The following is a 72089-nucleotide window of genomic DNA, read 5'->3' as shown; positions in this document are numbered from 1 at the left end:
GATTTAATCATGATGGTGGTGATTTTTTAAAAATTTTTGTGAAAAGGAGGATGGAGTGTATATTTAAATATGGACTGCAGAAGCTGACATGGCACAGGACTCAGTTATTGGCCAACAAGCAGGCAGTGACTAATTTGTTGTTTTATCTGCTCATATGTGGCTAGAAAGGAGAAGTACTGAGTGTCTGCCAGTTTTTAAGGAATTCTGGTCCAAATAAACCCAAAAATATTCAAAAGAGGTTAAATCAACTTGGATACATTCTACATTCTCTGATTTAAAGGTCTTTTTTTATTTATTTATCAAAAGAAGAAACCATCCCTATCCACTTTGTGTTCGTAGGAAAGTTTTGTTCTTGCCGTTAGCGTGGTAGTTTCAACAAAACAAGTGTCAGAAAAGTTGGCCTCTGTGACATATAAAATCCTGGCCTCCACCTGATCCAACAGGATTATTCTTGTGTTCTTACATAACCTTATTTTTTCAATTATCCAGCAAGAAGCAGCCTTGTATGAAGGCACATTATACTTTACTTTGAGAAAACCGATAATACTTTCCAGCACAGACTGTTCTGTGGTACAGTATGTTTTCTTGGGGGTTGAGGTAAAGAAAGATATTCCAGAGACATGCTTTACCTAAAATTCTGAAATAATCCCTATTAATAGATTAAAAATGTTGTTTACAAGCAAGACTAAAAAAAAAAAAAGAATTGACCTGTGACTAATTTTATTTTTCTACATCAGGCTGTATTGTGTTAATCATATTCATTTCATCAGTGCAATAAATTGTGGGGCCTGGCTGCTTATATTTGTTTATTTATAAATCGTATTTCTCAGACCCATCTTTCCAGAGGATTCTGGGTGGCAAACTACACAAACAGGGTAGGAAAAGCATTGAATCAAGGATACAAGAATTCCCATGGAGGGACTAACTCTTGTGGAACTAACGTTTGGTGGAACCAGTCAGCAGGTCAACAGAGAAGAAGGCATTATGATGATGTTACCCCTTGCAGGGAGAGGAGGATCTCCGGGGTGCAATTGTGGGCTATTTTCTGAGGATTGGCTGAGCAATTGGGGGCTGGAAAGCCACCATCTTGAACAACACACAGTAAGGCACCTTTCATAGGGAAGATGCATTCATGTTTTTCATACATGTACAGCTCCCATCTTCATATCATTATAATCTGCATTCTATCCACTGATAGGAGTAGGAATTATTTTTTTAAGCTGCAAAGTAAATATGAGTCTATGAAAGCAACCAGCCAATAGTCCTAATTTATGCATGTTTCTTCTACCCTGGTGACATCAAAAAGAAGCAATGTGTTTTTACTTTAATATTTTCCAAAAAGAAAGACGTGGGCTGTAACTGGGGCTTGATTGTATAAGGTTGTGAAAATCTGAAATAATCTTAGGATGTAAAGCAGGCCGCACTTTGCTACCCCTTTTCATCTTTTAAAAACAAGATAACAGAGCATTTATCTACAAGATGCAACTTTCATAGCTTCAAGGGCATCCCCCCAGGGATCTGTCCCTGAAAACTGTTCCAACCTGTCAGTCTGTTGGAGCAGAGCCTGATGCCTGTTAGGCCTCTTGATAAGGGACTCCAAAAGGCCCTTCATCACACATGATTCTAGAACCCAGCCTATATAGCCTAGGTCGAACATGCCTTATAAAACTGCCCCTTTTCTAGCATGAGATCTATTTTGATGAAAAGTACATTTATTAATCATAGCCACCTATTTCACACAATACATTTTTTCCAAAGGAAATATGACTTGTACTAGCCAGGAACAAGACTGAGAGTATTTAAAGCAATGTAGTGCTATAAGAGCGTATATAAATATGCATGTTTTAAATAAATTATTTTCTTTTCCTAGAATGTACCTTTTAACAAACTCCATTCCTTTCATTTACAAATGTCATTATTTTGGTCTCATTACTTTGAGACTATACTGTCTAGTAAGGGAAGATTCTGAAACCATCTTTTTTCTCAACTGGCCACCATTAAGTTGGGTGAGTTTCAGCTTCCAGAATTTCTCAGCAATGTTTGCTCAGGTTGAAGAATTCTGGAAGCTGAACTCTAAACTTATGGGGAAATCCAGATTTATTTAGTTACTGCATTTATAGTATATCCTGCTGCTATCTGAATTGATGCTCAAAATTGTTTGGAGAAGTTATCTAACAGACTAAAATTCTCCTTTTGCTAAGCAATATTCTTTGAAAAACTTAATAAATCTGCTTTTTTATCATTCTGATAGTCATTCTCATTGTGTGTTATTTCTCTTAAGCAGCAAAATGAAAAAAAGAGCAGCTGGGAGGGGGGCTTTGTTCAATCTATAAGAGGAATATCTGTGAAATAAAAAAAAATTGTAATACAAGATGAGGCAGAAATAAGTAGAGATTGCCCAACTCTGCTGTAGTGTATTGAAGCTAGCTGGGTGCACATTCAAATGAAGAATTTCATCATCTTTCAGTGGCAGCTGAGATAGTGATAGATTTTCTTTTATGTACCAACTTTCTGAGCTGACCACGATGTGTATCAGGCCAAGTAGCTAACAATCACAGGAGCAAGGTTACACAAGAAGGATTTTTCTGTGTTGCTTCACCCTGCCTGTCAACTATAGAAAGTGGAAAGAGGGGCAGAATATCAGCAAATAGCCCGAGCCTGCAAAGATGAAGTGAGGAAAGCCAAGGCTCAAAATGAACTAAGGCTTGCGACCAAAGTCAAAAATAACAAAAAAAGCTTCTTTCAGCATGTAAAAAACAAGAAAAAAGTGAAGGAAATGATTGGTCCGTTAGTGGGTGGAAGTGGCAAGAAGGTGACAAGCAACAGGGAGAAAGCAGAACTATTTAATTCGTTTTTTGCATCTGTCTTTACACAAAGGGAAAAAACAGACCAACCTATCAAAAATAGTGCCATAAAAAACAAAATAGAAACACAAGTTAAGATAGGCAAGAAAATGGTAAGTGAGCACCTGTCCAGCCTAGATGAGTTCAAATCGCCAGGACCAGATGGATTACACCCCAAGGTTCTCAAGGAACTGGCAGATATGATCTCAGAACCACTGAACTATATTTTTCAAAGATCCTGGAACACAGGGGAACTACCAGAGGACTGAAAAAGAGCTGATATAGTTCCCATCCTCAAAAAAGGAAAAAAAAATGGATCCAGGAAATTACAGACCTATCAGCCTGACTTCAATACCTGGGAAGATCCTGGAAAAGATAATCAAACAACGAATCAATGAACACCTAGAGGCAAACAAAGTCATTACTAAAAGCCAACATGGGTTTGTCAAAAATAGATCATGCCTGACAAATCTTATTGTATTCTTTGACCAAGTGACAAAATTAGTGGATCAGAGGAATGCTGCGGACATATTTTACTTGGACTTCAGTAAGGCATTTGATAAAGTAGATCACAACCTACTACTTGATAAGATAGAAAAATGTGGGGTAGACAAAATCACCACCAGATGGATCCGTAGCTGGCTGACCGGCTGTACTCAGCGAGTAGTCCTCAATGGAACTGCATCTATATGGAGGGAAGTGTGTAGTGGGGTGCCCAGTGCTCTTCAACATCTTCATCAACGATTTGGACGAAGGGATAGATGGGGAACTCATCAAATTTGCAGACGACACCAAGCTGGCAGGAATAGCCAACACTCCAGAAGACAGGCTTAAGATACAGAAGGATCTGGACAGACTTGAACACTGGGCACTAACTAACAAAATGAAATTCAATGGTGAAAAAAGCAAGGTTCTACATTTAGGCAAGAAAAACCAAATGCACAAGTACAGCATAGGTGGCACCATGCTCAATAGTAGTAACTGTGAGAGGGACCTCGGAGTCCTAGTAGACAATCACTTAAATATGAGCCAGCAGTGTGCTGCAGCTGCCAAAAAGGCCAACACAGTGTTAGGCTGCATTAACAGAGGGATAGAATCAAGATCACGTGAAGTATTAATGCCACTCTACAATGCCTTGGTAATGCCACACTTGGAATACTGCATCCAGTTTTGGTCACCACGATATAAGAAAGATGTTGAGACTCTGGAAAGAGTACAGAGAAGAGCAACAAAGATGATTAGGGGACTGGAGGCTGAAACATATAAGGAACGGTTGCTAGAATTGGGTATGTCTAGTTTAACGAAGAGAAGGACAACGGGGGACATGATAGCAGTATTCCAATATCTCAGGGGCTGCCATAAAGAAGAGGGAATCAAGTTATTTTCCAAAGCACCTGAAGGCAGGACAAGAAGCAATGGGTGGAAACTAATCAAGGAGAGAAGCAACCTAGAACTAAGGAGAAACTTCCTGACAGTCAGAACAATTAACCAGTGGAACAACCTGCCTCCAGAAGCAGTAAATGCTCCAACACTGGAAGTTTTTAAGAAGAGACTGGACAGCCATTTGTCCGAAATGGTATAGGGTTTCCTGCCTGAGCAGGGGGTTGGACTAGATGACCTCCAAGGTCCCTTCCAACTTTATTATTATTATCGATCATCGCACAGTCAGCCAGATGTTCAGACTGGATTTGGCATTTTGTCTACCTATCGAGTCCTTACCCAGGACCTGGGATAGGCAGATGTGGATGTTTGATGGTATTACAGATATCGTCGCAGGATGGAAGCAGTTCCTAATAAGGCCGCCTTTTGCAATTGACTAATAGCGAATTTGTCAATGCCAATGGTGTTCAAGTGGTGCTCCAGTTGTTTTGGGATTGCACCCAAGGAGCCTATGACTATTGGTACTACCCTTGCTTGCTTTTGCCACAGTCTTTCTATTTCTATTTGTAGGTCTTTGTATTTTGTTATCTTCTCCAGTTCTTTCTCTTCTATTCTGCTATCTCCAGGCACTGCCACATCCACTATCCAGACTTTTTTGTCTTTCTTATCGACAATTGTTAAGTCTGGGGTGTTATGTTGCAGGTGCTTGTCTGTTTGAATTCTGAAGTCCCAGAGCAGTTTAATTTTATCATTTTCTATGACTTTCTCTATTTTATGATCCCACCAGTTTTTGCTTACAGGCAAATGATATTTTTTGCAGATCTTCCAATGCACCATTGTTGCTACTTTGTCATGCCGCTGCTTGTAATCAGTCTGTGCAATCTTCTTGCAACAGCTTACCAAGTGGTCCACTGTTTCTTCAGCTTCTTTGCATAGGCGGCACTTACTGTCTGTTGCTGTCTTCTCAATTTTGACTTTGTATGCATTTGTCCTTAAGGCTTGGTCTTGTGCAGCCAGAATTAGTCCCTCGGTCTCTTTCTTCAATTTTCCTGCTCTTAGCCATTGCCAGGTTTATTATTATCTGCTTTCCCAGCTATTTTTTTAATGTATTGGCCATGTAGTGCTTTGTCTTCCCATGCCTCTATTCTGTTCTTCATTTGGTCTTTCTTGTAGGCCAGTTTGGTCTCTCCAGTAGTCAGTAAGCCTTCCTGATATACTAATTTCAGTGCATCTTCATCATTGTTCTTCAGATATTCTTCCAAAGCCATTTTTTCTTCTTCAACCATTTGATGTACTTGTAGCATTCCACGCCCACCTATTTGCCTTGGTAGATAAAGTCTATCAATGTCACTGCGTGGATGAAGGGCATGATTCATTGTCATTATTTTTCTGGTCTGCCTATCCATTGCTTTTAGTTCTGCTTGAGTCCAGTCCACTATTCCAGCTGTGTACCTAATGACTGGGATTGCCCAGGTGTTGATTGCCTTTATGGTATTTCCTCCATTGAGTTTGGACTTTAAGATCTTCTTCACTCTCTTGATGTATTCACCTCTAATCTTTTTCTTGACTTCAGTGTGCTTGATGTTGTCAGCTTGAAGGATACCCAAGTATTTGTAGTACTCTTCCTCATCCAGACTCTTAATGTTATTTTCGTGGGGCATCTTGATTCCTTCAGTTTTCATTATTTTTCCTTGTTTGATAGTAAGTGTGGCACATTTGTCCAAGCCAAACTCCATTACAATATCTTGGCTATATATACGGACAGTGTTGAGCAGCGATTCTATTTCAGATGATGTTTTTCCATACAGCTTCAGATCATCCATATAAAGGAGGTGGGATAGTCTGGCAGATGTTTTTGATGTTTGATAGCCATGTCCTGAGTTATTCAGTATTGTTGACAGAGGAAACAGTGCAATAACAAATAGTAATGGTGATAATGAATCTCCTTGAAATATTCCTCTCTTGATATTAACCTCTCCCAGCCTCTCACCATTGATCTGCAAGATCATTTTGTCTATTAGGAGTTGATCTTTTGTTCCTCTGCTATTGGGGCGGTTTCCTTTCTGCTCAGGTGGAAAGAGATTGTTTTCAACTAGATGCTGTTGCACTGCATCAGCTACTACACCAGTTAGTAATTTGAAAGTTGTTGGTAAGCAGGTAATTGGCCTGTAGTTACCTGGTGTTGCCCCTTTTGCTGGATTTTTCATTATTAGGTAGGTTTTCCCAGTTGTTAGCCACTTTTCAATTTCTCCTCCTTGTAGTATATTGTTGAACTGCTTGGCAATGAGTGGGTGTATAACAGTTAGATGTTTCAACCAAAACCCATGCAGTTCATCTTCACCTGGTGCTGACCAATTTTTGATTTTCTTTGCTCTTTTTTCTACCATTTTTGTTGTTATTACTAGTTCTTTCATTTCAACTTCTGTTTTATTTGCATCCACCTCTTTTAACCAAGCCGCATCCTTGTTGTATTTCTTTGGGTTATCCCATATCTGCTTCCAGAACTGCACTGTTTCTTCCTTGTCAGGTACTGACTGATTCCTTGCAGTTTCTCCATTGATGGATTGGTAGAAACGTTTCTGATTGGATTGAAATTGGAGGTTCTGCCTATAGTTTGCAATTCGAGCTTCATATCTACTGATTTTCCTGGCTATAGCTGTTATTTGTTGCTTTATTATTTCCAGTGCTTCCTTGATCTTCCTTGTTTCTAAGTGGTATTTCTTGATTAGGTATTCTTTGGTCTTCTTGTTCTTCAGCTTCTTTTCTTTCATCTGTTCTAGCTTGCTTGCATGTGATCTTAACTTGCTGATCTTATTTTCTAGTCTAACCTTCCATTTTTCTGGTGCACTGTTTGTTTGTTTTTCTTCTTTGTTGATTTTGCATCCCAGGTATTCTGTTATAACTGCAGCTGTGCTGTACATTAGTTGGTTTGTTTCTTGCAGTGAATTGGTGCTTATACTTGATATTGCAATATTTGCATCTTTTAATGCTTGTGCTAGCTGTTTCTTTGGAACAAGCTTCAATGCAGGTAGCCTTATTCTGTTGTTTTTGTGCTGTTCTAGATGCTCAGTTATTCTTTGTTTCAATTCTTTTATTTCTTTAGTTAGAGGGTTTTGTTCTTCCTGAGGAAGAGGTGCCTGGTTTCCAAATGAGAACAGTTGTATATCTCTGCTGGATTCCTTCACTGCCAACTCCCCCTGGTTTGCCTCTACATTCTGAATTACTTCTGGTAAGGCTTTGATTTCTTTGCCCTGGGTAAACCTTTGCAGTTCGTCCAATTCTGTTTCTGTGAATACTTTATTTCGTGTTATAAATCAGCGTTGATCTGCTAGTCTCTGTTCTGTTATTTCTGATTCTGGATGTTGTTCTTTCCAGAACTGGTGCATTCATTTTAGATATCCTCTTCTTGTTGGACTTGATCTGTAGTAACAGATCATTATTTCTTTGTTTTCAATCACTGTGTATCTGCAACGGGTAAACATCTTTTCTTCCAGTAGTTCTGCAGCTGCTGGCCCTGGTTGCTCAGCCAACAGTCCTGAGTCCTGTAACTCATTTTTCACCAGATATCCAGGAACTCCAATATCTAGCGCGGACCTTGTTAACCCGGGCGACGTCCGAGCCGATATGGCATTCTGCAATTTACGTCTCACCATATTTTTTATGGGAGAGACACTCTTTGTCTGACTCCTCTGATGAGATCTGTCTTGTATGGTTGAACCTCTGGCATAGCTCTCATCTTCCTCAGAATACACAAGCCCCACAACCACGTCAAGGTAGTGCCTCACTGGGGGTTGTTGTTGTTGTTGTTGTTGTTGTTATTATTATTATTATTATTATTTAGGCTGTTTATAAATAAGGATGTAGTACTTTTCTGGAAGAACAGTATATCCATGTTGAGAAATACCCAAAAGCAACTGACAGATGGTAGAGGTAGGTAGGTTGCATCATGAAATGGCTAAGAGAGATCCAGTTGTGCACTCATTCCTCATGGTCCAGTCCTTTTCCTCCACTGGAAAGAGCCCAGATTGAAAGACCCAGCTTTTCCCATTGCCCACAGGACAATGTTTGGGGACTAGAAGGGAGTCCCATAGCAATCTAAAATGGTCAGTAACTGCCAAGCTTATCCTACCATATAGGGATCACAGACAAAATGGTGAAGCAACTGAATCAGTCAATCAGAATAGAGCTGGAAGGGATCTTGGAGGTCTTCTACTCCAACTCCCTGCTCAAGCAGGAGACCTTAGACCATTTCAGATAGTGGCTGTCTAGTCTTTTCTTGAAAACTCCAGTGATGAAGCACCTGCAACTTCTGAAGGCAAGCCATTCCACTGGTTAATTGTTCTCAATGTTGGGGAGTTTCTCCTTAATTCCAGGTTGCTCCTCTCCTTGATTAGTTTCCATCCATTGTTTCTTGTCTTGCCTTCTGGTGCTTTGCTCTTTTTTGTGGCAGCCCATTAGATACTGGAATACTGCTATCATATCACCCCTAGTCTTTCTTTCTCTAGACTGGCCTTATCCAATTCCTGAAACCATTTTTCATATGTTTTTGTCTCCAGCCCTTGGTTGCTCTTCTTTGCACTTTTTTCAAAATCTCAGCATCTTTTTTGTAATATGGTGACCAAAACTGCATGCAGTATTCTAAGTGTGGTCTTACTAAGTATTTATAAAGTGGTACTAATATTTCATGTGATTTTGATTCTATGCCTCTTTTATACAACCAAGAATTGCATTAGCTTTTTAGACTGCTGCCGCACACTGCTGGATCATGTTTAAGTGATCATCCACTAGGACTCCAAGGTCCCTCTCACCATCTATTTTTACTCAGATTGCACCCTGGTAAAACTGCTGGAGCTTGCTGGCTGCATAAGGGAGAAAGCTCTATTTTAACTTTAAAACAGCTAGCAGTGACTTAGATCTGTTTGGAGTACAGGCTGGATGAGATGAAGATGAAGGCAACATTATAGGACATGGCAGATAATAACATTCACCAGAGCATGTTTTTATTGCCCTATCCAGAGCCGAGGTTTAGTGCCTGGGGTTGGATTTGTAATTCTCCTGACATTTGACTTGGACACTATTACAGTATCACTTATCTCTAGCTTTTTCCTTAGCCTTAATTGGAGTACATAGGATTTTCAGTGCACTTTTAAATATAATTTTCTTGTTTATCAGAAAGAACATTATTGCAAATCCATAATGTTTGACCTTTTTTGGGAGGGGTTAGTTATACATCTCAAAGACATGGTGACTTTTCATTTGAACCTCCTGTTTCACAGCAGTCTTAACTTTATAATCTACCTTTTGCAACAAGAATGGAATGGTAAATCTTGGGTAAATCCTGTTGTAATGATTACAAATATATAATTTTTTACTTTGGGCAACGGTAAATTGGGCTACAGTAGTGCATACCAAATGTGGAAATCGTTAAAGGCAAAACTGTTGTGACTTGATTTCATTTAGGCCTTTGCAATGTGTTTTGTTACATTCTAACCATATCCCCACCCTTTCTCTTCCTTTGTTTATCTTTATGATATGTTCCCTTCGGGGTTGAATTTGGATAAGAAAACGTCCACTTGGGATGGATGCCTAATTTATCATGTTTTCTTTCCTTTCCATGTTTTGCGATACATTTGAAGCATATCTGACTCGAAGGTTGCAAAGTGAATTGTAGACAACGCTGCCAGGTTATTTCAGGGCATTGGCGTTTGAGGTTGGGTGTGGGCAAAGCATACAGAGAAGCTCATGGAAATGGAAAGGATGGCTTACAGCCTCCTCTCAGAGGAACAGATTGCATTATTGGAGTTGCCTTTGATGTTTTAATTGTGCTAGTGATGTGTTCTCTGGTTTTATCAGACTCATAAGTCATGCACCTTGTTTTTCTACCATTCGGTGCTTTCTAGCTAGTCTAAATTTAGATATATTTCTTTGGAAGTAATGTCAAGCAAGGTGAGCAGAAAAGCAGACTTATTTTTTACTTTATTTTATTTTTATCCCATCTTTATTATTTTTACAAATAACTCAAGGTGGCAAACATACCCAGCACACCTTCTCATCCTATTTTCCCCACAACAACAACCCTGTGAAGTGGGTTGGGCTAGGAGAGAGTGACTGGCCCAGGGTACCCAGCTAGCTTTCATGTCTAAGATAGGACTAGCAATAGAAATAGAAATAGCACCTAGACTTCACAGTGCTTTACAACCCTGTCTAAGCGTTTTACAGAATCAACATATTTTCTCCAACAATCTGAGTCCTCATTTAACGACCTTGGAAGATGGAAGGCTGAGTCAACCTTAAGCTGGTGGAAATCGAACTGCTGGCAGTCAGCAGAATTAGCCTGCAATATTGCATTTTAATCACTGTGCCATCACGGCTCTAGATCTAGATCACCTAGATTAAAACTCACAGTCTCCTGGTTCCTAGCTGAGTGCCTAACCACTAGACCAAGCTGGCCCTTTTTATTTATTTTTTCTGACTTCAATTAAATGGTGAATTTGTCACCAAACTGCCTCTCAAACAAAATGTGTGCCATATGTTAGCACAATACTTGAGAAGGGTATTTTGGAGGTCCTGATTAAGGACCAATCAGAGAGAAGTCAACCGTTGACAAGGACTGCTGCCAAGAAAAGAAGAAATTGTGTTTGGTGTGTGTGTGTGTGTGTGTGTGAGAGAGAGAGAGAGAGAGAGAGAGAGAGAGAGAGAGAGAGAGAGAGAGAGAAGACATGTATACAGCTACTCCTCGACTTCTGGCTACAATAGGGAGCCCAAAATTTGCTGTTAAGTAGAGCAATCAGTAAATGAGACATCAGGAGCTTCCGGTGGCTAGCGACGATGATGGCGGCTACTTTGTAGCCGTCCTCCTGAGACGGTGTCAGATCTGCAGAGCACAGCGTGCATCAGCTGGCCCGCGGCTCGAAATCCCCTTCCCGGGCGAAGGGAAGGGGTAGAAACCACACGAATAGAGGTAGAACCTCTTAATTCCCCCCCCTGGATTTTTCTTTTGGGGGGTAGAAAGAGTGTTCCCTCGGAGTTCGTGCTTTCTCCGCCTCTCAACTGTCTTTGTTTCTTCGGAAACAAAGTGAAACGCTGCTACCATCTCCGCGCTTAAAGTTTTCTGGTGAGTGACTTTTAAAGCGGACAGAACTGTTTAAAGGATTTTACTTAGAGCTAGAGATTTTTTTTTTTCTTATTTCTTTTTTAGCTTATGTTGCTTCTTTTTTCTTTTGTTTTTTTTCGGGTGGAGAGTGAGAGTGAAAGTAAAATGGTGTTTTGAAAGTGCTTTTTTTTCTTATTTCCGGAAAGAAAAGACGGACTTAAATGAACTCTCTTTTAAGTTTCTTTTTTTTTAAGTGCTTTGGAAGTTCCTTTTTTTTTTCACTCTCCCTGGTCTCTTTTTTTTAATTTTAAGGATTTTAGTATTTTCTTTTTTAAGGAGAAGGAAAGAGAGAATAAGATTTTTTTAAAAAAAATGGCTTCAAAGAGACAACCAGCTTCTATAGTCTCTAAGGTGGTTTCTTCTCCTGTAATTGCAACTGTACAACAACAACTTAAAGTTACACCACCGGTGCAGCAACCTAAGGCTACACCTCCATCTTCTCCTCCCCCTCCAGATTTGTCTGCACAAGATATTAAAGATATAATGGGAAATGCTGTGTCCCAAATCAGGGAGGAAATGAAGCAACTTCTGGAACAGAGCAAGTCTGAAAGTAAAGAGGAAATGAAGGAGGAAATGAAGGAGCTTTTAGTGCAGAATAATACTATTCTGAGGCAAGACATAGTCTCAGCTTTATCAGGATTGGCTTATGTGGTCGTAAAGTTGGACTCCAGAGTGGAAGAAGTTGCAGAGAAAGTAGATTTCCTTGAGTATAAATTCCAAGATATGGAAAAAAAGATGGAAACCTCACAAGATGACATTCTCATGTCTCAGTATAGACAAATGGAATATGCTTTGAGAATCAGGGGTCTCAAAGAAGATAAGAATCAAGATTTGATGGAGATGGTGATTAATGATCTAGCTGTTGTTTTGAATACAGATAAAGATGAATTACCTAGAGAAGTGGAAAAAATTTACAGAGTTAACTCCTGGATTGCGAAACAAAAGAATCTGCCAAGAGATGTGGTGATTTACTTCGCCAAGAGGTCTCTGCGTAATGAGATTATACAAGCTTTTTATAATAAGAGGTTCCAGATTGCTGCCCAAGATGTTATTATTCTAAAGGAAATCCCATCAAAAATTTTAAGAAACAGAAAAGCTAATGAACTTAAAACAAGATTGCTGCCATTCAGATGGGAGATTCCGATGGGTATTGTTTTGAGCCATGCGGGGACACGATACAGACTCAATACGGTTGCCAAAGCTAAAGAATTCTGTAACATGGTCCTGGGAGCAGGCTCATCTTCATCTATGACCCAGCAAGCTTTGGGCGGCAAAGAGTTGGAACAGCAGTCTGAAGGAAAATTACAGGTGGAATGGCAGCATCAAATATAGGTCAAAGAGCAGAGAATGACCCGTGCAGCACATAAACGTAAGGAAAAGGAACAACAGAAGAAAGAAGCTAAAGAATCTTCTCATGAGAGTGTTTCAATGCCGGTGGGAGGAGTAAGACCCAAGAGCTCTGCAACACATTCTTCAGTGGCAGATCTTCAGGCAGTCTTCTCCAGGCTCCTGGTTGAGGGAGATGGCAAAGTTCCTGACCTGGAATGCTAATGATCTTAATTCCCCGCAGAAAAGAAAGAAAATCTTTCATTATCTAAAGCAACATAATAATGATATTATTTGCTTGCAGGAAACTCATATTTTACTTAAAGATCAAAAATATTTAGCTAATGCTCGCTTGGGATCTCACTTTGTATCTCCTGCCCCTGGAAAAAAAGGGGGTGTGGTTATTTATGTTAAGCAAAGTCTATCAGCTTGTCTGCTAGAATCAGATCCTCAAGGAAGATATGTTATGATTGAACTTGGCTTATATGGTAAGAAAATACTTATAGTGGGATTGTACGCACCAAACCAGCAACAGGAACAATTTTATAGATTATTACATCAGAAAATAACTTTGCTGGACTATAGGTCTGTGATATTAATGGGAGACTGGAATAGTGTTTTAGACACACAAAAGGATAAAAAAGGTTCTTCTACTTTTTTTAAACAGGCTAAATTACCTAAAGCCTTTTTTGATTTGAAAGAGGCCTGGGAGTTGAGAGACTATTGGCGTGAACGTAACCAAGAGGAAAGAGACTTCACCTTTTTCTCAGATAGACACCAATCTTTTTCAAGGATTGATTTCTTCTTGATTACAACTGATTTATATAATAGGGTGAAGAACGTAAAAAATTTTCCTAGGTCATTGACGGATCATAGTCCAGTCTGGATGGAATTGGCTGCTGAAAAAGAGGAGAGGAGATCCTGGAGGGTGAATGAGAACTTATTTAAACAAGAAAAAAATGTTCAAAAATTAAAGGAATGCTTAAAGGACTATTTTGCTTTAAATATGTATAAGGGAACATCAATGTCAATGGTATGGGATGCAGGTAAAGCCTTTATGCGTGGGATTTTGATAAAAATGAATAATGTTCATAGACAAAAGCAGACCCAGAAACGTAAAGAATTAGAAGATGAGATTAAGCTAAAAGAGATGTCTTTGATTTTAAACCCTTCAGATGAAAAGGTTAAAGAAGTTATAAAGTTGTTAAAAACACAATTTAATATGTTGATGGATGACCAAGCTGCAACTAATTTAATGTTTATGAAACAAAATACATTTTGTAATTCTAATAAACCAGGGAGATGGTTGGCCTATCAATTAAGAAAGAAACAGAGACAGAGAATTATAGATAAAATAAATTATAATGGTAAATTGGTCTACCAGAAAGAGTTGATTAAGAAATCTTTTCTAGATTATTATCAGAAATTATATAAGAGCACCAATGTACAAACTTTAGATATAAATAACTATTTAAGTAAGGCTAATTTTCCTAAACTAACAGAAGATCAGAAACAAGAAATTAATGGTTTAATTACTAATGAGGAAATTGTGACAGCCATTAAGCAATTAAAATTAGGTAAAGCGCCGGGTATGGATGGTTTGACATCTATTTATTATAAAACCTTAGTAGAAGAAATGATTCAACCTTTATGTGAGCTTTTTAATAATATATTACAGGGTTTAGAGATTCCTCCGTCATGGCACAGTGCTTTTATATCTTTGATTCCAAAAGAGGATCAAGATCTTACCTTACCAAAGAATTATAGGCCTATATCTCTCTTAAATGTGGATTATAAGATCTTTGCAAAAATTTTAGCTAAGAGGTTTATGAGGGTTCTGCAGCAGCTTATACATAAGGATCAATCGGGTTTTATAACTGGAAGGTATATGAAAAATAATGTCAGACAAATTATTAATTTATTAGAATTTCTAGATAAGAACAATCAAATTTCCGCAGGGCTGATATTTTTAGATGCTGAAAAAGCCTTTGACCAACTGAATTAGCAGTTTATGTTAAGATTAATTAAGGAGATGAATTTTGGAGAAAAAATATCACAAGCTCTAGGTGCTATATATCAAAAACAAACTGCTCAACTCATTGTTAATGGGGATTTGTCAGAGGCTTTTGCAATAGAAAAAGGCACAAGACAGGGATGTCCATTATCACCGTTATTGTTTGTTTTAACATTGGAAATTTTGTTGATCAAAATTCGGGAATCCCAAGAAATAAAAGGAATAGTAGTTAACAAAAAAGAATATAAGTTAAGAGCTTTTGCAGATGATTTGGTGGTTACTCTGTCTCATCCTACTTTGTAGTAAAATTATTACAATTGATTCACCAATATGGATATGTTTCAGGTTTTAAAATTAATAATAATAAGAGTAAAATATTACCTAAAAATATGACTAACCGTGATAAGCAGATTTTGGTTAATCTAACAGATTTTGAAGTTGTTGATAAGGTAAAATATTTGGGGGTCACTTTATCTGTTTCTAATGCAAAACTGTATAAGAATAATTATGAAAAGTTGTGGATCAGGGTACAGAAAGATCTGAAGAACTGGGATAAGTTACAGTTATCTCTTATGGGTAGAATTGCAGTGATTAAAATGAATGTCTTACCAAAATTTCTTTTTTTGTTTCAAATGTTACCTATCTTAAAGAATGAGCTTAATTTAAATGAATGGCAGAAAGGTATTAATAAATTTATTTGGGCAGGGAAAAAACCAAGGGTAAAAATTATGCAAGATTTCCGTGAGAGAGGTGGACTCAAGGTACCGAATTTGAAATTATATTATGATACTGTGGTTTTAACTTTGATTAGTGATTGGGTAAATTTAACAAATGTAGATATACTCCATCTGGAGGGTTGGGACTTACTTTTTGGATGGCATGCCTATTTATTTTTTAATAAAAAAGTGGATAGAGCTTTTAAATCACAAATTATAAGGATTTCCTTACTTAGGGTTTGGAGGAAGTATTACAAGAGTGATTTTAAAATACCCTTATGGGCCATACCTTGGCATGCAATAGAGGGGATAAGGAGAGGAGTTAAAATGGATAGGGTTTCTTATACACAATTACTTAGATGGGATGGTCAGAGTTGGCAGTTAAAATCTTTGGAAGATTTAACACATGAAAATATTACCTATTCATGGTTTCAATATAGACAAATAGTGGATAGATGGAAGACGGATTGTAATGTGGGCTGGCTTAGAGAAGATGAAAATCTTTTTAAACAAGTAAAGGACCAAAGACAAACTCACATTAAGAGGGTTTATGGGGTCCTAGTGGAATTGGATTCAGAATCTGAATTAATTAAAGATTGTATGATTAAATGGGCACAAAATTTTGGTGAACCAATCCCACTGGATACCTGGGAAATTATTTGGGTGAGGAATGTTAAATTTACACAAGCCCAGAATTTAAGGGAGAATTTTTATAAGATGTTTTATAGATGGCACCTTGATCCACAAAAAATGTCTATTATGTACCCTGATTTACAGCCTAAGTGTTGGAGATGTGGCTGTTTGGACGCCACTTATTATCATACTTGGTGGACATGTAAAAACATAAAAGCTTTTTGGATCAAGATATGGTGGAATATTCAAAGAATTTTTAGAAGGAGGGTAAAATTCACTCCGCAGTTATTTTTGTTAGGTATTGTTACTGATTGTGATGCTAAGGAGGTTATTTTAATGTTAAATTTGATTACAGCCGCAAGGCTGTTAGTAGGGCAATATTGGAAGAAGGAATCTTTGCCTACTTTGCAAGAGTGGTTTTTTAAGTTTCTTATTTGGCAGAAATGGCAAAGATTTCGGCTTTTTTAAAGGAGCAATCGCAAGAGAAGTTTTTTGCTGTATGGGAAAAATGGATAAGTTTTATACAATATAAATTGGATTTAAAAAAATATTATTTAGCTTTTTTGTAACTTGTACGTAATTTTTGATATTTTATAGATTGTTTTCTCTTTTTTCTTTCTTTCTTTCTGTCTTCTTTTTTCTTTTTCTTATTTCTTTTTCATTTTTTTTCTTTTCTTTTTTTTTCTTTTTCTTTTTAAATATTTTTTTTTCTTAATGTTTATGTTATATATATCCTATTATTAATTATTTTATAAATTGTTAAAATTTGTTTAGTTTTTTTTAAATTTTAATTAAGCCTATATTCAGTTCTGGGAAGCTCGGGGGGGGATGGAGGGGGTGGTTTGGGAGGGGTTGGGTGAGGGTTGTTTTGGGTTTTTTTTTGTGTTGTTATTTGTAAAAACTTTTAAAAATTTTCAATAAAAAAAAAAGTAAATGAGACATCACTTATCCATAACTTGCAATGTCCTGCTGGCTTTCACATTGACTGCTTGATGGAATCTGGCAGGGAAGGACACAAATGGCAATCACATGACTAAATTGTCATACACATGAGCTATTTGACAAGCACCTGGACTGCAACTGCATGACCACAGGGATGCTGTGACAGTTATAATCACAAGGTCTGGCCATAAGTCACCTCTTGCACTACTGTTGTAACACCAAATAGTCACGAAACAAATGGCTCTTAAGCGAGGACTACCTGTGGTTGAATACAGAATTTTAACACAGTAGATAGAATTAGATTTAAATGTCTTTCAGAAAGATAAAAATGGGTTGGCTGATAAGAACTGATTAGCTGCTCATCAGGAATATGTTCATATAAGGTATCATTCGCTTATCTTAATATGACTTCTTTAGGTAACCTGTGCTACTTTGACACATGTTGGATAACTTTTAGCATTAGTTATTAAGAGGATTATGAGCACATTACTCTTGTCTACTGTATTAACCCAAATTGTTCAGAATCTATTGTACACACCTATGGAAGTAGATTGCTGTCTGTTCAAGGGGAAGCAAATCAATTGATCTAAGTAAGTTTTGTAGATAATTTGGAACTGGAAATTCTGAGAGGGAAGCAAACAGAAGCAAACAGGAACACTGAATAGGATTTTATCCATAGCTCTTTCAAATGGTATCTCTTTCATTCAAGGCTAGTAAAGCACCCAGAATCTCTGGTAATGGCTGCTCCTTCTCCTCCTCCTCCTCCTCTTCCTTCTCCTCCTCCTCCTCTTCCTCCCTCTCCTTCAATGTAAAAGCAAGCCTGTCCTCAGATGACTTAGAGGTCATCAGAATTTTTGTCTGTTTATGCACACATGAACAAAGAACAGAACATTTTCCAAGCTTATCCATCATGCAGAAATCAACCCATCTCTCTTCTTGCAAATGAAGCACCTTCCTCTCCAGTCTCCTGATTCTGCCAGCTCTTTCCCTTTTTCCATTTCCAGAAAACTTCCCCATCCGTAGGCAGCCATAGTAGTACTTCAAATGGAGCAACAGAGGGAGAGCTAATCTCTTCCTCCTCTCCTTGCCTTTATTTCAATATGTCCAAAAACAGTATTACTAGGGAAAGCCCTGAATATCTGGGGGGAGGTTTCCTAGCTGCCGGACTTTACCACATGTGGAGTTTGTGTTTCAGCTTATGTTATGATGTCACAGCTCTCACTTTCTACAGAAGCCAATTAACATTTGATGATACTATTGCTCTTGGTTACAAATTACCACACCATATTCCAGAAGTATGTGTCTGCTGTGTTCATTTAAACAGCATATAAATAAACAGAAGCAGCATTTGCTAAATAAAGCCAGCTTCTTATCTTTCTACTGTTTAAATAGCTTTCACCTTAAAGAACCTCAGCAAACAGACATTCAAAGCAAACACACCCAAGTATTTTACATCTGGAATTCTGAATAACCTTTTCCAAGATTCGGCTTTTTTAAAGACAAGATTCTGGCATAATGCATTCATGATTCACATACGGATAGAGGCCCTTGTGATGTTGTCCTACTTTTGCCAAGACTGTTTAAGGGTATGTAGAAAAATTCCTGCCTCTCAGGGTTGAAGTTTTATGTGATCCATGAGATGGTCTGCTCTGTGCCAGCTTATTTTGAATTCAGATTTTACAAAGCAAAAAACCACTTCCTGCCTCTTTACTGAAGGAGCAAGCAAAGCTGATCTGTTGAGCCAATACAGTAGCAGTAATAGAGGCCAGCAGAACACTGAAACATAGTCCTGCCAAGTATTTAATGAAGAAGAAAAGTTAAATAGCAATTTCTCTACCACCCAGCAAAAGGCTAATTCTGCAATTAGCCAATTTCTGCAAAGTCCCCATTTTGCAGAGGACCCCACATGTTCTTACCATTATTTTACACCATTATCTTCAATCTTATTTGAAAGTGATATTCCCTCTTCCCTCTGGATAATCATTTGAAGAGATGAAAGAATGTCCCCGAGGGATTGCCAGGAACAGGATTTAAATCATCTTGCTGGATGAGCTTTCCATACTTGGAGTCTTAGAGGAGATGATGGTAGAAAAGTTCACGATGGAGATGTTATGTTGGAAGCTTTTATCTGAGGTTTGTGTTTTGGAAAAAAGGGGGGTGGAGAAATTTCTTCCTTTGTGGGTAAATTTCAATCCTGCCAGTTTGCAGAAATCATGAGCTGCCTAATATTGAGTCACATCTACTCAATAGTCATCTGCTTTCCAAGGTTTCAGGCAATTTATATATGACATCAGATGTAGGTTACATATGTTTGATTTCCTGCTCCTCCTCCTCCATAATCAAACTAACTTTATTTGCTATGTGGACTGTACTGTAAAACCTCAATTTATGGATCTCTTGGAAGGAAGGGAAGCAATCTATTAAATTTGACTGACTGACTTGACATCATTGATGTAATTTGTGATAGTTGCATAATTATGCAATTGACTTTATTGTCATTCTGTGTTCACTTATGTCATTTGGGTAATTGCAGACAGCCCATAAAGTGGATGTAAATTATGCCAATTATATCAATTGGGTGAACTTCTTCATAAATAATAGACTTTGTCCAGCATTTGGGAATGGAATCTGAAATCGTATTTGGTCCTATTGCATCTGAAATCAGCTGAGTAAAGGTACAAAGAATGATGATTTCTTTTTAATTACCATATTTTTTCTTATTATTTATGTAATTATATATATTTATATAATAATGTATATATAATAAATTAATATGATATATATAACGCAGTGTATAAATATAAATAAATATATATTTATAATTATTATTATTTAATAATGACATGGTGTTATTTAATAATGACATGGTATTAATGACTTGTTTAGCTAAATGAAACTATGATGGTGCTAAGATCTTACTTCAGCTTTCCTTTTACTTTAAAGACCTGTGAAGTTTGTAAATGTGAGCATGTCAAAAAGTTACTCTTTCATAATTTTGAAACTGCAAGCCATTACTAAACCTTGCAATACATATTAGAAAGGTTTGGTGGATAATAAACTTGATCATTTATTGAAAATATGCATTATTCACCATCAGCTATTGATAGAAAGTCATTTTTCTCAGTGTAAACAATATAAAATTATGCAGTAAGATTGTTTCTGTCCTGTTATTTATAAGGGTGGATTTTAATGTATGTTAATGATTTATTCTGATTAATGTTTCATATTATACTATTATTTTAGTTAATTATTGGTTACGGATTTCATGCTAATAATCATTAAACGTATCCTACCGGTATACCCCATTTTAATATAAAAATTACCTTGAATACCTTTGCACAAACATATAAATCTCCTTTTTTATTTATTCTTTTTTCTTCATGGTGGTGCTATTAAATATCTTTTGCCATTTAAAAATAATTTAAAATAAATATACTTAGACTTTGCCAAAATCCATATAAATTGACATTACTTAAGCCCCATTTATTTAAATGGGTACTAAATTCAATTAACTCTGCTGGATTCAGTCTAAAGCAGCGTTTCTCAAACTTGGCAACTTTACAATGTGTGGACTTCAACTCCCAGAATTCTCCAGTCAATGTGGAGTGGCTGGGGGAATTCTGGGAATTTATGTATTAAAATTAGCAAGATTGCGATGCACTGGTCTAAAGCCTTGGATTCTGACTAACTTTTGTGCTTGGAACATAACCCACAGTCCTCAGCTGGTGTGGAAGCAAAGAGATTTATCAAAACTTTTCCCCTCTAGAATAAGCTGAGGAGCAATTTAGGAGGCTGATCATGGTGATGCTATTAACATGCATTTAACTTGCTTGCTAAATGAATTTTAAGTCCCTGCAGGTAAGGTCACAAAACACTTTACGTTTCTTTTCATGCAAGGAGATTTTAAACAACAGTAGTTTAAAAAAAAGAAATAATTTTAATAGTAAATACTAAAAAAAAGGAATATTTCCTAAGAAATGTTCTCTTCAAAGTGAACCAATTGCATTTTTAACTGATTTATATGACAGATAGCTGGGGCACTAATGTTTTTCACTGTTAATAAGGTGGATATGGAACAGAGCTCCTGTAAAATATATATGGTAAAGTGGAAATGCATGGCCTGATGACTGCTATAAAGCAGGCCAAATATATGTCACATCCAATTAATGTCAATAAGGAACATCTGTATTTAGGCACCCAAGTTACTTAATGCAAACATTTCATAATTATATACTATAGCACACATGGAGCATTATGAGATGTGGTATCCCAGTGTGAAAAATATTCACATTTTTCAGATCAGTCAGCAGTCTTGGTCTGGCTTTGGCTCAGCTTGCTGTCTCCCCATAAGAATATTCCTTTATAATATTGAATTAAGTACAATCCACATTTTTTCTCTTATCTGTGAAATCTTGTGGTTGTAGCTTGACTGTTTTCATAAAATGAAAGATCCAAGTACATGGAAAGTTAAGAAGGCTTCTTTCTTTTTTGTAAGACATCGAGGGAGTTTTTTTTTTTCTTCCTTTTAAAAATGTTAACCCAAGATTGCAAAGACTAAAACATACACAATGTGATCTAAAAGACTTAAGACTTATAGACAGGAAAAGTAATGGCCTCAATCCATTCTTTTTTTCTGTACTCTTCGGTAAGTGAAAATGCAGTTGTTTCTCCATCTGATCATGAAGAAAGGAGATAATTGGACGGAAGGCTGCTTTAACCCATTTGCTTCATTTTTCAATTTTATATTTCTATTGCATATTGTACTCTGTTCGCATGATGGGTGCAATAATATTTTATTCTATCAACCCAGTGCCATTGACTAAATGTGCAAAAATCACAATTACAACAATAACAATAAAAATCCATATTATTAGGACTAACAAGACAGAATTGTGAACAAAAAAAAATCCTGCGCAGTTGTGAGTCACTTTAAATGAAATGTTTGTGTATGCATGAACCTTTAAGTCAGTCTTGTTTCAGTTTTCTTGGAAGATTTTCAGAAGTGATTTGCCATTGCCTCCTTCTTAGGACTGAGTGAGAATGACTGGCTCAAAGTCACTCAGTTGTCATCGTACCTAAGATGAGACTATAATTCAGTCTCCTAGTTTCTAGTATGGAGCCTTAACCATTACCACAAACTAGCTCTTTTAAATAACAGAATTACAGTTTAATGTCCATTGCACAATGCCATGGGGAACTGATTGTTGTCCCCAAGCAAAAGATAATGTATCTCTTCTGCTCTGTGTTTTGGGGAAAAAAAATGTACCACAGAAATATCTGTTCTTTAGTGGTATTAAAACGTAGGTTTCTGGATCTCAGTTGCAAAAATCCAGATGGCCACTAGGTGACAGAAAAGTCATATAGAAAGCTCTGACTCTTTCCATCTTTCCAGTTTTCATTTAGATTTTGCAGCCCAGACCTGGTAGCAATATTCCTGTTCGGTTATATAGGAACACTTAAGAGATATTGCAGGTTTAGTTCCACACCTCTGGAATAAAGTGAATACCACAATAAAGCCAGTCACACAAATTGTTTGGTTTTCTGGTGCATGTAAAAGTTGATAATTTACTGGATTCCCTACATGGATTGCCACTGCATGTGGGACAGACAGGGAGGAAACTAACCACCAGATTGTGAGAACATGAGTAAGCAGTTAGATGAAGAGACCCAAACTCATTAGTAACATCACACTGTAGTGAACAATGCATTTAATTCACAGCTACTGCAATTGTTGGCTGAGCAGGGACAAAAATAACCAGAGAAATGATTGAAGCCTAGGAAATAGACCCCTTGTCAGTCAACAGGAGTACTGATTTACCACCAACTTATCAGGTTTCTTAGGGCCCAAGGGTGTGATGGCACAAGGAAACAACAATCAATGATTTAATAGTCAGTCATCAATACCTTAATTAAAAATTTAAAGCTACACACAATCAGGCACCATATAAATATAACATAAAAAACAGCCCAGTGCACATATTTTAGAGAGAGAGAAGTTCCCTGAATTTGGAAGTTTGGAAGAATAAATGTTTGGTCTATTAAGTGTTCATGTCTAAAAAACCCAATGTATGTATCTTAATTGAAAAATACATTATTGATAAAAATACTAATCATTATCTGAGTCTTTGGCAAATCTTAATATTTTGGTGGTTGAGAATCTTAAAAAAATACTGTATCTACAAAGTACAATGAAATGAGGTATGCTTGCATATAGGGAAAAACACATCACTAAAACCTCAGAAAAAGTTATGTTAATTACCTTTCACTTTGCTTTATATGTTTGTGTGTGTGTGTGTGTATCTATATATCTATATCTATATCTATATCTATATACACTGCATTTTCCGGCATATAAGACAACTCGGTGTATAAGATGACCCCCGACTTTGGCGCAGATTTCCATGCATTAGAAAGTCGTCTTATACGTCGGAAAATACGTATATATATATAATACAGTATCAAATATCCTCCAGTTTTTGAACTTCAGTATCACCTAGGGATAGACAAAAGATTGATTTGAAACATTTGTATGCTGCCTTTCGTTTCTTAAAAAGAATCTCAAATGTTTCATAATAAAATCAAAACAATTGCAAAAATATATAAAAATGGTGTGAGAACACTGACAAAAGATACAGGCTACGATATACAACAAAATAAGCCTTGAGAATAAAATAAACAAAAAAAACCACTTAAAAGATGTTGATTCTGCATCTGCCACCTTTAACAACTAGTTGAGCCCAATAGAAGAGAATATGTGTAGCTCAGAGTGTCAGGCACAGGGAGTCTTTGACTTACAAGCACAATGGAGCTCGGAATTTTTGTCATAAGTCATTGCAGTTATATGTCCATGCACTACATGGCTGAATTTGATCTTCTCAAGTGAATCATTAAACAAATCATGTGATTATTAAATGAACCATATGGTGGCACATACCTATTGGATGGAAATGTTGCATATCTTGGACACATGACATTGGAATGCTGCACCTAGTCATAAATGTGACCCAGTTGTCAAGTTTCTCAAAAGCAATCACATGACTGTGAGGGGGTACGCAGCTGTAACTTTAAGGAAGGGTCATAAATTGCTTTTTTAAGTCCATCTTAATTTCAAAAATTGTTAAGTGACTGGTTGTAAGTGAAGGACTAACTGTAACATTATCAGTGCTGTGTGGGGTTGAATTTATATACAATAGTTAACCCAGTATGGATAAGAATGTGATTTTCTCCTTGGTAGTTCCTTAATTGGGATATTGTTTTCTGCTTGATTGTTTGTCTAATGTTAATTCCTGCTTATTGGGTTCTGGTCGCAGCAAAGAATGTGTACTGATCTTTTTGTTTCCTTCTTAGCTTTTTGTTGTCTCTTTTGAATTATATGTGAATGTGGTTTATCTCTAGGTATTTATTGATGGCTGATTTGTCTGAATATCAAGCTTCCGAGAATTCTCTAATGTTTCTGGATTTGGCTTTGTCTAGGATGCTGACAGTGTCCTAGTTTCTTGATTGATAGACTGATTGATCAAATTTATATGCCACCATCTCACTGAATAAATAGCTCTGAGCAGTTTTCAAGTTAAGTTGAAACTATGGTTGAGGCTGTCTCTGTATTATGAGATTAAAGAGTTTTCATCGTGTCCTCTGACTGATGGTTGGTGTTCATAGATAGATGCCCTCTGCTAGTCTTCTACCTGTCTGTCCTAGGTAGTGACCGTTACCATCCTTACATTGTATATTATAATGACTCCTGTTTTTTTCCTCTTGGTTTATTGGTTTACTTAAGATTTTTTGGGAGGGTTATAATTGCTTTGTGTGCCATAGTTATATGCCATGTGATTATAATAGTCTGTTGGTTGTTTCTAAGATGTTTTATGTATGGCAGTGTTATCCTTTTCATAGTTTGTATTGTTTATTATGCTGTAGTGACTTGAGTGGTCAGGCATTTTTTTGATAAAATTGCCCAGGTTTCCAGTTTGTTGGCAGGTATTACAAAGGTGGCTTGTTTCTTTCATTTTTTCTGGTGTTGTGTGTTGCTGTAGTGCATTTGTACTCATCTGAATAATGTTCTTCACTAACTTCTCTTATGGAAGGTTGACAGTGGAACACTTGGTTAGTGGGTTGTTTTGATAGTGTTGTGTTTCTAATTTGCTATTGTTTCTTCTTATTCTGAGGATATTCCAGGAAAAGCAGTGTGTTGTTGTTTTCTTCTTTCCTTATGCATTTTATTCCGCTGAAGATGTTGTTGATTATTTCATATCTCTTCTCTAGTTGTTCCTTATTTATTATGATGACGGTGTCATCTACATACTGGATTCATACTTTTGGTCGTATAGGTGGGAGTATTAAAGTTTCTAGACGCTGCATTATATTCTCTGTTATGAATCTTGAGAGTGGTGATCCCACTTCTGATTTAGTGCAAGTAAGGCATCCTTCATTTTGAATACTGAACAAGTAATATTTTATAGCCATTTCATAGTGATATGATAAGAAGAGAAGTCACATAGCTCAGCCGCCATGCTGCTCTTTTTTGCAAACAAAATAAACTTTGGCATTTTTGCCATTCAAGCATTCTTCTTTTTCTTTTTCTTTTAACAACAACATAGTACTAGAATCTTGGAACATTGCTAGGAGCCAGGAGAGGTCCTTGAAAAATTAGAAGGGGCCTGAAGTCTAGTTGCTGATGCATTTGTTCCTTTGATTAAATGAACATGACTTGTTAATATTTGCAAATGCCTGTCTGACTACCAAGGCTACCAGCCAGATTTCAAAAGTACTTGCTCCATTGGTTGGTGCAATTGCAGCCTCTGTCCCCCATCTCAGATGGGGAAAACTGGTCCCCTTCCAAAGGTCTCTGCCTCCAAGAAACCAAGCATCTTTACTGATTTATTTGTTTGTTTTGTTAAATTTATATGCCACCTTCTGCAAAGAGACTCTGATGCCTTGCATTAGTGCATTGTGATGCCTACATGTCTTCTAATACTAATCCAGTCAAGACCATAGAAACTTCTTGATTGATCTGTTTTCTGTGTGAGATTTTTAAAACAAGAAAACTAGGATTCTTTTTATTATTGAAAATTTTTATTTTTTCCATTTAAACATTATAAAAAATACAATGCAATTTTAAAATAAGATAAATTCATAACCATTGGTGCAACCCGCCCATTCCCCGCAGGCTGCGTCCACCCTTTCTTAAAACATTCCCTACTTCCCTCCTCTTTCTCTCCTCCCCTCCTACTCTTTTCCCCTCCCCCTCTCCTCTCAATACCCTACTTCCTCTCTACACCTTCTCTCCTCTCATCCCTATCAAAACCATGAACGCAGCATAAGGGGAGTGCCTGGGCCTCACTCCTATAAACAACCATTATCTATACTACACTTACCCCCCCTCTTACCCTCCCTCCCACCCCCAACCCCCCTCCCTTCACTTCCCAGAGCAGAATACAGGGTTAATAATAACAAAATTTATAATAATAAAAAAGAAAAAAAAAGAAAAAAAAGAGAAAAAAGAAAAGAAAAAAGAAAATATCATAATTATCCTTTAACTCCATAACCTATAAGACAATTCTCTATAATATTTGTTATAATATTCATTCATAAAATAAATGAAACTTTTTAATTCCATACTTTTTCTGAATATAATCTATCTATCTTCTCCATACAATGATATATCTTTCTTGTGTATGATCCTTTAAATAAGCAGAAATTTTTGCCATTTCTGCAAAACTAGATACTTTAAATATCCATTCTTCTAAAGTAGGCAAAGAATCTTTCTTCCAGTATAAACCTACTAATAACCTTGCTGCAGTTACTAAATTCAACATCAAGATAGTTTCTTTTTCGTTTAAATCAACGAAAATACCCAGTAGAAATAGTTGAGGAGTAAACTTTATCTTCCTTCTAAAAATCTTTTGAATGTTCCACCAAATCATAATCCAAAAAGCCTTTACTTTTTTACAATTCCACCAAATATGAAAATATGTCGCATTATTATTACCACATCTCCAACATTTGGGCTGTATATTAGGATACATACAAGATATTTTTTTAGGATCTAAATGCCATCTATAAAACATTTTATAAAAATTTTCTCTCAAATTTTGAGCTTGTGTAAATTTAACATTTCTAGTCCAAATTGTCTCCCATAAGTCAAATGAGATCGGTTCCTGTATATTCTGAGCCCATTTAATCATACAGTCTTTAACCAGTTCTGTTTCTGAGTCTAACTCTAATAACACATTGTAAATTCTTTTTATATGAGCCGGACTTTGATTTTTAATCTGAATAACCAATTGTTTATCTTCTAATGTTATTCCCTCTTTCTTATCTACAGTCCATCTATCCACTATTTGTAAGTATTGAAACCATGACTGTAGAATATTTTCCTGCCTTAATACATCTAGGGATTTCAAATGCCAATTCAAACCAGACCAGATTAACAATTCTTTATACGAAATTTTATCAAAATTTATCCCCTTAGAAGTTCCCTCAATTGCATGTCTGGGAATCCCCCAGATAGGTATTTTATAATTTAATCTATAATAATACTTTTTCCAAACACGAAGTAGGGCATTCCTCAAAATATGTGATTTAAAAGTCCGATCGACTTTCTTATTAAAAATTAAGTATGCATGCCAACCATATATTAAATCCCAACCTTCCAAAAAGAGAATATCCATATTTGTTAAATTAATCCAGTCACTTAACCAAGTTAAGGTGGCTGCATCATAATATAATTTCAAATTAGGTGCCTTAAGTCCCCCTCTTTCTCGAGCATCCTGTAATATCTTAAATTTAACCCTTGGTTTCTTCCCGGCCCATATAAAATTGTTGATACCCTTTTGCCATTCATCCAAATTTGCCTCTTTTTTTAGAATAGGTATCATCTGAAACAAAAAAAGAAACTTTGGTAGAACATTCATTTTTACAGCTGAAATTCTCCCCAACAATGACAATTGCAATTTTTTCCAGTCTTTTAAGTCCTTTTGTACTTTTACCCATAATGGTTCATAATTATTCTTATACAATTTTCCATTTGAAGCAAGAAGAAAACTAGGATTCTTAATCATATGCAGAAACTACATATTCATAAAAGCAGAGATTATGCCTTGCCCATGAAGAGTGGAGGTCTCAGGCGTAGGGCTAATTTTCTTCTGTTGCCCAAGTTCTCTCTTTTTGGGTTGTAAAATATCTAAAGGGGCCTTAGAAAATTATCTTTCCCTCTTGCTCACACAATTAAAATAATGTCTGTTTTATACAAATTATACTGTATATTTACAGAACTTTTATTCCTTTAAATACTTTGTCTTCTATGAATAAAAGTTAGAAGGTGTATAGAACAGCTGGAATTTAAGCCAAATTTCCTTTGTGAATTTTTACAGGTTTTTAATTTGGAGAAAATTATATACCATTAATAAATAAAACAAATCAGGGAAGAGGGGAGGCTTTCTTTCAGCCAAGATGAGGAGTTTAAGATAATTCTGGCTGAATAAACAATCTGGCTGCATCCTAGTGAGGAATAGAACAGAACAGAACAGAACAGAACAGAATAGAATAGAATAGAATAGAATAGAATAGAATCTGGAAGGGACCTTGGAGGTCTTCTAGTCTATCCCCCTGCTCAAGGAGGAGAACCTATACCATCTCAGACAAGTGACTGTCTAGTCTCTTCTTAAAAATCTCCAGTGATGGAGCGCCCATGCTCCATCAAGGTAAATGTCTTTTTTGCTTTGAAAGAGGTAAATACTCTCATGAAGAGAAATTACTAACACTGGTTTTCACAAGGAATTATGTACTTTGCCATTCATTACCATACTTTCTTGTACACAAATTAATCTTAGATGGTACTGAAACCAAATCATAAAAGCAAAATAATACCTGGAGTCCTTGAGGCTGATTAGATTAACATCTCAGATGGGTGTTTTGGGTTTATTAAGGGAATATCATGCACTGTCCCATACATGAACTGAACAGGCCTACCATCTTATCTTTTCACCTACAATATCCCTGGGAATGAAAGTTGGCCCAAAGTAGGGAATAAAGCAATGATTGTCAACCTTTCCTTTGTGGTTGCTGGGCCTTAGCAGTGAAAAGAAGTTAACCAGATGCTATCCTAATGGAAAAACATTATATATTACCATGGATCTGATTAAACTCAGGTGTTAAAACAATAATCGCATCCAGGCTGTGCTTTTCTTAGTAAGAATACCAACAGTTATATGCTTTCTCTGTAACAGCAATAACCTGTCTTTTTCCTCAAACCAGCCGAACTTTCATAAGATTTCAACCTCTAACAAGATACAGCAAGGTTCTTACAAAATTGCTGGAATGCTACATGAGATTTATAACATTTCAGAAGGGGGAAAGTTGGGGTGCTTGGCCATTGTTATAGTACTTAGATTATCTAGCTAATCTGATTAACAGCCATTCATCTATATTTAACCCTTTATCAAAACTAACTAAGTTTGTGGCCATCACCACACATTCTGAGTTAGTTAGAAAAGGATCAAAATTCAAAAAAGGTTTAAATGCTTTATGGATTTAGGTTTTCATACTTAATTTACAGCATGGCCATAGGCTTTGGGAAAAGGAAGGGGTTAAAGCAATGCCAAATTTCTAGGTTTGAAAAAGATATACCACATGTTATGAAATTCTGGTGCAGAAATGTTATACGCTGATTTATTCTTTTAGCCTATACACATCCTGTATTTCTACACCATGCAACTCAGAGCCACACACATGGGATTCCCAGACAACTCCTCCAGTTTTTGACCAGGCAAAGAGAATAGAATAGAATAGAATAGAATAGAAGAGAAGAGAAGAGAAGAGAAGAGAAGAGAAGAGAAGAGAGCTGGAAGGGACCTTGGAGGTCTTCTAGTCCAGCCCCCTGCTCAAGCAGGAGAACCTATACCATCTCAGACAAGTGACTGTCTAGACTCTTTTTAAAAATCTCCAGTGATGGAATGTCCATGATTTCTGGGAGCAAGCTATTCCACTGGTTAATTGTCCTCACTGTCAGGTAGTTTCTCTTTAATTCCAAGTTGCTTCTCTCTTTGATCAGTTTCCAAACATTGTTTCTTGTCCTGCCCTCTGATGCTTTGGAGAATAACATGACCCCCTCTTCTTTGTGGCAGACCCTCAAATATTGGAACACTGCTATCATGTCTCCCCTACTTCTTCTTTTCCTTAGACTAATCAAACCCAAGTCCTTCAGCTGTTCTTCATATGTTTTAGTCTCCAGGCCTTTGATCATCTTAGTTACTCTTCTCTGAATGATCTACTGTAAATGCCGGCGTATAAGGTGACTTCCGCGAGCACTGAAATCGGCGCCAAAGACGGGGGTCGTCTTATATGCCGAGTCGTCTTATACGCCGGAAATACTGGTAGTTTCCGGCGTATAAGACAACGTTCTAGGAATGCGGCCCGGCGATAAAGACGGGGGTCGTCTTATACACTGGGTCGCCTTGTACGCCAGCATATACGGTACTTAGCTTCATTGATAAAACTGCTTCATGAGTCCTTAGAGCATTCTACAATACACCAGTGCATTTGCCCAAAAAGAGAAGCCCAACTAAATCTTGAAGTAATGTCAACAAAATCTACTTAAAAGTCTAGGTTGAAATTACACTTTTTCCCCATAATATTTTCCTATTAAATACAAGAAATTGATTTTCTAACCTTTCCAGATTAGATTGTGTATGGATGCCTACATAAAATTTAATAAATATTAAGTTGAATAAGTGAACACTTCTGAATTAAACTTTATAACATAATAATAAGTAGCTATCTAAAATTTAATAACTTTTTTAAAAAAATAAGTCTGAAAATGTCAAAGTTTATAAAATTAGATAAGCTCAAGATACTGGAAATAAACTAGGTAAAACCTGTAGGTTTTACAAAATGAACAATTTCATTGTGATTAAGAATGACCTATGAAACTGTTTCAGAATCAGAAGAAAGATAAAGAAATGAAGTATGATATATAACAATGAATGACTGAAAGGATGGGATTGCATTCTTGTCTTGTTGCAATTTTCCAAAAGGCATAGATTAACCAAGAGAAGACAATTATGTTGAATACATCTCTGTCTGCCTGTCTTCTGGATGAAATGGTTGGGTATGTGTATATCTATACAAAATTATATGCTGCACAGTTCTATTTTCCCCTTTCCCATATCTTTTAGTTCTCTGTTGTTAGGGTCTAAATAGATTTGGATTGCCAATGGAATTCATAAAATGGATTAAGACATTATATGAGTAACCTACAACTAAAGTGAAGGTTAATGGCATATTTTCTCTAACTTTTCTTACAATTCAGAGGAACTAGACAAGGATGCTAGCTTTCATCCTTGCTTTTTAATATCTGTGTGGCTTGTGCTATGAGATAAAATAGAGAGATTTATGAAGCACATAACTCAATTGAATAGGTTTCTTTAGCAATTCTATTAACTGGTCCAAATTAGAATTGATACCAAAGGGTGAAAATTATGTTACCCATCCATTTAAGGATTATCAGTTCACTATTTATACCAAATCTAGCAAGTATTTAGGTAAGTATATAACAAAGGATGATGATACCACTCTAATGGCAGAAAGTAAAGAGGAACTAAAGAGCCTCTTGATGCGGGTGAAGAAGGAGAGTGCAAAAGTTGGCTTGAAACTCAACATTAAGAAAACCAAAATCATGGCATCCGGTCCTCTCAATTCCTGGCAAATAGATGGGGAAGAAATGGAGGTAGTGACAGATTTTATTTTTCTGGGTTCCAAGATCACCTCAGATGGGGACTGCAGCCAAGAAATTAAAAGACACTTGCTCCTGGGGAGGAAAGCTATGGCAAATCTAGACAGCATACTAAAAAGCAAAGACATCACCCTGCCAACAAAAGTGCGTATAGTCCAGGCCATGGTTTTCCCAGTTGCAATATATGGCTGTGAAAGTTGGACCATAAGAAAGGCTGAGCACCAAAGAATTGAGGCCTTTGAACTATGGTGCTGGAGAACACTCCTGCGAGTCCCTTGGACTGCAAGGCGTTCAAACTGGTCAGTCCTAGAAGAGATCAACCCCGACTGCTCATTAGAAGGCCAGATCCTGAAGTTGAAACTCAAATACTTTGGCCACCTAATGAGAAGGAAGGACTCACTGGAAAAGGGCCTAATGCTGGGAAAGATTGAGGGCAATAGAAGAAGGGGACAACAGAGAATGAGATGGCTGGATGGAGTCACTGAAGCAGTAGATATGAACTTAAATGGACTCCAGAAGATGGTAGAGGACAGGAAGACCTGGAGGAACATTGTCCATGGGGTCGTGATGGGTCGGACACAATTTCGCAATTAACAACAACAACAACATAACAAAGGATATAAATCAGTAATATGTAATATAAATGAAATATTTAGAAACAAAAATTGCTCTATTTGTTAAGAACTTCTAATGTACTATGTTAGTCTTCTAACATCCTATGATCTTTTTCAATGCCAGAATTAAACAGAATCCCAAAAAGGCCCACCAACATGATGTTGTTTGAACAAGGTGTCATAAAGGGAAAATTACAAAAGAAGCCATAAACAGATATATGATATTGTGTGTAAACACACATACAAAAAATGTGATGTGTGGATGGATGTAGAAAGGAAAAGGAAGAAAAACTTTTAACTCTCTTGCCGTATAGAGTAAGAAAAACTGCCTTGCATGACTAATTTCCCAATTTGAAGCTCTGCAGATGTTTGACTACCAGTAGTTAAAGGTTATGAAAATTGTTCTACGGTACATCTAGGGACAGCTTCAAGAGGATGAATTTATAATAGCAGACTGTGTCTCAGCTCCAAAAACAATACTTGCTCTGCTTTCATGAAGTTGATATAATACAATTCATGCTAATTCCTAAAGGATGCCTTAATCATAATTAATTAAAATGTCCTGAGGAGTTTGTTAGAAGCATGAAGGCTGAAATTATAAAAATAAAGGTTCTTCTAAATCTGTCAAAAGGCTTTTTTTCATCAATACAGAAGCTGTTGACATATTAATTCACTTCTACAAGTGCCCATTTTAAGTTTTCTTACCAGTGTTTTAAAAAAATAAATAATAAAACATCAGATGCTTTTAAAAATATCTCTGGAAATCTAGCCCTCTCTTCAGATTCATTCATCAGATTCTATAAAAAGGAGACACACTTCTTGTTTTATGTTTTCAATATGACAGAACTTCAAAGGATTTGCATATTAAAAAAATTTAATTACAGATGATAGCTTGCTTTTAAAAAAACAAAACCTCTTCTGAAGTTTGTTAAACAGGAATTACTGCTCTGTTCCGTTGGATAGTTTGCAGCAATTACTGTAACCCTGAATATCAAATTATTACTTTTGGCAATTGAAGATAATACTTTTCTCACTTATATACTTACAAGATACAACTTCAAATTGCTAGTTTCAAGACCAGTAGTTTTATAGCACTTGAAAATTATGCCTCATGTCAATAACTTTAGCACTGACTCTTACTTTATTTATGAAGCTATAGCAGTTTTAGTGAGCATGTCTTTAAAAGTCCTATTTTGCATTCTACAAAATCAATTTTCCAGACGTGACCACAAATATTGCCCACTTGGGTTTGAATGTTGTCAATAACAGTATTAGAGGAAGGGACATAGAGATATTGTGGGATTGAATGAGATACCTGCCTATGGCAGGTGAGTGTATGATTAGACTTTGGGAAGGAGACATTGCAGAAGGAAAGAAGGAAGGAAGGAAGGAAGGAAGGAAGGAAGGAAGGAAGGAAGGAAGGAAGGAAGGAAGGAAGGAAGGAAGGAAGGAGAAAGAGATCTCCTCCTATTTCTCCAAGAAATCAAGGTGGCTTATAAAGAGCTTCCCTGTCATTTTGCCCCCAGAACAACTACATTAAAAGGCTGAACTGGGAGAAACTGACTGTCACAAAAATCACTTCTATGGCTAAGGATAGATTTGAGCAAGAGTCTTCCTAGTCCTAACTCCTTGGCTATCACATCCCATTTGTTTTCATCAGTTAAGACTAAATATTTCAAGGAAGATTTTTACAAGGCAGCATCAGAAATAAAGTTTAGGGCTTGGTAAAATCCAACTGAATAATGGATCCAAGCCTTTCTCACTTGTCTTCACTATTCCATGAAAGGCCATCCCATCATTCACAGAATACTTGCTCATTTTCTCTTCCTTTTAATTAGCAGTTGTTAATGCAATAGCAGGACTGCAAGACGAAGATCTGGAAGAGTTTTCTATTTTTTCTCTCTTTCTTCAAAACATGAAAAACTCTGAGAGATACATTCTGTCATGGGCTGCTGTTGACTTTCCTTTGAATTGACACAGAGAAATTATCCTCTTCCAATGTCCTCTCTTTATGAAAAAAGAATTTGGGGGATTTCCAAGCAATTCAGAGAACTTCCCCATCATCTAACTTTGGTATATTTCTTTACCTGGCTCCCCAAAACTTGACAATTGCTAGATGTTGCTGCTCTATGCCTTCTAATTAAGCCAACATCCGAGATGTGTTTTCTCTTCAGAAAACAGAAATTATAGTTTACAAAAGTGATAGACAAAGACCAACATGTGGAGATCATTTTGTTTTGGTCTACTTAATCAAGAAGAACACAACAAAGCAAAGCCAGGAGTAGCCCTTGGCATGTGAGCTAGAGTGTAATGCATGGACCCTCCTCATCTTGTCAAGGTACACTGCAGATATTTAGTCACTTGTGATTAAGTATAGATATTTTATTAAAATAATTGATTGCCTCTATTTCCCTCATTCTACAAATGCTTATGTATTGTAGCAATATATTGTTATGTGAAAATATTTTCTTATATTCATTCCTTAAGCACATGATTAATATGGGACTTAGGAATAGAAAATAACTCCAAAAATTGAGCAAGTTTAAGAGAGAAGGATAAATGCAAAATTGCTAAAAATGCAGTTCTAAATCCAAAACCTGGATTGCTTTTTTGTGGTCTGTGCAGAAATCCAGAGTCTGTATTGAAGAATGTGACATAAACCTCTTTTTTTTATAATTCTTGCATATATCTACAAGGCCTGGAGAAGACTTTAAATGAAATGTATGGGAATCTGGGCAGGAATAAATAGATTGAATGAAACTGATTTACTGTATCAGCTGATTGAAGGAGAAGTTAGTCATTAACATCCTATTGAACTGAATTGGTTCAATAGTTCAACAAAGAAAGCAATTCTTGAATAGCAGCAATAACTACAATCATAGCTCAAAAGTACCAAAGGAATAAAACAAGGTAAAGGCTTGTATGCCTCTGACCCATTAGTTATCTAGGCTATCCACCTTTTAACCTGAGACGTCAGAAGTGAAACATGGAACTTTCATCATGGAAAGCATGTGGTCTACCACTGAACTATGGTTCCCTCTCAACTCTTTTTTATTTCTTAAGTAAATTCAGACTGTAAGTATAGTTCTGCTGACCAGAATGGCTATCATGCCACTCACATTCAATATCAAGGTCATTATTATGGTTTTGTATCCATTATTGTAGAAGGAGCTTTGCATCTTGTCCTGGTTTGCTGGCACATAACCATGAAACCTTAGCTATAGAGTTTGAGTCAAAAGTGTTCTGAGGTTTGGAAAAAAACCTGCCATTCTAATTTTAGCTAAAATCATATGCAAGAAAGCTGTCCTATAAATGTCAAGATTTTCTTATGATTTTTCCAGCCCTGATGGAAGAAGAAATTGTTGATTATTCCACAAAGGATTCTATTTTCAGCCTGATAAATGTTTGCAAAAACATTTTAAGTGGAAACATTTAAATACTTCTGATGTTGTTCACTACTTCATATCAAATGTTCCAACTGTTTTGGAGTTGCACTCTTTCTGATTCTTTACTCTGAACTTTAGTAGCAGAAATACTGCAGTTGGGAAACAATGATGAAGAATCATTCAGCGATGAGGTCTGACTAATTATAAGTGTGTGTGACAATAATTACTACCTAGAGCATTTAGCACTGAACTCAGGAATTACTGAAATTTATACAAAGTAGACAAGTTCAAGAGGACCAATCTGGTCTGGAATTTCTCATGAAAATGTAATGAGTAGCTATTCAAGGAGTCATGATTTTTGCCTCCTTTAATCCTGAATATGGTTTGAAAAGATAATTAATCGACAGAGCTTAGATCATAGAGACTGCAACAGGAGCAGTCGAGAGTTCAGGTTTCCTCTGTAGCATACATGGAATGGCTGCAGAACCTACAAGGAAACAGGTTCATCTCCAGTCCCCTGAAATGCACATATTTGTTTGGAAGTTCATTACAGTGACAGAAACTATGTTTATAGTTTATTAGCAAGCATGTGTAAGAATTCAACCTTATGGTAATTTTGCAGTTTTTACCAGATGCAATATTATTTGGCTATTTGGAAACTAATATTTAGTTTCTTTCATTATCTATGTGTGATAAACAAGACTCGCTTCTTTTTAGGGCATTTCTCTAAACAAACAAACAAACAAAAAACATGTCAGATGTAGCGAGACCAAACTTTTTATCAATAGGGATCCCAGAAAGACATCCCTCTATCTCAGCCTTATGCAAGTACTGAAGAAATCATCTAAGTGAGCCCTTGTAGATCCTTCAAATTATTTTCCCCCACTTTGGAAAGGATCCTGTCTTCCCTTAAATCCTTTCTTTATTGGACCTTTGTTTTCAACTGGTTGCAAAGAGAAAAAGCCTAACTAGCTGTGAAGGCATAGAGAGAAGGCCTATAACTGCTCTGTGTGTGCTTATGAGACAGACTGTTATTAATAATATGAAATAGAAAAGTTATCCACCCTGGGGGCTTGGGGGTTGGGGGTGGAAAAGAAAATGTCAGAAAATTAAGATTTATAGTATTATTATGGTATTATGCCTATTCAGCATAGTGAACATAGTGCCATATTACCAAATAGCCATGTGTGTGTAAATAATTCTTTTGCATCTCCAATAATATTGTCTGGTACAAGCGTTCTGCCTGGGAAAAATTCCAGGTTAGAGGGGGAGAAATCCTATTTTAAAAACTGAAATGAATTCAAATATAGTTCATAATTTAAAAAAAGAAAGAAAAGAAAAGCAGGGAGAGAAATCTTTGAAACCACTTCAAGGAGACCTTGAACAGTCTCAAGGTATTCATTTCATAATATTATTAGGACATTTATTTATTTATTGTAACATTAAGTCTTTGTTTTAGCATATATTGAAACAATTGAAACTTTCTGTTTATCTATATGCAGCCTAGTGAGGTGCAGCATAACAGAAACCAAATATTAGTAAAAGGGATTCTTGCTTCGTTCAAGTTCATTACATCTTTTTATTGCAAAAATAAAAGGCTTAATGTTATTATGAAATTTTAAGTTTCATAGTGGTTTTGCTTAAATTGCATCCTCACATCAATACCTCGAGGTGACTTGGTCTTACAGTGACTGCCCAGAGATTTCTTAATGACCAGCAATTGTTCTAATTCCCCTGATGGACTATTATATATCGCCCTACCTCTCATCTGAGTCCCGGAGTGTCAATCTTGGTTTTTACACCACAGCTTTCTCTTTAATTGTGTTTCCACTAGAAGGCTAGTCCACATGCACGTTCTTTACTTTCCTAGTTCTATTTAAATACTTGAAAGGGTTCAGTAGTTGCAATCTGGGTAACACAGCAGATGTCACTTAACTACAAGCTTACCAGTGTGTACATTCTTCAATGAAAGATAGGATTTATTTTATTTTTTTTGACAGAATGTAAATTTCACCCAGGATAGAACTTTTTCATAGAATGTAAATTACACTCCCATACCATAAAGATACACATGTTTTTTTAATGTTTTTTTAAAATTATTATTTATGTGGGAGCAGACTTTTAACTATGTATAGTTCTGATAATAGTTTTGCTGGCTGATGATTACACATGGACAACAAAAATAACATTTTATGATACTCTTGATGTTAATGATTGTTTTGCCCATTTTAATTTGTTGCATGGAGTTTTAATTTTGCTTTAAAATTATGCATAATATTAAACATCTGAACATTTGGATGCTCAAAACCACACTGACAAAAGGAAAAGGGTTCATTATAACAGCCTATAGCTTTTTAGATTGCATTGGTGCATTTCCATTGTAATATAATCCACAAGGCTCAGCCTAGAGAAAATTAGGTGTGCTTATGTCTCATTGAAATTACTGAAAATAAATGGCATAGTAAAATACTTCCTCCATTAATTTCAATGTAATGTCAATATGTTTAATTTTCGCTAGATTGCAAGTAAAGTCTGCCTTGAGGCAATAACTATCTAATTTCCACAAACAATGCCATTATTAAAGACATGTTCCATAAACTGGAGCTGGGAAGGCAGGCAGAAATCATAGGATCACTTTTACAATGAAATGAAAGAAAACCTCTTGTGGCCTGGAAGCAACTCTCAAAGGAAATGTTTTCCAAGTTCAGCTGCTGATCAAGTTTTGCTTAGTGCCCTGTAATCTACCTGGCTGTGCTGGGACCAAGAAGCATCAGCTAACCTACTTCACAAATCAACAAGGAAAGGAGGTGACTGCTTTCCAATTGATGGAAACAGCAGAAGCACAATGTCCTAGCAGTGTATAATACACAGAAACATTACATACTTGTTTTATCCATTTCTTTTTTTAAAAAAAAAGTAGAGTAGGTAATTGGAGTGCAGATAAAATGTTATAGCTTTTCCCAGTTGATCCCTCCAAGGCATCAAGAAATAGAATAGAAATTCAGTTGAATATACTTTGAAAGGTCAGAGTTGGACAAGATTGAACTAGACTTTCCTTTCTCCAGTCTGAATAACGTTGGTAAACTGGACATAATTGTTTGTGATTAAGACAGAATGGGGAGAGTAAGTCACAAGTGAGCATTCACTAGCTCTGCTCTCCCCGCACCTAGAGAAGCATCACTTCCTTTCTATCCCACATGGTCATATTCATGCTAAACAGGGAATCCTGACAAGAGTTATTTCTTTTACAGATTGTCTCAGCAACTTCTGCATAAGAATATAAGAGGGTTTCTGCTAGACTAGAACCAGATCCAACCTTGTACAGAAGCCTTTTTCCTGCCAGTCAAAGTTTAAGGAAATGGACCTTCCTTATGGTTTTTCTCTCAGCAAATGGCTTTACTTAAATGTTTTTGAATGTGTAGATTTTATATAGGACTTGAGAGTTAGACCATGGAAAATTGGTTTGAATGTCCATATTATTTTTTTTAAAGGGTAGTGGAGGAGGGTAGGGAGAGATTTAGCATTTTTCAATGGTAGGTAAAATCACAGAATGGGCAGATGACAGATCTCATCAAAATTCCTTGTAAATTCCCTCCCCTGCCCCAACTTCTTCAAAGCTCCTGAAATCAGCAATGTGTGATGATCACTTATATAAGGGGTGTCCTGAAAAAAGTTGAAAAAAAATGTTTTAATAGGAAAAAGCATTTATTAGAATGCTTTGCTCTATAGGAAAGAAACTTTGTTGACAACAATAAGCTTTAGAGATCTTATTGCCAGACTTTATCAAGGTATTTTAGCATCTTTTTTTCTAATCAAAAAAATATCCAAACATTACCACCTTGGAGAAGTTTCAGCTCACCGTAACCAGAATTAATAAATGATTGTAGGAGCATGGAAGAGAAATAATTAGTTGGCATTTGACATTTAGATATTCAAGAATCATGGGAATAGCATTAATATTGCACAATTTGATTTCAGCAAAGTATTTGGAGCTAAGGAGCCAAATGAACTAAAGTTCATCTTGTAAACTTCTTGCTCTAGTTTCGGTACTTCAGGCTAACCTACAACGTTGGAATAAGGTGCAGAATAGATTCCCTTTCTCTTAGCTTGGCTGATCTGCTTGGCTTGGCTGATTTAGCCTTGTTGGCCTACCTTGCTTTATAAGATAAGCCTACCTTAATATTTTTGCCTACCATTTCCAAGATCTGACTACCAGTGCATTTTCATCTATCTGTTGCTGACCTTTGGGTCCTTGCATGGCCATTGTGGAGTCTAATAGTGATCTATTTCCAAACCTGTCATCTCTAACTTTCCCCTTGACCCTTGTCTGCCTTCCTTGGAACTTCCCCTATAATCAGATCTGATGTGAAGTTTGGCCACGTCCCAATGGATTGTTGGTAATCTTAGGTTATGAGGCCTTTGACATAATGTGTGCATCGTATGTGCATGCCACTGTGCACATAGAGTCCTTTTCAGAATAATGAAAAATATTGTGCTTCAGATGTGTGCTGGTTTAGCTATGAGTCATTCGCCCAATTGTTTTGTTAGGAATATAACTTGTGATTCCCTGAATCACAATTAAAATTCTAAAAGTACTCAGAACCAAGAGCATGTTGACCCTCACAATCATATTTGCATTAGCTTTGGCTCCTGCCCAGTCTACAGGTTGCCAAGGAAGAAGGTAAGAGAATGGCGGTCAGGCCTTGCTGAAGCAATCTTTTGAGGGAAATGGAAAAAGAAAGAGGCGGGGGTATGTGTTAGGAAAAGTTATATCAGCAAGAAATGTATTCCTTTTAGCTCAAAATAAAGAAACAACTCCTGTTATGTAATAGTCCAGTCACTCCCCCTCAAGTCAGATAATCATATCTTATGTAAAAATATCTACCAAATTAGATTTCCTTTTACATTTACACAATGTTTGGTGATAACTTTAAGTCTGAGATCCTGCCTGAGATTCTTGTGGCTTCCAATTCAAGTTATTGTGTAGGCTTTGACCTGACCAGGAACCAAACAATGATCGCATGATAGATTCAGTGCTTACTACGGATACCAACAGCACCATGAAAACCACTGACTCAATTTGCTTGATGAAAGTCAATTAACCCATTATGTTGGCAAGCATCTCTGTGATGGTTCAATAAGATTTAGGGCCAATTTAGCAACCACATACTGTATACTGTAAATCTGTGATCTGACAAAATGAATTGGTAGTCCCGAGGAAGTCACTTCCCATGGAATCCAGTTGGCCTATAGTATGGAATTATAATTCAAATGTTACAAGAGCTATGAAAAAGACTTGATGCATGAAAATGATTTTTGCAAGACTATATTGAATGCAGACTGATAAGCAAGCATGTTTTGGTTTTAGGGAGAAAATTTCTGACTCACTAAATTTTTGATACTGTACATTTTGTTATTGCTTACAAAGGATTCAGTAAAAATGGATCATATTTCTGTACAGATCTTTTAATATACATCATAGAAAGATAAGTCTTAAGTACAATCACCCATCCACGTATATCATTTGATCTTTCATTATGTATCATAAACACATGGGTGAACGTCTCTTGAAAACAAGTATGTTTGAGATAAAATGAGGAGTTACACCTTTCTTTGTGAAGTCCTCTTCACATATCCAAATCATCAGCAGCAGCATATGTGAAAAGGGTTAGGGAAAATACCTACTATGTAATAAACCTCAATGAGAATCTCATAGTTTTGAGCTTGGAGGGTTTTATGAAACCTCATTTCAAAAATCTCGTTACCTTTGAGGATCCACAGCATGAACCAAAGTCTGTGGACCATCAACATACTTACTAAAACTGATTAAACCATTCAGAAATGATTTGCCTATCTTGAAATCATCCATGGTGCCTGAGAAGAGCACTTTCTAGCCTTGTCTCTAAGCTTCTGAATTCAAGGTTGTCCTCCTGGACAGAACAGGACAGGAGAACAGGTAGAAAAATAGTGGAACAAGAAATTGAGGCAAAACTATGGGATCCCAGAGTGTTCTGCTGGTACCAGATATTATAAGAATCCTCCATCATGCCTATTTAATTTTTAATAAAAAGGTTGATAGGGTCTTTAAATCTCATACCGGGGCATGCGACAGAAGGGATAAGGAGAGGAGTCAAGATGGATAGCGTTTCTTATGTACAACTACTTAGATGGGATGGTAAAAATTGGCAAATAAAATGTTTGGAAGATTTAATACAAGAAAATATTATTTATTCATGGTTTCATTATAGACAAATAGTGGAGAGGTGGAAGATAGATCGTAATGTGGGTTTGCTTAGAGAAGATGAGAATTTATTAAAACAAATAAAAGATCAAAGACGAACCCATATTAAGAGAACTCATGGGGTGTTAGTAGAATTGGATTCAGAAGTAGAATTAGTTAAAGAATGTATGGTCAAATGGGCACAAAATTTTGATGAACCGGTTCTATTAGATACTTGGGAAATTATTTGGGTGAGGAATGTTAAATTTACACAAGCCCAAAATTTAAGGGAAAATTTTTACAAAATGTTTTATAGATGGCACCTTGATCCACAAAAAATGTCTCGTATGTATCCTGACTTACAGCCTAAATGTTGGAGATGTGGATGTTTGGATGCTACTTATTATCATATCTGGTGGTCATGCAAAAATATAAAAGCTTTTTGGATTAATTTATGGTGGAATATTCAAAGAATTTTTAGAAGAAGGGTAAAATTTACCCCACAACTGTTTTTGTTAGGTATTGTTTCTGATTGTGATACTAAAGAGACTATATTGATGTTAAATTTAATCACAGCGGCAAGGTTGTTAGTAGGGCAATGTTGGAAGAAGGAATCTTTGCCTACCTTGCAAGAGTGGTTTTTTAAAGTTTCTTATTTGGCGGAAATGGCAAAGATTTGGCTTTCTTGAAAGACCAATCGCAAGAGAAGTATTTTTTGGTATGGAAAAAATGGATAGACTTTATACAATATAAGTTGGATATAAAAAAATATTATTTAGCTTTTCAATAACTTATACTTAAAATTTAAGATATTTTATAGACTTTTTTCCTTTTTCTTTCTTCCTATTTCCTCGTATTTCCTTGTATTTTTGTTTTTTTATACATATATTATTGTTAACTAGTTTACAATTTGTTTAATTAATGTATTTAGATTTGTTTATGGTTTATATTTGTTTTAAGACTTTTTGAAAAAATATTAATTAAGCCTGTATTCAGCTCTGGGAAGGTCGGGGGAGGGCATGGGAGGGTTGGGGGGGCTTGGGGAAGGGAACCGTATTGTTTTGTAAAATTTAAAAATTTTCAATAAAAAAAAAAAGAATCCTTCATGTTCAAGAGGTATCACAGCATCAATTATATTTTGTGTATTTCTACCCATCTATCCAGGATTTTCATCTAATTTACTGTAAGTTGAATCGTTTCAGACTGAAATGGTCATACAAAATCAATTTATCAATTCCTTATTCTCATCCGATCAGAATCCTTCCTTCCTTCCTTCCTTCCTTCTTTCCTTCCTTTCCTCCCTCCCTCCCTCCTTCCTTCCTTCCTTCCTTCCTCTGTAAGCTAACAACAAGCATAAAATGTTCACTTTAAATAACACTAATATGCAAATATAATAATAAGCCAACTAGAGCAATCAAACAAAAAACAGACCAGAAATTCCAGTTATTTTCAAAATGATCCCTGGAAAAGTTCCATTTTTGCCAATTTCTGGAATGCTGTTACTGTAAGAGATTATTTGACTTCCAGAGAGATACTGTTCCACAAAATTGGTACCATCACTGAAAAGTAGTGTTCACCTAGACCCTTTCATCTCATGAAAATAGGCAATTATTAGTAGCTTCTGTCAGGATTCATGTGCAAGATAGGTCCCTTCTCGTTGGAGGAAATAGTTTTGAAGGTACCTGGGAGCCAAGCCATGTAGGGCTTTATAGATAACCAACCCTTTGTATTTATAGTCAAAAACCTATTTTAATCCAGTACAGAGTCCTTGACACTTGTATTTCTTATGATGGCTCTAACCCACAAAAATGAGTCACTATATTTTGCACCATGAAGTCCTGAGTGGTCATCAAAGGTCATGTAATATAGTAATGTAGATGGGTAATAAGGTCACGAGTTATTATTACTAGGCTTCCCACTCCAGATAGGACTAGAACTGGCTTGTTATGTTGAGGTATGATAAGGTTTGATATATACATTTAAACTGGTTGAACAAAATAAAGGAGGTCCTGGAAAATGTCGGCTAAAATGCACTATTGCCTTCATGTACAGCTCTGAAGTTCCTGCTGGCATCTGGTGGGCCACTGTGACAAAAGAATGTTAAGCTAAATCCACTATGGTTCTTCTTTTGATTTTAAATGAACATCTGTTTACTATTTATGAAGAAAAAGGATCTTTGTAATACAAATGAAAATTGTAGCCAACATTTTACAATATTGCAAATCATTTGAAGAAAGAACCATTTTTAGGCTCCAAAATAGTTTTGGAAATATTCAATATGCCAGACCCCTAGGATTATCGCTAGCATGGTTAAAAATTAAATATGCCACAGAAACTTTAATTACTCCTTCAGGACAGAATCACTGTTTTACATCTCAACTGGAGAATTATATTTCAGACTTTCAGGGACAAAAAAAATATCTAAGTGATAACAGTTAATAAAATATTTACATCCTCCTCTTCCCTTATCCTCATTGTTCAGATCATTCTGGTTACACAGCTGGGATTTTTGCTATATATGTGATTAATTTCTTTCCAAATATTCTGGATAGAAGCTTTGTAGGTCTTGTTGACTATTATGACTACAGTGAACTTCCTCAAATTTATTATTTTCAGTTGGGTTGGGACTTCAACTCCCAGAATTCTTGGAGCCTGGGAAGTGATAACTTGGAGAAGAAGGCATAATTGCACTGGAACAATTATGATCTACAAGCATGATTACAAAAGGAAAACAAAGGTATCAGAGGAATAGAGCAAAAGTATGGTCAGTATAGAATGTATAGCCTTCTCTTATATCCCACTTTTCCTGGCTTTGTCTAAAAACAGCTCCTCACTGTATCAGAAATATTGGGGAACAATACTCAGTTCCATTCAAGAAGGCGAAAAACTGGGGGTTTTGTTTGTTTATTTCCTCATTAAAAGGATTGGAGTTAAGCATTGACTTTTCCTGAGCTTCAGATCCTGATTTAATGAGTTGCAAAAAATGGTTGCACTTCCATTAGGTCCAAATCATATCTTCCGAATTAATTTTTGAAGCATGCGCAGCCTTCTAATACTGCTTATAGCCAAAACAGAGTGAAAGACCTAATGGTATCAATTATAGTTGCACAAAGATAATTCAGGAATAAAGAGTTGGGACAGTGCTACAGAATCTAAAATATAGTCAAGGAGCACACAGTTGTGAAGGCAATGCCTTAAAGGTACTAATCTAGCAGACTTCTCCGGCACTGCATGTGAGGGAACATTTGAGTCTATCATTTATATATATATATATATATATATATATATATATATATATATATATATATATATATACACACACACACATTGCTTACTGTTGTACACCGCTTAGAGAATGCTTGCACTTAAAGCGGTATATAAGTCTCATAAATAAATAAATAAATAAATAAATAAATAAATAAATTTTAAAGTTTGGGCTAAGGGGCTCTCTAACAGCAAAGCACAGAACAAGAAGTTAAGTCAACCAATCAGCAAGCAGGGCGCACACCTCTGTTCTCCACCATTTTCAGGAATGGTCAAAAAAAGCAAGGTTATAATTCAAGAACTATAATTCAAGCCCTACCCTTTTGTATGTATATTGATCTTGCACACAGTTTCAAAGCAGTGGGGTTTCAATTGGGTTGTTGCGGTTTCCAGTCTCTTCTTTGGACATCTCCTGTGGATACCAGTGGTCCTATTTCAGTCAGATACTTTTATATAGGATTTGGATATTAAATCTTCTATTTATAGCAACCCCATGTTTTTTCACATTTTCTGCTGAAGTCAGAAAGACTAGTTGAACAGAACCTTTTGAATGGTAATCATCTGTCCAGCAATAAACCAGAAATTTACAATTGTTTTGTTTGTTTTAAAAGACAAGCAATAATATTATCCAGTTTCCAATATTGTTATCAAGGTGATTACTGTCAGCCAAAATATCAGATGCAATTAAAAATACATTTCTTTGTGTATTTGGAATAGGAAGCTGGAAGCAATTTCTGGCTGACTCATTCATTTATTTGGCTTGGATCCAACAGTGCTCTTCTACCAGCAAAATGAACACAACTGCCAGATTAATTTCCTTCTTCCATTCAACTCCCTCCATGCACTCCAATTCTATTTCAGATGATTTGGGATCCAAAGCATATTTAGGAGGTCAGTAGAAAAACGAAGATAAAGATCGCCCTGCTGCACCCTTGAGACTGGCATAATTCAGCCTTCAGTATTTGCAGCTGTCTCAGCGTGTTGGACTATAGTGCTGATAACGGTTTTTTTTTTTCCCCTGGATGTTTGTTAACTATGCTGAGGGATTAAGGGAGACAATGTTCAAAAATCTAAAGACATCTAATTGTAGAAAGCTAAATTTCCATTTTAGACAAATTTCCTTTGCTTTGTACCTTGTAAATATCCAAGCAAAAGGGAAACAGGGAAGGAATATAATCTAAAAGTAGGTTGAGTGAATTCCAGACTAGAGGTTTTTCCAAATACAAAATAATTATTTGGTAAAACACAAAATGAATGAAATTTATAGTGCCATTATCGTTGGAGACCTGATATCAGATCTCAGCTGTGATGAGGCAATGGAAGTTCCTTTGTACATAGTGTTTCGTGATTTACTTATTCTGCTCATCTCCCAGCTTATTTGTTTATTAAATTTATATGACCACCCATCTCAAATGCATGATTCTGGGCAGCTAACACTATTCAAAAACAGGATAAAAATAACCTAAGAAAATTATAAATAATATAAACAGCAGCTCAGAAAAAAACCGAACCAATAGCAACAATTGATATAACCATGAAAAAGGATCTCATATGTCTTCAAGACCCCAGGCTCAAAAGCAAATCTGAATCTTCAGGGCCTTAAAAAAATGACGACAGAATTGGGGCTAGCCTAGGAAAATGGTATTCTCCATTCTCTTCTCTAGGAAGAGAAAAAGCTCTCTTCCTAGATCCTATTAGATTCTACCATTGCCTAGCAGATAAACCAGGGGATGTCTATCCTGCCAAATCTAACAAGATTGACCAATACAACTGGGGAGAGATGGTCCCATAAATAGCATCAGTGTTCTGGCCTTCATAGTGTTTACTCTTCGCAGCTCTTCCTCCAACTGTTCAGAGTTGGCTGAAAAGTCATTTTCTCATTTTCTTCTCTAATCTTCAAACTGGGATGTAAACTCCTGTCATCCCTTAACTGATGACTTTGTGGGAGGTTCAAATTATTATCTCAATTCTTCAGGCAAGAGAGACTAGAGGAAAACATTTATCGTTATAATTAAGTCACACCTGGCATTGTTCTACCTTGCATAAAACTGTCAGCTGACTTTACATTGTAGTTGGTGTTCAAATGATACCTGCACATGTAAATCTGAACAGGCAACATGCAGCCTCTCCCCTCTCCAAATCATGTTCCCAAAGTCAATTAAACCAACCACCCATGAGCAGATTGATGTTGTCTATAGAGGGGGGGGCTTTTACATACATATAAAGTCTATTATGAGACAAGAACCTTAATTGTGAAGAGTAGAGTTTTCAGTGACATCACCAGTACAATCTGATAATATTTCAGCTACCGTTTTTAGCTAATCTTTAATTGCAACTACAATACTAACCAGCCACATTCCTTGCTAATGTGGAACTAAATTAAATATGAACATAAATTTTATCCTACCTAGAGGATGCCCCAAATAATAAATGCTGTGTGTGTGTGTGTGTGTGTGTGTGTGTGTGTGTGTGTGTGTGTATACATACATATATAGACTAGAAATTTAAGGAAATACTTGATTCCTCAATAAAATACCAGATAAAACTTTCTTAACATTTTTTAGGTGGGTGTCTTTTTTCCTTCTTGGGTCCCTTATTAATTTGTGCAGCAGCTAATTATGATCCCTGCAGGCTAAGTAACTGTGTAACTGTAATAGATGAGTGGGTACACTATGGCAATAAGAGAGGCTTTTTTCTGTGTGCTTATTACATGTATTGTTTTAGGTAATTAACATCCACTTTGTAGTGGCAACAGAGACGCCTTGCTGTCTGTACAGTTTCTTGGCACAAAGCCTTTAAAATATTGCTGGTGCACTCCTTGCAATTCATGTTATATAATTTCCCAGGTTGAAAGCAGTTGTGCCCATCCAGGTTCAACAAAAGTGTGCATAGGTCCCTGTGTGTATACCCAGAGGCTCACCATTTTTCCCTATTTGAATCTAAAAAGTTCTAAGATTTTGCCATCTTCCAAGTGATATTTTATTCATACATGTTGTAGAATTCCATATATGCCTTCATGAAAATCCAGGATACTATGAATGCTACTGTAGAGAAATTCTTATAATGCGCACACAGACAAATGCTGAATAATTTTCATACAAGAAACAGTGCCCTGTTGTAGAATCAGGAGGGGTCTAGTGAATATCAGAATAACAGAGTTGGAAGGGATCTTGGCGGTCTCTAGTCCAACCCCCTGCCCAGGCAGGAAGCCCTATACTATTTCAGACAAATGGTTGTCTAATCTTATCTTAAAAACTTCCAGTGTAGGAGCATTCACAACCTCTGGTGGTAAGTCATTCCACTAATTAATTGCTCTGTCAGGAAACTTCTCCTTAGTTTTAGGTGGCTCTTCTCCTTGATTAGTTTCCATTCATTGCTTCTTGTCCTGCCTTCAGGTGCTTTGGAGAATAGCTTGACTCCCTTTTCTTTGTGGCAATCTTTTAATCCAACCCCATGATGCATACATATTATGTCTATCTATATTTATCATACCCCATGCATTCAGTTGTTATTGAATGCATAGGCTAGAAAACATAAGAAAAATCCCGCTGAATGCTAATTTAGTACAGCATTCTGTGCCTGGTAACCAGAAACTTTCAGGGAGCTCAGCAGCATCTTCTTCTACCATCCTTTTACAGCAACCAATATCTAAGATTTGTTATTTGTGATACAAGATATAATATATGGCCATCAAGACTAGTAGGCATTTTTAATCTGATCTTCCATGCAGTTCGTTTTAAAGCTTTCTAACTAGTGGCCAACCTTGCCAGTCTGAGGGCAATGAAGTGAACCTGTCTCACTAGTAACTGAGGGCAAGATTAGGTATTCAAGAACCTCCTGGCTGTTTGAGCTATCGGCCAATGGAAAGGGCTGCCATGTGAATTAGCGACTTATTTTTCGCTGTAGATCTTCAAACAAAAATGGTCATCTGTCAGAAATGATCTAGAGCAGTGGTGGTGAACTTATGGCACGGGTGCCAGAGGCTGCACTCGGAGCCCTCTCTGTGGGTACACGCACTGTTTCCCCAGCCCCGCCTCCTCCCATGGCCCCCTCCTCAGCCACCCTGGAGGAGAGTCATCCCTGGGCACAGTCCACGCAAAGCAGCACAGCCAAGGACATGGTAGCTGGGCAGCGGGGCAAGACTCTGCCCTTGCGCCCCATCGCATACAGATGCTTTTGCGGGGCACAGGCAGACGGCATGGCCACCATGGCACTGCTGGGTTGCCTGGGTGATCTGTGGTGGGCCGTGGAGGTGGTGGGTAGCCCAGTGGGCAGGGTGGAGTGGGGACGGTTTTTGGGCACTCCATCTCTAAAAGGTTTGCCATCACTGATCTAGAGGATGCTGCACTAAGTATGTGGTTTGACTAGACCTTGGCTCTTTTATGACTCGTGGACTTCAACTCCCAGAATTCCTGAGCCAGCCAAGGTTGCCTACCCCTGGACTAGATCATCTCTAAGACCATTTCCAACTCCATAATTCTTCTAATAGAAGAAAATATACTGTATGTAGCTCAAGTTTGAACTGTGTTGTCCTTGCTGCTCGCTGACCTTAGTTATTTTCATGCAGGCATTTCATTACCCAGTTAGATAACATCTTTAGTGCTAAAAGAGAATGGGGTTTGCTCTCCGTTTATATACAGTAGCTTGCCCTTTCAGTTGGTGGGGGATATTGTTTTCTCTTTGGCAATTCTTTAACTAGGCTTTTATTTACAGCTAGATTGTGTATCTAGTGTTAATCCCTACATATCTGGGTATTGATTACTGACAATGAAATATTCCGGTTGTTTTCTTTCCTTTTTATCTTGTTTATTGTCTTTGTTTAAAGGTATGTAGCTTTTGCAGATCTCTATGTGCCTGCTGATAGCAAATTTGTCTGAGTGCCAAGCTTCCAGGAATTCCCTAGCTTTTATGAATATAGCTTGGTCTAGGATGCTCATAGTTTAACAGTTGAAACTATGGTGAGGTGTGGCCCTGTGTGGTGAAATTAAGGAGTTTTCATAATATCTTCTGACTGATCATGTTTATGGATGTGCTCTGTTAATCTTCTGCTTGTCTTTCCTATACACTATCTATTACCATCCTTACACTGTATGTTGTAGATGACACCTGTTGGGCAACTGGGTTGTACATTGTAAAAGCAGTCTGTTTTCTCTTTCTGGAATTCTGGGTTGCTGGGGGTATGTGTACTTGTCTGAGTAATGTTCTTACACAGGTCATCTTGTGGAAGGTTGGGCTGTCACTTTGAAAGTGGAGCATTTGGTTAGTATGGGTGGTTTTATAATGTACTTATGTTTCCTATTTGCCCCCATTTCCACTGCTGATGAGGGTGTCCTGGAAAGATATGTTGTTATTGGTTTCTTCTTCCATAAATCTATCATTCTATGAGATCTGTTGTACATTGTGTAAAGCGGGGCTTCCTGAATCTCCTGCATATGATTTAGTGGACAGTTTGAAGTTCTAATATTACAAGACAGTCAGAAATATTCTTTGCCTCTATACTTTCTATGTGATGCATTTTTATAAACCTTTACTTTGGCTTCCTACTCCCCTTCAACCATGACATCGTTTTTCTTGGGGGGGGGAAGAAATTCTATTTCATTTCTTCTCTAATCTGAATTTTAATCAACACTAGAATTCTTATTTTTCTGTCTGTCTCATACCCAGAGTGCCTCATTGCAAGGCTCCTCTCAAATAATACACTAGGACCTACTGTGTGTTCTGGGAAGCCATGTCATCCAACTTTTTCCTGTTGCAGAAGAATACTATCCAGGATGATCTTCCTCATTCTAAAAGAAAAAAGGCATTGAGACAACATGTGTCTTGGAGCGCTGTCCACATAACCCACACAACTTTGTTACTGAGGTTACAAGAGAGAGTTACCCCCTCACCAGAGAGTGGTTCATCTGTTTCAGAACCTACTTTGGGTAGGGTGCCTAATTTTGCTGTCAGGAACTGAACTCTCTTCACTTATTGGTATAATAAATAATAAAGGAAACTGCCAGGTCCTGAAAGGTGATGATTAGAATGCAGATTCTACATCTACCATGCCTAAACTGTTACCCAGAGAGATGGTAACGGAAGGTTTGTGCTGTATCATGGTCCAACACTTCAGACTGATCAGTCATTGCTGCCTGTGCACTTGGTGGTCCTTCCCATCTACTGAGATTGGATCAGGAAACCTATTGGCAGCAATCTGGTATGACTAAATGAAAGGATTAGTTTGCTGCAACCACCAGAACTAAAGAAAGTACATCCGGATTGGCTTCCTCTATATTTGCATTGCTACTCTTTGCCTTGGCCTGAATCTTTTCTGCTTTCTGCTGTGCCATTATATGACCTTCTCATCATTGTTTTGTGGATAAATGTACAAATTATATGTATGGTTTTATTCTTTATTTAGTATGTTTACTTAAAAATATAAAGAGACGCATTATACTCAGTGTATAATGTATATACCAGGGGCAAAGCAATCTTTTTATGGCAAGGCACTTCTTCAGGGGACAAAGTGGGCTGTGGCCAGAAGCCTAGTGACATTGTCATAAAATTTTTGTGGACATTTTCGAAAACATTTTTTAGACGAATAGATACATTAAGGACCGACATAAAACAAACAGTTAAATTTTGAAGTGGCGTTATTTAATGATTTTAGTTCTGATTTCTGCAAAAAGAAATAAGAGAAGAAAGGGAGACTGTGCTGCCAAATAAATGGGTAGTTATGCTGTTTTCATAACATAATTTCAACAGTGTGATTTCATTTTGGTGTGGGAGGTACAGAAATGAGGCTGGGTGAGTGTGTGAATTAAGCCATTGTTCTACAATAAATACATTCAAGTGATTGGCAGCGGTTTCCAGGGTTTCAGGCAAAAGTCTTTCTTACTCCTACCAGGAGTTAATTGGAATAGAAATGGGTACCTTATGTATTAAGAAGCCCCATTTGCTCCTGAGGTTGCTCAAGGTACTGTACATAAACTTCCTCCTGGTGTGATTTTTCTCACAACAAACCTGTGAGGTGGGTTGGGCTGAGAAAGAGTAAAAGACCCTATGCTACTCCCTGACATCCCACAATTAAGAATGAATTTGAATCTGGACTTCCACATGCCCAAGTCCACCTTCTTAACTGTAACATATGACTGACCTGTTAGTATTTCCAAAGGGAAAGATAGTCGAAGCAGAATTTTTAGAAGGAGTAAATCAACAAAGTCCACAGAATTACCCCCAAGTCTTAAAGAATCTGAGCCTTGCCTGAGGAGAGCAGTGACTTTAGAGAAAATGGGAACAGACCTTCAAACATAAGAAGAAGGGTATTTAATTAGGAGGCTCATTCTAAATCTGGTTGGTATATATTACTGTGGGGTTTTTTCTCACTTTTTTTTTAATGGCTGGAAAATCTCCATCAAACAGACTATCATAACTTACAGTCCAAATAGGTGAGCACACCTATCCAACTGTGGCTGGTCCCCCAAAACTGAGCAGAGTTGTATCCAGTTAATACTTGAATGGGAAGCCGAATCCCAAAAAGTTTAAAACTTCCAGAAAATGTAGTGCTAAATTATTTCTGTATTATTCCCAAGAAAACTACATGGATAGGTAACATAGTCAGTGGAAGTTGAACTGGAGAAGTCTTTACTTTCTCCTAATATATGATTTGTGAGCAACTTACCCTTGTGCATAACTGATTCAAATATATTTAGCTTATACCCAATCTTTTTTCTAAAAACTGTTTCACAAGTATCATTTTTGCATACAACTTCCCAAATGTACATATCTGACATATATTTTAAGAAGAGAATGACAGATGGTAGTGAACTCCATTGATTGTCCATGCTCTGAGAGGAATTTGTGGTTTGTGCTATTTTAATCCCATAATGAAACCCATGATCTTTTACATCCGAGACATAATCCTTTCCCACAGCATTGTGTCCCTGATCTAATACATTTCCTGATATTTGCTCCTCTCAAGAAAAAATGGTAATCATGTATTGTGGGCATTTGTGGGAACTTTGCATGGAAATGAATTAGATCAAGAAAAAGTTTAAGTTTTTTGGCTTTTAAAGAAATGCAGAGTCATGTAGAATAAAGTGTATCTTTGGTTTACATCCAGTGGTGGGATTCAAATATGTGAGCAACCAGTTCTCTGAATGGATGCCACTTCTGAAAGTCCATTCTGGGCCTGGGCAACAAAAAATTAGCTACCAGTTCTGCCGAACTGGTGTGAAGTGGCTGAATCCCACCACTGTTTACATCCTTTCTCTTTAAGACTTCATTGTATATGTATGAAAAAAGCCAATAAACAGAACAAATGAATTGATTACACTTAATATTAGTAGGCTAATTTAGCATGATAATTGGCAAATCATGTCTCAGGCTTACCAGAATCATGACATATGAATGTGAAATCTAAAACAGAGCTTAATAGTGAATTAGAAGAGAGATTGTCAACCTCGTCAACTTTAAGTTGTGTGACTTCAGCTCTCAGAACTCCTCAACCACATTGTTGAGGTTGAGAAATGCTGGATTAGAATATTTAGAAGAATGAAATGACCTTTATTTTCAATTTTAGTTTTAAAATGTCTCTGCAGTCCTTTTTTTATCACAATGTGTTAAGTCACCAGCTCATACATTTGGCAGGTTTTGCAATTGAAACATGTGTAATCTTTGATAGCATTATTACTTCAAAGCACTATTTCTTAAAGTGTGGTGCTAGCACCCCTTGGGGTCCCCCAAGAGCCCCTCAGGGTCTGTGAAATCTAAATTAGTTCCAGCCTATGTTAAAAAATAATGCAGTATTAATAGCTCATAATGATGATGATGATGATGATGATGATGATAAAGTTGGAAGGGACCTTGGAGGTCATCGAGTCCAACCCCCTGCTCAGGCAGGAAACCCTATACCATTTCGGACAAATGGCTGTCCAGTTTCTTCTTTAAAACTTCCAGTGTTGGCGCATTCACCGCTTCTGGAGGCAGGTTGTTCCACTGGTTAATTGTTCTAACTGTCAAAGAGTCCTAAAAACAATTAACAATGAAAGCATCACATTTAATTTTTAATATAGTAAACAAAAGCTCCTTGGGATCCTACATAATTTTTAAAACTGAGAAAGAGTCCTGAGACAAAAAATTAAGAACTACAGATAACTCATCTCCTATCAGATTTGGGGGGAGGGGATCTAAAACATTATATATAATCTCAATTTAAATTTGATAAGCTGTGACAACATAAATCAAACCACCATGCACATGTGCATACACACCACACAAATTTAATATTAACACAAGAAATTGTGTGTGTGTGTGTGTGTGTGTGAAAATATATTACATAGGGTACAAATGTATATCATTTGAGGCTGTGATCTCCCCAAATCTTGCAAATTTTGTTTTTAAGATTTCCCAGTGATACATTATTGAACTTCAAAGTTCTTCTGGTGACAGCTTGCAGAAGACTAGACAACTGGTTGTGCCATCAATAGTAGAAAAAGAAAAGAAAAAAATGTATTTGGAATTTTTAAAATAACTTCCCTCCAAACAAAGGTGGAGAGCGACCAGTGGAACATCATTTTATTCCATTAAAATGAGTCGGACAAGTATTTGGACTACTGCAACGCGTTCTACATGGGGCTACCCTTGAAAAGTATTCGGAGACTACAGTTGGTCCAGAATGCAGCCGCGCGAGTGATAGTGGGTGTTCCTCGATACACCCACATTACACCTATCCTCCGTGAGCTGCACTGGTTGCCTATTGGTCTCCGGGTCCAATTCAAGGTGTTGGTCATTACCTTTAAAGCCCTATATGGCTCAGGGCCAGGCTATTTGCGAGACCGCCTACTACCTCATAGTTCCCTACGTCCGGTTAGATCCCACAGGCTGGGCCTCCTTCGGGCCCCGTCGACCAAGCAGTGCCATTTGGCGGGGCCGTGGAGGAGGGCCTTCTCTGTGATGGTGCCCACGCTTTGGAATCAGCTCCCCCCGGAGATTAGGACCGCTCCCACCCTGTTGGTCTTCCGTAAGCTACTTAAGACCTGGCTTTTCTGGCAGGCCTGGGGTTTATAAAACCTTACCCCTGGATGATTGTTTTTGTATTGTTGTTTGTTATGTTTTATGTGTTTTTTATTGTTAGCCACCCAGAGTCCTTCGGGAGTGGGGCGGCTTATAAATTTTAAAAATAAAAATAAATAAAATAAATTTTCTACATTGTATTTTAGATTGCACTATTTGAACATGGTTTTTGCTAGGATAATCCTGCCCATGCTTTGGGTGCTTCACCTCCAATGAAAGGGTTGTGTTTTTTTAAGCTGGAACAATATCCCTATTGTATCTTATTCTAACAAGGTCTTGTTCTTTTATATGCCAGGATGAGGCAGACTTCCTTGGTAGTATTGTCTTCAGTTCATCCCTAAAGGCAGCAATTAGCCAATTATTTAGTTTATTATATTTACATTTAGGCCGTCATAATTTAGATGTAAACCAAATGAGAATGCTGTCATTTGGATTTTAATTCTGGACACTAAAATATCTTGTGGTGGCTCTGAATTAGATTTATATCCCTTGTTTTCAGAATGTTTCCTACTTCAGTGCATTGCATCTCAATAGATGGAATGCCCTTTTATTCTAAGCCATCATTCCCACCCTACTCCACCCCTCCTGCCATAGAATTTCATAGTATACAAATATATCTTCGCTCTTCCTCCTTTTTGAAATGGAATGTTGGCAGACATAGTAAAGACTGAGTAATTTGGCTGGAAGCTTTTTGAAACTGGAAATTAGGCAGATCAGAGGGTGAAAAGCAGAACAGAAGGGCCACACTGGCACAGAGTCACTCTGACAAATCCGCAGTATAGCTTTGTACTCAAAAAAAGGGTGTAGTAATTATTCTACAAAGAGCTGCCGGAATTTTATTATATATTTATTATCGAGGAAAGAAGCTTACCTCTATGGGGAGGACTCCAAGCAAAATCAAAAAGGATACCAGTTTTTCAACTTATACAAAATTGAGAACTTGAAAACTTTATAGAAGTAAACATTTATTTGGAACATGAACAATTTCCAAAAATAGAACAGTAATATCTTGAATTTTGCTGACTATATATGTCCTGGAGCTTTAAGAGGTTGGTAATTGCTCATTGGTCATTTCACCCTTCTGATCCAGAAAACATGGGAATTCTTTCTCATGCTTGTCCTCTAATAATCCTAATGTTGGGCAGTTCTACAACCAACCAAATCTTTAATAAACTCACTAATATACCATGCAAAATTATTCATTGATTCTTTAAGTACTTGATTGCATCTCATTGAAGTGAGATTTGATGAGGAAAATTGTGCAGTTGGAGCATAAGAAGAAATCACATGGACAAAGTTTAGAGAACGTAGAAATTTTAATAGAGTAGCAGAGAAGATATTCCTATCCCAAAATTGAGAAGGCAGAACTGCCCAGCATTTAACTCACTTGTTGATTATCTCACCTCCCACATGAACTGTGACTCTTCGGGGATATAATGAATCTGTTGGATTTGCTGGAGATATATACTGATTCAGAGTTTAAAGCAAACCTGTCCATTGCTAAATCTGTATGCATACTCAGTGTGTGTGTTTATGCATTTATATGCATGAGGAAAAAGTGCTTCAAAACAATATCTAACACCCATCTCTCTCTCTCTCTCTCTCTCTCTCTCTCTCTCTCTCTCTCTCTCTCTCTCTCTCACACACACACACACACACACACACACACTTTTCATCCTAGTTTTATTAATTTTACTCAAATCAGTGAACATGCACAATGTTCCTTCATCCTCCTATCTTCCCCACAACAATAATCCTATGAGGTAATTGGACTAAGAGAGAGAACGACTGTCCCAGCAGCTTTTGTGCCTAAGGTAGGACTACAATTCATAGTTACCCAGTTTCTAGCTGGGTACCTTAACTATTAGACCAAACTGGCTTTATATTAAAGAAATTGCTTATACTGGTCAAAGGAATAGTGTTGACATGCAAGTTTAAATATAGAAACTGATGTAGAAATGGTCGAAAATTAGCCAAACACTAAAATAATGGGAACTGGAGCTGATTATATGTTTTCAAGAAAAGGTAAAAATAAAGGTTTCCCCTGTCCAGTAATATTTGACTCTAAGGGGTGGTTCTCATCTCCATTTCCTAGCTGAGGGAGTCAGCATTTCTGTGGACATGTGGCCGAGGCTCACAAAATGCTGTTATCATCCAAAATGGTACCTATTTATCTATTCGTATTTACATGCTTTCAAAACTGCTAGGTGAGCAGGAGCTGGGGCAGGAATGGGACCTCACCCTGTTGTGGGCACTTGGGCCTTGAATCCAAGCTGTCAGCTTTTCAGCCGACAAGCTCAGCATCTTTAACAGCTGAGCCATTGTGCCCCGTTTTATGTTTTGAGATATGCCCACTCTTATCTGAATATACAGAAATAAGGTACTAGGCAAACAACAGACAGTACACGAACTTGACTAGGTAGGCTGCCTTTGGCTTGCAGACCACAAATTAGAATGATCTGACCTATTTGACCATGAATAACTCAGGGCTACCTCTGCGTTAGTCATGGGCAGGACAATCTCCTAAGGCCAGTATTTCTTACACCTCCTTTAGGGTCATATCTTGGGCAGCCCTTCCTTCTGCCATTTGCATTTTAGGCACAAATATTTGCAAATGACTTTTTATTCAGAAGCACTTGCCTTTATACATGTCACTACATCAGTGGTTCTCAACCTGTGGGTCGGGACCCCATTTGGGGTCGAATGACCATTTCACGGGAGTCATCAAACAACGCAATCCGCCATTTTTTTCCCCTTTTCCTTAGCTGTGCTACTCCCTTTTATTCTATTGGCTTTCAAAAGCCAATAGGAATTGTCCAGGCTGTCTCTGCCCTGTTGAGTCCGCCAAAAGTCCCATTCTGCAAACGGTGCTGCACCAGTTGAGTAGTCCTTGACTTACCACTGATTGAGTAGTCCTTGACTTACGAACGGTTGGGGGTCGCGGCATTAAAAAGGTTGAGAACCACTGCACTACATGATAAGGCTGTTGCAGAACCATTTCCTCAAGTCTTATGTCAGCTGTTACCATGGAGATGTTTTGTACGGGGTGATATTATTGTTTCAGAGCTGCAAATCCTTGGATAACTTTCAGATGCCAGCATATTTAGAGTTAACTCTTTATCTCTGTCTCTCTCTCTTTTCTGACATATAGTGGTCATCTGAATTTTTGCTACCCAGATTTGGTGTGGTTAGCCTACAGTTGGGGGATGCAGCTCCTGTCATGTTGTAAGGCTAAGGCTGTGAACAGTGTACAGCCTTGATTCTTTGAACCTATGCCACAAATAGAGATATACTGTAAATAAGATAGAAATTCAATATGCTATATCTGTTGGTGTTAGAGTAATTTCAAAGTTGACTTTACTTGTTAATCATACCCTCCTCTTCATTAGGAGTTCAAAATGGTTTCCAGACAATTGTTTTTATCCAGGAATTTTAAGGCCTGCTCATATTTCATTTCAACAACATATCAAGGGAGACATACAGATCACGCTGTTAAAAAATGTACAGTATTATTTTGTGGTCATGCCCCTTTCTGGACAATGTTTTTATTATTCCCACAAATTTACAAGTCTCAAATTGATGAACAAATTGCAGTTTAAAATTATCTTCATCTGATTTTTTGCTACTTTTAGGCCAACATAATAACAAAAAGCATTCAGTAAAATGGGATGAGGATCAAGAGCGAGAAAGGTTTTCCTTTCATTTACTTTTACTAGCTTTCATCTTTCAATTTGTTTCATGTGTTTCCATTTCTTTTCTTCTTCTCTTTGATTACTAAAGAGGTTCATTTTTTTCTATTTTCAGAATTACAATGGATACGGTAAATTTATTTCCTTGATGAAAATTATTGCAAGGCTGCTTTTTTAAAAACAACAACAACAGCTAAAACCTTTCTCCCTTGTTTTGTTTATGAGCCTCCTAGTGGTTTTGGCCTGCTTCCTAGAAGAGCTACTATGAGAACCATGTAACCTCAGAGAGAATGATGAATCTGATTTGAAACATCTTTCCAAGGTAGGAAAAATGTACCAGACAATTTGGATACAGGAGAGATTTACGGCATATTTTTATAGCTAAGTATTTAGTGGTCGACTACTTCAGATATATTTCCATATGCCACACTGTTACAATGTGATTACTATATACTCATATAAGTATTTGTGTATTTATTAAATTTTTATCCCACTGTTATTACTTTATAAGTATTTCAGGGTGGTAAGCATATACAATACATTATAAGTTCTAGTCCTGCCTTAGGCATGAAAGCCAGCTGGGTGACTTTGGGCCAGTCACTCTCTCTCAGCCCCCATAGAGTTGTTATTGTGGGGAAAAGAGGGGGGAAGGGAGGGGGAGGAGGAGGTAGGGGAGGAATAAGGTATATCAATACAGAGTTGTATGTACTGAGCCATCCTTCTTTAAGCAAACATGAGTAGAACTTATCCTAACAAACAAGATCAACATTCATGAGGCAGGGCCAAAAACAAAACTAACCTATGGAAAATGAAATGGAAGAGGAAATTAAATATATAGTTTCCTATTCTTATGCAGTAAGACAATATATTGCACCAGAGACTCAGATATACCTGTTATGAAAACAGAGATGCAAGGAATGAGATTTTCTGCATACAATCCATTCAGGATTCAGAGAAGTCATAGAAAACAAGCTTAAGTTCTCTTTCTAGGAAAGTGAAGCTATTCTAAAGCTTCTAAAGAATGTTTAATTTAATGTTTTTTTTAAAAAAATGTGTGTGCATGTCCTGTGTTTCCATACTTCCATTAAACACCAAATAAAGACATCATAAGAGAATTCTCTTATCCCAGACCCAAAGTGTAATGAGAAAATTCCTCTGGAAATGGAAAGAAAATGGAAGCCAAGTAACACTTTGTATAAACTGGAGAGGAGATTTAGCACTATGGGAAGAATCTGATCATGGAGATCAATTGGATCATCAGGCACTCAGAGGAGAAGATTTAGAAGTGCTTCTTTCCTTATCTGATAGCTTAGTGTCAGAGGGTAGCACTAGAGATTCTGCTTAAATTTCCTAAACTTTGCTCTTTAAGAGTTCAGGTGCCCTGAATTCTTTCATCCCTCTGCATGAAGTTACAAGATTTTTCATCAGTCTAGAATGCAGTGTCAACAATCACTGAGCAACTTTTCTTTAGTTACATCCAAGACTCTGAATGAAAGTTTGGTTATGTCTAAAGGTTGAGCGAGATCTAAGACCTGACAGTTAATGCAGAAAAGGGGAAAAAAAAGTTTATGATGGTGGACCAGCTTATATTGATCATCTTTATTGCCTTTGATGGACACTTAGCCCAAGAAGTGAAGTTAGATCATCTGGGACAATAGCAGAAATGGCCTTTGTTAGTCAGGCTTTTTTTATAGTTTTCTAAGAATTATTTGAGTGCTACCATATGTTTTTTAGTAACTTCTCTCAGCACACTTTATTTGGAATTGCATTTTAAGATTATTTGAAAGTGAAAATTGCATAGTTATTCATTTCCTGAACTGGATCCTAAGAAGCATATTATTTCTACTTTGATTCAACTGTTGAAATTATTAGTCTGTACACCAGATCCAAAAGTTTTGGTGAAATCAAATATAATTATAATTAAATCCTTATACAGTATGGATTCTCTAGGAATGCCAGGGGATTCCTCCTACTTTTATCTCCATAACAACTACATAAAGGTTGAAAGACAGTGATTGGTCCAAAGTCATACAGAAAGCTCCATGATCAAGTAAGGGCTTGAATTTGGCTCTCCATAATTCACACCCAACTGTTTAGTCACCAAACTACAGTCTTTCTATAGAAGTCACAAAACTGTCATATTATTTTTAGAGTGATATTTGGAGACACTTTTCATGGGTTTATCACTTATTTTGTCCTTTTTTGTGTGTGATTGACCAAACCATAATTCTTTTTTATCCATTCTCCATCATATCCCCTGCCTTTCACCTAGCAACTTAGGGTGGCCTTCTGGCACTTCCACTTTCAGTTTTATCCTCAGAACAACAACTTTGTGGTACAAGGTGGGTACTGAAAAAGTGATTCACACAAAGTTACACAATGAACTTCCATGGCAAAAGGTGGATCCTGAATCTTCTAAATCCTAACTGAGATAAATGTATGATGTGTGCATTTATTCTTCACATACTTTTCCTTTATTAATGTGGATCACTTTTTGTAGATTGGGTTAGAAATCATGGACTGAATAGACCTGAACAAGACAACATTTATCTATTTTGTAAGTGTAATATAGTTAATGAGCACTATAATGAAAATTGCCTTTGCATACATATCATGTACTTTAAGTTCTTTCGTGGGAAAATAGAGTTCCTGATTATTATAATGTTCTCTTGACACGTTGATTTTCTTTGAAGAAAAGGCAGCTGCTTGATCTGACATACAAACTACATTGGTATCTGCATCTGCATCAGTAAAGGTGCTGGGAATGATTTGATCTGTTTCTTCATGTACACCCAAAAGATTAAGGAAAGGAGACCTACTGTTGTCTCTTCTCACTCAGCTCCTTTCTACAGGTTTCCTAAAAGAAGTACACACTGCCATTGCAACCACAAAAACAGGTAATATAAGAAGAGTTTTTTGGAGAAAGTCTCAATTTCCTTGAAAAACCTTTTGTTTATCCCAAATGTTCTCATTGTTCTAAGGTATTTCCCACTCATGACAGAGGTGCACGATGTTCCCCTTTCTGAAGTCAGGTGCTCAGAAGCACAGCCAGAAAGCAGGAAACCCACAAATCCTTCTTGTCATCTACAGTGGTAGAAGAACAATCCCCAAGAAGTTAATTAATATCAGTAAGTTGCCCTTTCATGACATCCAGAACATGCACTTTAAAGTGCCTAATGATAGGAATGGCCCTGTCACTGATGAAGATTTATCATAGTTTCAAACACTTTTTTCCTCTATTTTATTGGAGGTGAGGTCTGCCCACACACTCCTGGCCTTCTGGAAGAGCCTAAAAACTTGGCTCTGCCACTTGGCCTAAGGCCCTGACAGGAACCTGCTATTTTGGGAGTGGCTGACCAGGTAGAGAAGATTCTTATTCCCAGGCTGCCAATCATCTTGTTTTTTAACTTTTCTATTCAATTTTTCTAATTTTAATTGGGGTTTTTTAGCACTTTTTAACTTTTTATTATATTGTAAGCCACATTGTATCAGTAAGATGGGTGACATATAAATTTGATAATACTTTATTTGTTTGTTTGTTTGTTTGTTTGTTTAATACGCCACCCAACTCGCTATCCAAAGTGGCTCTGGAGTTTATAATGGAGCTATGCAGAATTTTAAACAATGAATCTGTAACAAGGACATTAAATTCCTCTTTCAGGAGTTTATTCTAAAGTCTATCACCAATGTTTAACCAAAAAAGCATGGAAGTAAACATTTTTTTGAGTTGTATTAAACTCTTTCAGTAAAAAAGACAGGCTTCCTTAGCATTTTAAAAGATGTAGGACTCACCCCACAATTGTTTTTGTTAGGTATTGTTTCTGATTGTAATACTAAAGAGATTACATTGATGTTAAATTTAATTACAGCGGCAAGGTTGTTAGTAGGGCAATGTTGGAAGAAGGAATCCTTGCCTACCTAGCAAGAGTGGTTTTTAAAAGTTTCTTATTTGGCGGAAATGGCAAAGATTTCGGCTTTCTTGAAAGACCAATCGCAAGAGAAGTATTTTTTGGTATGGAAAAAATGGATAGACTTTATACAATATAAGTTGGATATAAAAAAATATTATTTAGCTTTTCAATAACTTATATTTAAAACTTAAGATATTTTATAGATTTTATAGACTTTTTTTCTTTTTTTCTTTTTATTTCTTTTCTTTTTCTTTCTTCCTATTTTCTTGTATTTCCTTGTATTTTTGTCTTTTTATACATATATTATTGTTAACTATTTTACAATTTGTTTAATTAATGTATTTAGACTTGTTTATGGTTTATATTTGTTTTAAGACTTTTTGAAAAATTTTTAATTAAGCCTGTATTCAGCTCTGGGAAGGTCGGGGGAGGGCTGGGGGGGGGTTCGGGGAAGGGAATTGTATTGTTTTGTAAAATCTAAAAAATTTCAATAAAAAAAAAAAGATGTAGGACTCCTGAAAAGCAGATATTTCTCATCTAAGTTCATGTATTTGTGTATGCATTCATTCATTCATTCGTTCATTCATTCATTCATAAGAATTATATGGCCATGTGTCTCATATAATAATTTTAGGTGGCTCTAGGTGGTTCATGCCAATCTAACAAAAGGGTAAATAGGAGACAATTTCAGGTATATGTTCAGAAAAGAAAAGGCTATACCTCAAGAGGCCTGGAGGAAGAGAGTTTCTCCCCTCCCCCCCCTTTTTTTTTTAATCTCAAGTTCCCATAAACATTCTGATTCTAAAGAGTTTGAATTGAGGAAAAATCCCCTTAATTTAGGATTTAGCTCTGGCAGAACCTAATCTTAGAGAAAAAGAGAAAACTGATTTAAAAAAAGGGATGATGGCAAGCATTCAACCCCCTTCTGAAAGCATCTTACAACACAAGCCTGCTAAGAACAGAAAGAGTCTGCTGAACAAGAATACCTTTTATCTCTAGTCTGTGGGCCAAGACAGCTGCCAAACACAAATTAATGTGTAATTATTTTTCTTCCCTGAATCGTTTTCTTTCATGTGTCATAACATGCAGGATAAATATCACCACACCTTTGACTTTAATTGTGGTAATCTGATCTGTCAACCACAAGAAAGCATTTTCTAATGCTCTCTTTAAAATGGACTTTCAAGTCAAAGCAACAACAGGACCGTGATTGTTCTTTTTTCTTTTTTTTCTTCTTTTCTTTCTTTTTTTCTTTTTTTTTTCTTTCTTTTTTTTTTTGAGTCTGGATTGGAAGGCAATGATGAAAACATAACCAAATCTTGGCCCACACAGCAAACAGGCAATGTCTTAAAAGATACAAATGGCTATGTGTTTGACAGGTGACTTAAGGTGATGATGGGATTCCTTTTTTGTATGTTTGGTGACTAATTATTTGCCTGGTAAATGTAAGGCTACCTGGCTTTGTGTTAATACTATAATGGGAAGTAGGCTAAATTGCTTATCTGTTCCAATTGTTTAAACATTTGGAGGAAAAGACACTGAGAGAAGCAGGTGGTTTGATCACTTGGGATCTTTTGTATAAGAGAGATTGTGAAAACAAATAAGATTGTTCTTGGTGGGGCTTTACCTGTGATTAATGTAGAGACCTGTCATTTATTTGCTAATGCAGATATGTGATCAAAAGGCTAGGTTAAAAATGGTGTGTGTGTGTGTGTGTGTGTGTGAGTGTACTGTGTGTATGTGTGTGTTCTCAACATTAAAATTGCCCTATTTCTGTCACAACTGCCAACTTAATCTCAAGATGAAGCTCTTTTGTAGAAAGCTGGGATGAACACAAGGCAAATACTTTGTGTTTTTCTTGGCAGAATTCATCAGGATTCTTTTTTTTCATAAATGTATTTAAGTTAAATTAAGTTGTACGTGAATTCTTATCCAGATCTTACAGCTGCTTGATGATATGCAGAAAATGAACAGTGGAACAATTATATGTCTCACATTTTTTAATTTACTTTGAAATGTGTGTAACAATATCCTTTGATATCAGTAAGTATGTTTTACTTGTAGTGATTTTGGTGTCATGTTCTAAACATAGGTCCAGTCATGTTGGAATAAGTCTTATCAGAACAATTTGACTTGAGACAAAGATTTAAAATATGGTTTCAAAAGTAGTATTCAGTCAAACTGGGTATTTAATGTGGAAGAGGAAATACACTATGTTGCATGCATGTCCATTGATAAGATGCACCTAACTTCTTATGGTAGGTTCAATATCAAATGAGCATATTTGATCAGAGCAGATATGCAAAAGACTTATCAAAACTATTAATTCATTCATTACTTTAATATGATAGGATCTTGAACCTTGCATTGTTTTCATATCTAGGAGGCAGAAGAATAGGGTTTTGTTGATCTTCTCTGTGTACAATGATCACTCTTGTAAGTTTATTCCTATTAAATCCAAAGTAAAAATAACTCTTGAATATTTAAATAAATTCATGTCTCTAATAAGTTCATATGTCCCATTTATCTATGTCCACTAAATTCATATACCAATTTACAATGCAAACCTAAAAATGGAGCAGATACACTTATAACAGTATATGAAGCAATGGAAGCAGTAAAGAAGAGAGCCTGCTTGACTTTATTTTCATATTTACAGCTGTAGTTTTAGAATGAAGTTGAATTATTTCCAATTAAAGACAGGAATATAGTTATCAAAATGTGTCATAGTACATGTGTACAATCTGCAGATTGACATGCATATGATTATGGAATTAACAGCCTGGAATATCTCCATGTATGCAAAAATCCAAGTTTATAATTTTTAAAAATAAATTGCATGGTAAAATAAACACTCTTCTCCAACTTAATCTTCATCTTGTACTATTACTTCCTCCTTCTCTTATTTAATATTTAATCATGTTAAGAATACTTTATTGAAGATTGAATAATGATGATGATGGAGAAGTAAAGAAGGAGGAGGAAGAGAAGGAGGATACATCTCGGAGAGGTGGGGGTGGGTGGCACCATATTGCGGTGGTTCTCCTACCTCTCTGACAGGTCGCAGTCGGTGTTGGCAGGCGGACAGAGATTGACCCCTAGGCACCTCGATTATGGGGTGCCCCAGGGCTCAGTCCTGTCCCCCCTCCTTTTTAACATCTACATGAAACCGCTGGGTGAGATCATTCGGTGACACGAGATGAGGTATCATCAGTATGCGGATGATACCCAATTATATATCTCCACCCCGTGTCCTTTCACTGAAGCAGTCGACGTGATGTGCCGGTGCCTGGAAGATGTGAGGGTCTGGATGGGGGTGAACAGGCTTAGACTCAACCCTGACAAGCCCGAGTGGCTCTGGGTCTTGCCCCCCAAGGGTCATTCTGATGGTCCATCATTAGTCCTGGGGGGGGGAATTTATCTCCCTCAATGCAGGCACGCAACTTGGGTGTCCTCCTGGACTCACAGCTAAATTTGGAACAACATCTATCGGCTGTGGCCAGGGGGACCTTTGCCCAAGTTCGCCTGGTGCACCAGTTGCGGCCTTATTTGGACCGGGAGGCTCTACTCATGGTTACTCATGCTCTTGTTACCTCAAGACTGGATTATTGTAATGCGCTCTACATGGGGCTACCCTTGAAGAGCGTTCGGAGGCTGCAGTTGGTTCAGAATGCAGCCGCAAGAGCGATTGTGGGTGCACCAAGGTACACCCACGTGTCACCTATCCTCCGCAAGTTGCACTGGCTTCCTGTGGGTTTCCGGATGCAATTCAAGGTGTTGGTTGTCACCTTTAAAGCCCTTCATGGCTTAGGACCAGGTTACTTACAGGACTGCATAGTTCCCAGAGACCAGTGAGGTCTCACAGATTGGGCCTCCTTCAGGTCCCGTCGGCCAGACAATGTCGGCTGGCGGGCCCTCGGGGAAGGGCCTTTTCTGTGGTGGCTCCGACGTGATGGAATCAACTTCCCCCTGAGATTCGAACTACTCCCACCTTGCTGGCCTTCAAGAAAGCTATTAAAACTCTCCTGTTCCGGCAGGCCTGGGGTTGATGTCCCCGGGTGGCCGGGATTCGATTGGGACATGCTGTATGAACGTATTCATTTTTAATTGTTATATTTGTTGTTTTAATTTTGTATGCCGCCCTGAGTCCCTAGGGATTGGGCGGCATATAAATTTTATTAATAAATAAATAAATAAATAATATTATTAAACCAACTACAGTTTTGTAAAGCTTTTTGATCTATCAATGATATTAAACATTTGCTAAGAGTTTCCTACATTTAGTAAAAAAAAATCATACTTCTGACATGGCTTGGATCAAAGTATTATCATTCTATATAACATAGAAATGTCTTTTATTTAACCTCTCTAGAGATTAGTTGCAATTATCTTTCTAATATTTAAGCTTTTCTTTAAAGTCTTGAGCATTAAACCTGAGATCCACTGTTCAAATGAACAGTGAAGCAAACAAAGTTATAACCAGTAACCAGCACAGGTTTGTTAAAAACAGATCATGCCAAATCAATCTTATTTCATTCTTTGATAAAGTGGCTAAATTAGTAGACCAGCAAAACGCTGTGGACATAGTATACTTAAATTTCAGTAAAGCATTTGACAAAGTAGACCACAACCTGCTGCTTAGTAAGCTAGAAAAAGATGGGATAGACAACATCACCACCAGATGGATCTGTAGCTGGCTGACAAACTGTACTCAGCAAATAGTACCTCAATGGTACTACATCCATATGGAGAGAAGTAATCAGTGGGGTACCACCAGGCTCCCTCTTAGGCCCAGTACTCTTTAATATCTTCATAAATGACTTAGATGAGGGAAAAGAAGGGGAACTCATCAAATTTGCAGATGACACTAAACTGGCAGGAATAACCAACACCCCAGAAGACAAGCTCAGGATCCAAACAGATCTTGACAAACTTGAACAATAGGCCCTATCCAACAAAATGAATTTTAATGTGGAGGAAAGCAAAGTTTTACATTTAGGCAGGAAAAATCAAAGATATAAATACAGATTAGACAAGACCTGGCTCAAAAAGAGTAACTGTGAGAGAGACCTTGGAGTCCTAGTGGACGATCACTTGACTATGAGCCAGCAGTATGTAGCAGCAGCCAAAAAAGCTAATATAATCCTGGGCTGTATAAACAGAGGAATAAAATCAAGATCACGCAAAGTATTACTACCACTTTATAAAACCCTAGTGATGTTTTCCAAATTAAATTTTGCAATTTTATATCACCACAATTAAACTTATCAACACCTTTGCTTTCTATTATTACCTTTTTTATATTGCTTGGTTTGAACTCTGCAGTATGTGTGTGAGTGGCTGTAGAAGTTGAACTTCTGACTAAGTCATTTGATTGACTACATTTCAGGTCAAACCTGGATAATGCATGGAAGGGAAATCATTGAAGAGCTAGTACTACATTTAGAAGTTAGATTATGAGAGAAGAAGTTTCATTATAAAGTTTAGTCTGCATGCTCTGGGGCTGTTAAATATACAGTCGCTTTGATTATTGTTTTGATTATTTTATTTTCTGTTCTGTAGAACAACAGTCTGATGGCATATCTTAAATTCCTCTTTTCAAAACTGCACATTTTATTTGGCCATTTGTAACACATACTGCACCTTGAAACCTCCACTAGATTATCCACGCTGGCAAATTTCAAAGGATGTTTTGAGGAAAGTATTGCTTCAGAACTGCTTCATTTAGCATAGTGGACCCCTTGCTTATAAGAAGGAAGCAAAGTATTTCTGTTGCTCATCGGGTAACTTTCAGCCTTTTTCTGCAACATGGGCCAAGAAGGAATTTCAGTAAGTTGGGGGTCCTGCAGCATGAGCTGACCAACTCCCTCAGCAAGTGCTACAGTTCCTTCTTACACAAAATCACCCTATTTGGAAACACATTGTCCAGGGATGATTTTTTAAAAAAAAAAAAAAAAAAAGGATGAAATGAACTGAGTAGAAACACATTGATTTACTGAGTTGAGGAGAGACAAATTGCTTTGCTGAAGTGGGTCACACTGCTCCTTTACATCAGCTGAATAAAGCCTATGGTGCCCGTAGCACCCTAACCCTAACCCTAACCCTGTTTACTCCAGAGTTTTGTTGCAATTACAGAGCAACAGTTTTCTGAGCAAACATGCTGAAAAAGAGAAGGTTAGCAACAGAACGGCTGTTGTCTAAAATCACTGGAATCAGAAGTCACCCTTTTCCTCAATAAGGCCAACATTATAGCATATGCCAAACTATAGATCACTTCCTTGACTGCCTTAATAATCCAGGAGGGAACTGGATCCAAGCGGCTGAACTAAACCTTGTCCAGTTCCTCAGGAGTAACTGATTCACACCCTAAGACTAACCTGCCTAGAGCCCAACTCAAAAATATGAGTGATTTTATACAAGTATAATACACTATATGCATAGTATAAATAATTCTCAGTATAAGTGTTTTCCAGCAGAAGGATCCAAGATTCACCTTTTCTACCCTCTGTGTACTGTCTTGGTCAAGCTGATTCCCTTAGAAAACCAGGAATGCTGTTAGTTAACAGGAATTCTAAGATTTTTTTTAATTAAACACACACACTCACACAAAATTAAAGAATGTTCTATGTGTGAGATAAATGAAAGAAATCATAAACAACAAAAATTACTGCTAAATAATCTAATTCCCCAGGCAGGAAATTGTACTTGCAATTTAGAATTACTTCAGGCAGACATTTTGGACTGATATTACTTATCACATTGTCTTATTTGTTATCTGTAAATAATCTATAATTAAGTTAGAGAGCATTAGTTGGCATTTTTGAATAAGATAAAGACCGTTAGTGAAATTGTTTCAAGCAGGGAGCTTGATATGTATTTCATTATTTGGTTCTGTTTAGTTTGATAAAAGAGAACTTTCAAAAGCTTCTTTAATCATTACAATCAACCACTTATGGACATGTGGTGTTAAAAGAGATAAATGCCTATCAAGGAAAGAACCAATAATGGATTTGAGCATGAATGTGTGGTCCAGACCAGCTGATCCAATCCAAGCAAAGAATCATCTTACCATTTATGGACAGTTTGTTTTTACTTGTCTTCTTTTATTTGGATCAATACCAGATCTGCAACATGCAACATGTCGAAGGCATGTTCAAATCTGGCTGATAATAACAATTCTTTAAAAGATTAATTTACAATCAACCATGTGTATTGTTGAATTGAACTCATTTGTGCCTTGGAACATGTTGAGCAAAGTCCCAAAGGTACTTTTCCATAAGGCTACTGGACTGTTGTTTCCTTTTTAAAACATTTCACTTCTCATCCAAAAAGCTTCTTTAGTCAGAAAAGCATCCATGGGATAATCATGACCCGGACAATTGAGAATTTCCATAGACTTGTTAAACTGCTGATTGTAAGCAGAAACTTGGAAATCTTAAATCTACCTAACCTTTTCCATAGATTGTTGGATTACCATCTTGTTCTAGCTGGATGTTTAGCTTTCAACCCACACTACAGGTTTGACTCTTTTGGAAATGCACTTTAGTTCCTGAGACTTTTGACCAACTAAGACAAGCCATCTGCTGGGTTATAGTACGTTTCAGTAGAGAGACAATACTAATTACTAATAGCAGTATTAAACTTTCAAGGAAAGTTTAAAAATAAAGTAGGGAAACAGTCAAACTTAACACTGCTGAAAAGTACTTGGTAGATTTTAGATAATAGCAAGCATCTTCACTTGATTTCACTCCTCTAAATATTCCAATGTTGATGTCATACAGCCATGTCTTCCTCATCCAGAAATTATAATGGTGATAAGGAAGCCCAAAGGCAATGCTGTTTTGAGTTAAAGTATTTCACAAAATACTGAACACAAAACAATTGTGCAATGTCATAGAAGGCATCCCCAACAGGCATTAAATTAATTAGCATCAGAATCTCTAAAATTTCTTTGGCCATATTAGTTGTGAATTATAAGATTGTATATACAGGTAAAAAGTCAGGGGAGTGCTAGATTAGGAAAACCCAGTGTAACTATATAGCCATCATCATTTAGTTTAGTCATCAACTTGAAATCTGTCTAGAACATTTTTTTTCTGTAAGTTTGGTTCCTAGTAGCTATGTAGATTGTTTCTAAATGACAAATAAATAAGAAACCATAAATTCACAACATTCAGTAAGTACAGAAGAGAAAGAGGAAACATATCAAAGTTCCATACAAGTCAATAGCCTTTTATTAAGCATTAGCTGCTATTATTTGCTGTACATAGATAGTATCAGTTATAAAAAATAATAAAGATGGAATTACTATTGAATGAGTCTATACCAGGGGTAAGCAACCTTGGCTCTTTTATGGCTTGTGGACTTCAACTGCCAGAATTCCTGAGCCAGCATGGCTCAGGAATTCTGGGAATTGAAATCCATAAGTCATAAAAGAGCCAAGGTTGCCTACCCCTGGTATACCCCTGGTCTATACTATTGTAAACTAGTTGCTAAATATATCATAATTGCACAATTGTGTCTGCAATTTCCAAGTATACTGGAAACATGAAGAAGTACCTTGGGTCAATAACATCACTTGATCTTTCTAATGATTAAGTGCTTGCCTTATTTTGTGATGTTGCTGAGAAATTAGCTAAGACCTGTTGCATGCCCCATAATCAATTTTTATGGCATATGAGGAAAGAAATATGACTTTAGAGATCTAGATGGTGGAACAATGAGGAAACACTAGATTAGGTAGATAAACCACTCATGATTCTAATAACTAACTGGTCATGAATTGAGAACTCTGAGTAGTATGTCACCCAAGGCAATGCTGAATTACCAATTTAACCCTGCAGGTTATGTCCAGAATTAACCATACACTGGACATGATATATCTGATTGTGATGTTTTCCCCATTTTAAAAGTGTAAGAGGAAAGAGCACATAAACTGGATTTTGCAAAAGTTAGGCATTTATGAGATGCTCCTGGTTTTGGATTTAATATTAAGGGAGGGAGGGAGGGTGGGAGGGAGGGAGAGATTGAGAGAGAGAGAGAGAGAGAGAGAGAGAGAGAGAGAGTAGTCCCTGTTTAGCAACTAAAGATGAGACCAGCAATTTGGTCACTAAGTGAAACCACAACTATGATTTTACTTCAGCTTTCCTTTGCTTTGCAGATTTGTAAAGGTCATAAATATGAGGACTAGTTGCAAAGTTACTTTTTTAATACT

Source organism: Crotalus tigris, unplaced genomic scaffold (genome assembly GCF_016545835.1).
Source record: "Crotalus tigris isolate CLP2741 ecotype Arizona unplaced genomic scaffold, ASM1654583v1 scf7180000017568.12009008, whole genome shotgun sequence".
Lineage (NCBI taxonomy): Eukaryota > Metazoa > Chordata > Lepidosauria > Squamata > Viperidae > Crotalus > Crotalus tigris.
The sequence above is the reverse complement of the archived record's forward strand: the minus strand, read 5'-3'. Positions refer to the sequence as shown.